At 35.5% G+C, this 63,962-nt stretch overlaps 5 protein-coding genes across 5 annotated transcripts; 2 read left to right on the forward strand and 3 right to left on the reverse strand.

The window, feature by feature from the left end:
- Positions 1-16,294: 16,294 nt before the first annotated feature.
- On the reverse strand, positions 16,295-26,577 carry LOC133316233 (uncharacterized). Its single transcript, XM_061517959.1, has 11 exons — positions 25,817-26,577; positions 25,347-25,611; positions 24,396-24,555; positions 23,559-24,261; positions 23,015-23,444; positions 22,717-22,898; positions 20,686-20,845; positions 20,176-20,403; positions 19,743-20,093; positions 16,988-17,089; positions 16,295-16,856 (listed from the first exon to the last, which is right to left on the reverse strand). Exons 1-11 carry the CDS (start codon positions 26,320-26,322, stop codon positions 16,608-16,610), a joined length of 3,336 nt encoding a protein of 1,111 aa, XP_061373943.1. The 5' UTR covers positions 26,323-26,577; the 3' UTR covers positions 16,295-16,607.
- Positions 26,578-38,783: 12,206 nt separating this feature from the next.
- LOC133316251 (AUGMIN subunit 2) lies at positions 38,784-47,451 on the forward strand. The gene is made up of 6 exons (XM_061517978.1): positions 38,784-38,942; positions 39,014-39,130; positions 39,209-39,313; positions 39,638-39,706; positions 46,175-46,288; positions 46,825-47,451. The coding sequence occupies exons 1-6, from the start codon at positions 38,820-38,822 to the stop codon at positions 47,107-47,109; spliced, it is 813 nt and encodes a 270-aa protein (XP_061373962.1). The 5' UTR covers positions 38,784-38,819; the 3' UTR covers positions 47,110-47,451.
- A 764-nt stretch (positions 47,452-48,215) lies between these two features.
- Positions 48,216-51,426, forward strand: LOC133316254 (meiotic recombination protein DMC1 homolog). The gene is made up of 15 exons (XM_061517984.1): positions 48,216-48,261; positions 48,360-48,445; positions 48,840-48,931; positions 49,025-49,096; positions 49,196-49,234; positions 49,406-49,463; positions 49,587-49,632; positions 49,726-49,771; positions 50,035-50,096; positions 50,235-50,301; positions 50,394-50,486; positions 50,571-50,639; positions 50,724-50,802; positions 50,990-51,156; positions 51,382-51,426. The coding sequence occupies exons 1-15, from the start codon at positions 48,245-48,247 to the stop codon at positions 51,424-51,426; spliced, it is 1,038 nt and encodes a 345-aa protein (XP_061373968.1). The 5' UTR covers positions 48,216-48,244.
- Positions 51,427-51,725: 299 nt separating this feature from the next.
- On the reverse strand, positions 51,726-54,510 carry LOC133316236 (stem-specific protein TSJT1-like). The gene is made up of 4 exons (XM_061517962.1): positions 54,185-54,510; positions 52,781-53,021; positions 52,572-52,692; positions 51,726-52,200 (listed from the first exon to the last, which is right to left on the reverse strand). Exons 1-4 carry the CDS (start codon positions 54,382-54,384, stop codon positions 52,010-52,012), a joined length of 753 nt encoding a protein of 250 aa, XP_061373946.1. The 5' UTR covers positions 54,385-54,510; the 3' UTR covers positions 51,726-52,009.
- A 2,110-nt stretch (positions 54,511-56,620) lies between these two features.
- Positions 56,621-58,780, reverse strand: LOC133316264 (protein GFS12-like). The gene is made up of 5 exons (XM_061517994.1): positions 58,434-58,780; positions 58,091-58,334; positions 57,938-58,011; positions 57,262-57,400; positions 56,621-56,875 (listed from the first exon to the last, which is right to left on the reverse strand). Exons 1-5 carry the CDS (start codon positions 58,778-58,780, stop codon positions 56,726-56,728), a joined length of 954 nt encoding a protein of 317 aa, XP_061373978.1. The 3' UTR covers positions 56,621-56,725.
- Positions 58,781-63,962: the final 5,182 nt, after the last annotated feature.

Below are 63,962 nucleotides of genomic sequence, written 5' to 3' on the forward strand. Positions count from 1 at the left end.
ATGAACAACTAAAAACTACTAGAAGATAAAAGATGATGATTATATTGGTTATGCCAAAGGGCTACATGCACAAGATTAATTCGCAAACCATCACACAGCTCTTATTTTATTTTATTTTATTCATTTGTTTTATTTACTATCCCATTTGTTCAAATAATGTATTTGCATCTCAAATTTATATCAATTGTAATTAATTGCATTTCTTAGCCATACGTGCATAATCCATTAGTGTTATGCCAAGATAAAATTTGACATATTATATATGCAATGTCGGATCCAAAATTTATGAGTAATGAACTTGTGGGCACAAGTGTAAGGTCAAGATCTCATTCATCTATATGATGAAGGCAAAATTTAAAAGATCATCAAAATTGGAAATTGAAATGATAAATTCCTAACATGATAATAGAAAGTTTCAAAATTGAGGCATCTTTCCCCACGGTTTTATACGTTAACTTGTCGGGTGTAAATGGATCAGGCCAGCCTACATAGGCCTACGGCCTAGCCTATATTAGGCCAGACTTGGCCTATTATAATTAGTAAAATAGAACAGGTTTAGACTTTTAAAAAAACCTATTTAGAAAATAGGCCATAGGCTTTTTTGTACACGACAGACCTATAAGCCTACAGACCGGCCTATATCATATTATTTATTTAAAATATAATAAATAAAATTATTATTTTAATAATTTTGAATACTAAAATAATATTATTTTAGTTATTCTTTTAATTGTTGAATGTTTAATTGACTTAAACAGGCTAATAGGCCTAGGCCAAGACTTTTATTTTTTAAATATAGGTCAGTTCAAACTTGTAATTTAGAGCCTACACAGAGTAATAGGCCAAGCTATTTAAGCCGAAGCCTAACCCAGTTTAGCCCAACCCCATTTACAGTCCTACCTGTCACTAACGTTTCCGGGTTTGAATGAAACATAACATTTTCTTTCATAAAGCTTCAATGTGGGCGCTGATAAATATTGTGCCAGTAATTAAAATAAATTTTTCTAAAACAAATACATCATAGAATATGATAAATATAAGTATTTCTACCTAAACACAAGATCAAAATTAAGTTGATTTGTGTTTTAATGTAAATATAGATTATATAAGAATTAGTATTTAATATAAAATCAAAGCTTATATCACTAAGTGATTACGAAAGCAAATGTAAAATGCGTTATGCATGGCGATTCAATTCATGCTCACTTAGAAATTTTCTTTAACCGTAACTAAAATGAATACCTATCAATGGCGCTTTGTGTCAGGATGGGGATGGTGATATTGTAAAATCATTATGATCCAGTGGAAAATTTCTTCAGTAATAATGTTTTACTGAGTTCTCGCCTTCTCGGTGCTACTTTCACTCATAATTTTCAATATTATTTTCATTCACAATATAACATATTTTAATTCTATCAAATCATTAATAAATAATTTATTTTAATACCAAATAAAAGAGTGATTTGACAAAATTAAAACACGTCATATTATGAGTGAAAATAATAACAATGAAGACTCAATGCAACAGTAGCATCGAAGAAATTCTCGATCCAGTGGGGTCTTTCATTGCTGCTATGGGGTACGGGCTATAGTCTAAGCATTGGTGATGTAGCTGCAATGGAGGCCTAAGATTTTGTGGTTTAGGGCCAGATATTTTACTTCAGCATTTTATGTTAAAAACAGAACAGTTCTTTCTTTTCTTTTCTTTTCTTTTCTTGGGAAGTTTAGATGACTTGAGAGTAATTGCTTTCGACAACTCCATTCAATAAGGGATCAAGATGTTCAGTATCAAATGCTAATGCCTTTTTTTTTTGATAGTTAATGCTAATGCCTTTAAAATATTGAAACTGCATTTAAGACTTGCCATTGTCTTGTACTCCTGGTTCTTAATGGTTGGTATATAAGTAAAGAACGATAAACAAATTAAAGTTGGGTTCGTAATGGGAGTTTGATAAACAAAAGTTTCAAAAGTAGGGGACCTTTATATGAATTTTGCTTTCATATATTATTCCTCCAGGCCCAATAGGCTTATGCTTCATTTTATATAATAAGTTTTAATGGGCTAAGCCTCGTTATTTTATTAAAGAAATTACTTTAACTTTCCTATTTACATTATTATATCAAATCTAGTTTCTTTGTTAATTTCAATATTCTCATTATCCCTTGTATGCCATAAATGTGACATATTATCTAACAGTTTTCCATTTCAACATCATTACGCATTATTCCATTTCCATATTCTTTTGTGTGTTTTTTAATGACAACCTATAAAATTTAAATTTAGGGTGTCTTAGAAACTACGTAGTCTTTATAATTAACTAATATTTCGTATCCATAAAAATTTGTCTTTACATTAGTTTATGATCTTCTCATTAAGTAGGCCAAATTAAAACGGGTAAATATGTTTGGGTTGTGGATTAATGTCCCCCTCATACAAATGATCAGTGATACGATACTGATCTTGTAAAAAAAAAAAAAAGTAACAAACAGAATATCAATTACCAGCTAGCAAAGTTTTTATAAAAATTAAACGAGGATGCGATTTAAAACCACCTTAATTTTAATCTCTCTATTTTTCTTTGAACAATTCTAGGATATGTTTTAAACTTTTCAGCAGTTATTAACCTATAGGATTGAATAGGTTTCAGCTAATTCATGTGATTAATAAAACCTCAGGATATATAAGATTTCATTAACTGTTCGTTATGAAGAGAAGAGTTTAATGAAGAGAGAGAACTGCCCAGTTCAACATAGCCTCAGTGTTGAAGATAGAAATATTGAGTTAACTTTATATGGATATGAGTTCTTTTGAGGTGCCAAAAAAAGATAAAATTTTTAGCATCACGTGAACTTCTGCTTCTGCTATAAAAAAAATTCTATGAAGTCTGAAATGAATCAGTCCCTCATATATATATATGCACTCTGAGTATTAAGTAAAGGGGTACACACACAGAAGCTTTTGTTTGCGTGTTGAGGTTTCATAGCAGATTCCATATTTCATATTCGGCATATACATAACTAGTTTAATTTGAACCATAATCTACTTATTTTAAAACCAAATAAAATGAGACATCTACTATAGCACATTATTGCAACTGCGACATTCCAACAACAAAGGAACTCAGTTCTAATCAATGCGGTAAGTGATATTTCATTTCTTAAGGATATATATGATTGCCAATCAGATCTCTTTTTTGTTACCAAATAAAGTAAATGATCAAGCAAAAGTCTGTAGAGACCAGTATATATACAACATGATTGGAGTCTGTGACAAATAACCGAGCCTTTAGATAATTATACGTAACTGAGCCTTTAGATTATACTTACATACACAAATGTACGGGTTTTTTATTTATTTATAAATCACATGTATCTTACACGGGAGATAATCTTGTTCGAGCAGAGAATATCTATATCCTGTTGAGAATGCAAGCACAAACACACACATATATAACAATAATACTAAGAAAGGATAGTTCTTGTAAAAGACCTGTAAGTCACATCAAGCATTTAGAAATCACCAGCTGAAAATTAGTTTCAGGCTAAAATATATGGATGTTCAACGTTAGTATATGAACTTTATATTATGTTGAATCAGGAGGTTATGAATTTTACATTAATCCAGTCACCTTCAGTGTGTAGTAAATTGTGTGATATATAGTGCCTTCCCTCAAAACCAAAGTAGCGAGATAACTAATGCTTAAGTTCATTATAGATTTCATTGATTTCACAAAGAATATATTTTTCTAACGGTAATGCTTCATTCCAATACCTGTTAGATCGAGATTTATTATAACATATATATCTAGTAATATATATATCCAGGAATATATAATTGACATATAAATATACACGGAAAGAATTGGGAGAATCAAAGGACTGAACTATTATGTCTTTTAGGCACTCATAGCAGATTGAAAGCTATGAGGAATCTTACCGAAGAAAGAGAAAAGGAAAGAAAGAAAGAGGAGGCTTCAAGTCCAAAGAAAACCCCCTGAGAACCAAAATGGACAAAGAAGACAAGAGGAGGGAAAGAAACAGATATGAAAACATCTATAGCTATATATCAACCAGATTATATTATATTATGGAAACATGGTGGTTCATGTGCTAACATTTGTTGTCAGAAACCTGCAGATCATGATGATGATATATAACATCAATTAATTGATATATTATCCAAATGAGATTCTTCAATGGAAGATCAATTTTCAATGCAAAAGATTATAAACAGTAGAAGTACAATATTAAAATTTGTTATTAATGTTATTGCTTGTTTTCTTCTTGATCGCACTCACTTGGAGGAAATGTTTTATTTTTTTTGGGTTCAAAGACATGATTGTCTCATCATGTAGGACTAATCCAAATTCAAAAACCTAAGCCAAAAAGCTGTACTCAGATCCTAGCAAGATGAGGAATGTACATTTAGATATAGAGAATATCTACCATGACTTCAGCAATGGAATAGTTACTTTGTCCCATCTGAGCATCTTCCTCAGATCAATCAATGTTGGCTTAAGTAGATGTGACTCACCTGTACTGTGAGTCATATATTAATTATAAATTTTCAGTTCTGTCCCAATGTTTAATCAGCATCCACACACTAGTAAATTAAACAAGCCTACTAAGCTATGAACAAACACAGAGAAAGGTCATGTTAATCCCAAAATGTCATGGGGCAAAATCACACAAGTTTAAGGTATGACTTTGTTTTTTCTCTCTCTCTCTCTCTCTAGACATCTAACTGACCCTCTTCAGAAAAAAGAAGAAAACCTAGGTAGTGAATGCAGAGATGAAAGTCCATTTAGTAATAAATAGTTAAAAGAGTTCAGGGTATCTTAGAAAATCCGGAAAGGACAACCATCATCATGAACCCTAATACATAATTTTACATCCATCAACACCACCAACAAGAAAAGAAAAGGTTAATGGTAAAGAAGCCCCATTAGATAAAATATAACACAAGAGAATTGTATATGAGAATTCCAATGCTATGGAGGCTCAGTCACCAAAGCACGAAGAGGATCTTGAAATCATGAATGCATTGCTCCGAGCCGCGCAAAACAGTTCCTGTCTTTCAAAACCCTAACAATCATACAATTAAGATTTCGTGCCTAAAGCTTATTCAGTTTCACGCAACATATAGCAGAAGAAAAAATAATAAAAAATATCTCATATCCTTAATTGGTTTACCCAAGAAAAATAATGAGTTAGTACTTATGCAAGACACAGATGAGAGAAAAGAAGAAGATAAGAATAAAGAATCTATTATCTACTAGCTAAACCTTACTTCTGGTATTTTACAAAGAGGCAGAGAAAATCTAATTGGGCACATAATTAAACACAAGTATATATAGAGAAGCAGAACTAGGGTTCATGCGGCCAACAACTAGGTGAAACTGCCACATGATCTGATCTTTCCCCATCAAATGAGGGCAGTTAAGATCATGCTGGCAGCTTCAACTTGTAGTGGTGCATGATGAATTGCAAGAATAAGAACAAGTTCTGAAAGAAGGTGATGATGATGATAAGATTGGGAACTGAAGGGAGGTTTTAACTGCCATGAGTGCTGTTTTTTGTTAGGGTTTTGGGTGGAGAAGAGTGTTGGAAGAGCCACTATTATATATAGCAACGTTCAGGGCTAAGAACTCTGAAAATTGGAGGGTTTTTTTTTTTTTTTTTCCCTCTCCCTTTGTCCTTGTTTTTAATATTTGTTATCTATAAGTAATGGAATATTAGGGTTCTGTAAAGCCATAGGAGAAATAATTAAAATGAAAACAAGTTAAAAGAGGTAAAAAGTGGTCCCTAGTGATATTGCAAATTGAATATTGTCACGCCAACACTACCACCATGCAGTTTGCAGAGACAAGATAGCGAGTGTTTTCTATAATATTACAATAGCATTAATAACTTTTGTGCTGGGTACTAAGAAAGTGGGGAACCCTTTACATTCTCTCTCTCTCTCTCTCTGTGTGTGTGAGAAGGAAAGCAGTGAACATGAGCCAAAGGAAAAGGGTGCAGTTTATGTGAGGGGACCATTTGCATGGCTACATAGGCATTGCGTTACTTCACACATCATGCATCAGGAAGAAGCAAAAGCATCTTAACACAAGAAAAAAAAAAATATATCTCTTTTTTTCTATTTTGCAAAATTGCCATTTGTTGAATACCTGCTTCTGCTGTATCTATTTGGTGCCAGCTGCACATATACCACTTACTGGAAAGATTTGATACTTGGTGATTAGGAAAATGACTTATTAGTTAGAAAATTAATGCTATCTCGAACCCTTCTTACTTGTTATAGTTATAGCTAGTGACATGATAGATCTAAAGTATGTATGTCGTCATTATCTATTTTATTGCTTATGCGTTTTAAATGTAATATTATTTATATTATTTAGTGGGCAAGGGTTGGAGAAGGAAGAGCAAAGATTTTATTACACTCCATCTGTCATTTTCCTTTTGGTATGTATAGATCACATATCATAAATGATAAAACTTTAATACTCACTCTCTCTTTTTTCATGATCCTAATTATTCCTTTCAATGTTGTTAAAATCGAGATAAAGTAAAATTAGAAAGGAATTAAAAAATCGTAAAACGTAAAATCGTAATGTAAAAAAATCGTAAAAGCATTTAGAATATTAGTAAAATCGTTTTGATAAAAAAAAAATCGTAAAATTGTAGTAATAAATCGAGATTTTAACAACAATAATTCCTTTAGAACGAGTAACTCCTTGGTAACCCCAGGACTCGAGTGGCAAAGATCTCTTTCCATGATCCAGAACCACCTGGTCCTTGTGTTAAGGGGTGGGGGATAAAATGAGAATTTTGGTAAAAAAAAATGAATATAATGGTCATTTGATGTGAGAGGGACCATGGATCATTTAAAAAATTTCACAAGTGGCAAAAGAAGCCAACATAAGTATGGGACCAATCACGAGTTGAGCGGTCCAACTTTGGCCACAAAGATCTTTCTACGATTCGAACGCTTGCTAATCTGTCTTAGACTTCATATTGTCACTTGAACCAATCCTCTGAAGTTCATACTCACAAATTTTGGAAATAAATAGATTGGGCCATATATATTTATATATAACCACACATTTTTCTTCTTCACATTATTTTTTTTTTCAATTTAATTTTGATATCCTATTAATATGAATTTTCTCATACAATCATTAGGGCCGACAAAATAGGTTCGGCCCGACAGACCAAGTTTTACAACACGTCTAACCCATTTTTTGATTTTTCTTTTTAATGCAAAATGGGATCGCGTCGGGTCGCCAAATAAGATGAGACGGATTGACTTATTTTTTTGTAGGTTGATTACGAATAGGGCAAGTTGCCAACTTTACCAACTACGTCTATCATAAGTATTGTTGTCTGAATATCTTATTTAATGAATTTAATTAAGTTAATAGTTATATGAAGTATCAAACTCATTTAATAATATTAAGCAACGCATCTTGGATGAAAATGTAAAACTATTTTATATTAATAGTGAATGAAATTTTTTGCTTAATTGAATTTCTAATTTACTAGGTGCTAAAATTTTATTTATCACAAATTCAGGTATAATTTATGTGAATTTTTTTATATTTATTATATACATATATATATATATATATATATATATATATTTATTTATTTATTTATTTTTTGGATTAATTTTATATTTATTATGATATATCATATGAAGTATTTTAAATTGTATATATGCATATTATATGTCTAAAATTTCTAATATCTCATGGGTATGATTTGTTTTAATGTAATATAAATAAGTTTTTAAATGCTTAAATAACGGGTATAAACTTACCACATTCCTCTTAAAAAACTAATGTTGTATTGAATCTTTCTCAAGGACAAGGATTGCTTGATTAGTATTGGTGAATGAATAGAAAGCACGTGTAACTACGTGTGGCAAGAATATATAGTTTCGCAAGTTTTATAAAGACTCTTTGTTAGATACCGAATAAGCATTCTGTATTTTATTTGGACTAGGTATTTTATATGAGTACTTTAAAATGTGGGTGTGGCGGCTATAATTTTGTGAAAACAGTGTGGTGCAATGTGGACTAAAGTGAGAAGCCAAAGTGTTAACAAGAGAATATTTATGAAAAAGAGAATAGCATTTGCTCATGGTTTATTGATACTTATTACTTTTCGTAAATTTTTTAGTGCAAATTATTTCTTCATAATTTTAAAAAAATTAAAAGGAAGTAACTTTTCAAAAGAAATTCATGTGATTTTTATATGTCAAACTCCGTCCTTTTCATCTTTAATGATTGAAGTTAAATATACTATATCAATTGTTTGAATAACTGCGCAATGTAATTGGGGATCGACTTATGATTGTAAGAGAATAATTCTTTAAAACTCAAGAGCTGGAAATTTAAATAAATTTGAAAAAAAAAATGAAACACGTGGTTTTTCTTGTTGAGAATAATGTGTTGTGTTTAGGATACCAAAAAAAAATAACATGTGTTGTGTTTATTGTGAAATTATAGAACATTAATTGAAACGGATGGAATTTAAGTATAAAAAATATATATATATATGTTGCTTCAAGGTCTAATGAGATTCCACAAAACTATATGTAGGGTGTGTGATTGTAATTCTGCATTATGACAAGAAGAAAAAAATATAAATCATATGTATAATTATTTACTTCTTTTGAGAAAGGAGAATGAGTTAATTAGACGTTAGGGTTGTGAGAATTATTTTAAAACAAAAATTTTCGTATATATAGTTTAGTGACAAAGTCTTAATCATGTTGCTTGATTCAATTTTAAAATCATTAATTACTTAATGCGATTTTAGGGTTGTAGACTTAATTCTCCAGCTATTAAAAATGCTTGGATTTTATTCTGATTATTGTCGTTTCGATGTGCACCATCTATTGGACACCAAAGGCAATGTTAGTATCTTGCAAATAAAACACCCTCCTACTTGTCTATGTTCCAATGCACATTAACCAACCCCAACACAGGCCAGCATGATGCCTCCCATGAATTTACTAATAAACAATCAACGTGTTTATCCAAACACACTTGAGTTTGAAAGTCATTTTCGATCATTTAAAAAAATTGATTTCAACTGTTCATAGAACGGAATTGTATGCTTTAATAGTTGCATATAACAGTAGCATTATACTCGAATATATGCAGACAAAGCATTTGCTTAGATAAGATTAAGATTTTAAGTTTGATTTATCACTAACTTGAAAATTTTATATTATAAGTAAATAAAAGTATCACATTTAAATAACTAAGATCATTTACTTAAATTAAATTTCATGTCGGGTTAGTAAATCTAAATTTTAAACCCATCAGCTTGCTGGGTTTAGTGTATGTGCAGAGAAATGTTAAGTTGACATAAGAAAAGTTAATGTGATTTTATAAATTAAGATACAAAAGTTACAAATTAGCTACTTTATTAATAGGTGCAATTTATATAGAAAAATAAAGAGTTGTACTTTTTTTTTAAAAGTTAATAGTTAAAGATGCGATAAAATATGCATGCATTCAGGGGCGGAACCAGCGCCCATTCATTGAGTTAGGTTCAACAAAAATTTAGGTGGAGCTTAATATTAAATTTTATCTAAAAATATGACTAATTTTTGAATTTTAACCCGAGCAAAAGTCTCACATTGCCCCTGTGTGGCTCCGCCACTGCATGCATTATCATAAATTATGAAATTATCAAAATTTACTTTTTCTATATTTTTTTTATCAAGTCATAACTCTTCCAAAAAAAAATTATAAAAAAAAAAACGCATCCTTCACTAGTTAAATCTAATATTAAAGTGCATACCAAAAAAAAAAATCTAATATTAAAGTAACAGTGATGCTTTAAAGAGACATAGAGGGGAGTTTTCTTTAAAAATAAATGTTCATAACAAAAAGAGAAAGGATATGAAAATTCTTTGCACATGCAATATTTAGCTTTTATCTCTTGCTTTTATTAATTTAACAGTTATAAATTGTAAAATAGAAGAAAAATAACGTTACTACCATTTTAAAATGGGTTTCATTTTTTGTATAAAAGAATTATCTTCTACAAAATAAAATAAATATGTACTGCGGGTAATGTATAGTTATACTTACGAATTTTTTTCTCTCTGCTACCGACAACGTTTGAGGAGAAAAAAAAAATATCTTTAATGTAATTATGTATTACTCGTAATATTTTTTTATTTTTTATTTTTTTTCAGGAGAAATTTATTTTTCCAACAATGATTTCGTTTTAAAATTGTAACCATTGTTTGTTACTTGGCTTACTAGTGAAATATAGATGGAGATATTGGAAGTATTCAAGTATGAGTTGTAAAGAAGTACCACATTGGCTAGACCTAGACCAAGTGATGACCATATAAGTGCAAAAGACCCATAAACTTACAGCCTTAAGGTTTTGGGTTAAAATGTGGTGTCGACCCACTTATTGTAGTTTATCGCTTGGCCTATGGATGTATTCCTTGCAATGGGTTTTGGGCTCCCCCATACCATTCCCAACAGTGGTATCAGAGCCAAAGGTTTGGCTGGGCCGGGTATTTAGAGATGGTGATGTTTCAAGGCCTCCGCAGAAGGCTAGTGTGACTCCAATACTGAAAGAAAAAAGACTTCCGCAGAAGTTGCCCTTAAGGGGGAGCATGATGTTGGGTCTCATACTTGAGGGGAAGATGTTGGAAGTATTCAAGTATGAGTTGTAAAGAAGTACCACATTGGCTAGACCTAGACCAAGTGATGACCATTAAGTGCAAAAGACCCATAAACTTACAGCCTTAAGGTTTTGGGTTAAAATGTGGTGTCGGCCCACTTATTGTGGTTTATTGCTTGGCCTATGGATATATTCCTTGCAATGGGTTTTGGGCTCCCCCATACCATTCCCAACAGGATAGACATATTGAAGAATATAATAAAAGAGATATTTAAATGCCAATATTTAAGAATGCAAGCTTCTCTATAATTTATACCAATATTGGTATAAATTAAAAATGTATGATGATAATTTTTTAATCTCATACTAATAAATATTTTTGGGTCAGGTTATATTACCTACCATTGGATGATAACTAAATTAATAGTTTTTAAATATACTAAATGTCATCGTTCCAATGGCATAAAAGTAGCGATATAAATATCATTACTTTTTTTCTTTTCTCTTTCTTCTCCCTCAAATAATAATGAAATCCAATGTGTTTAGAAGTTATTGATTTAAGTTAAGGGAAAAACAAGTGTTATGTAACAAGATATTGAAAATTCTTCCTACTACCCCTTCGTAATCTGTGTTTTTTTGTCTATTTTTTATGGGTTATACATGTGTAATGTTGGCAAAAAAAAATTATTTATTGCACTCTTCACACCTCTTCTCTCACTAGTCTTCGTATCTCTTCTCTTTAATTTAGTATTTGAATTTTATTTCTTATTCTATTTTAAAATGTGTTCACGTCCTGATTCTGTTCGTTTTGTGTTATATTACAATGGTAGGAAGGTAGAAGGTCGATGAGGTGTCATGTTCGAAGGTGAAAAAATGCCGACACGCATCCAACGCAATGCAACCAATATGAGCACATAGGTGCCCCCCGATGGCTTCCCACGCTTGGTCTTTATTTTCCTGACATGCTCCGTATTCCACACTCGCTGTGAAATATGAGCACGCTGCGTCCTCTTACGAAGGACGTCACATCTGTACGGCCCAGGTATGATGTACATGCTGGGATCGGTAGGCTCTACATCCGATACAGAACCCGATGAAGATGATGAATCAGTCATTACCCTCAACTATATCATATAAAACAACATTGAAATTAATCACATGTAATGCCCCATTTTATTTACAAATTAATTAAGCAATGCCATAATTTATTATCACAAAAATTAAGCATACAGTCATTTATTTTACTGGAATCAAAATTAATGAAATAATGTTAATACGTAGTACAGTCATTTATTTGTAATTAAATAATAATAAAGCATCGGACAAAAATAATACCATACTTACATAATACTTAACCCTAGGTCACTAATAACTTCATAAATATGTACTAATCAGCACACCTAACTGACTACAAAATTATGAATACACTCCCGCATTAATAACATCATACATACAAAATTTACGAAGTCGCTATCACTATCTTCTAAATCACTAATTAATACGCTAAACCCTAATGCATAATTAAATATTAATAATAATAACTACGTAACAAAAAAAGGAAAGTATCATTACAACATTCATAGCATGGCACAAAATTTCTAAGTGACTATCCTAATGTTCTAAGTCTCTAATATACGAACAATCCTAACATGTATTACTAACTAGCACTGTAATTTAAACGTATACATAGGAGATATTACGAACTTACCTAAGTTGGCAGAGCTTTGCTACGAACCGTAGTTAGAGAGAGGTGAATGAGTGAGGAGTGAAATGGTGAAATGGGGGAATATATAGATGCACCATGAGACGCCCCTTTTGGGCGTCGCATGTGACGCCTCCTTGGGGCGTCTTCCCTTCATGAGAGATGCCTCACTGGGGCGTCACAGTGTGCAATATATCTGTAATTATTCCCCAAACAGCAATAAATGCATAATAATTTAATTAAAATACAATAATTAAATTTTGTTGCCGTGTAATGTTACATGAAAAATACTATTTGGTCCTACACAAACATAAAAGGAGAGAAAATATTTGAAGAAAGAGAAAATAAAAATTTGTGGATCTCATTTCTCTTTGTTTGTGTAAAAAAACAAGTTTTCATCACGTTAGATAATAGATACATTTCTCACTTTTTTTTTTTGGAGGTTACAAGAAATTGAACACAACACCCTACACTACACTCACTCCTAACACACACACCTCACACCACTAAGCTAACCCTAGTGGTGCATACATTTCTCACTTTTTATACCACTTGTCTCTGTCGCATGATGGGAAATTGCTCCTGTAACAGGACCTTTGACAAACCTTTGATTTAAATACTATCCAACTGTTCAAAAATAACAATCTAAGTAAAATGATTAAACTGGTTGGCAATGTAACCTGCCTCAATATTTTTATAAGATGGAGTAGTTCACGAAATCACTTATTGAAATTTTATATTATGCACGTAATGCACCTAAAATTTTACATAGTTGGAGATCATTTTGTACATTTTAAAATGGGGAATATGTTTTTCATGTTGTTATAAATAACAAATAAAAAAGTGTATTTCATGCGACATGAGAAATATATTTTTCTATTAAAATATCATAAAATCAACAAATAATATCGTAGAATAAAAGTAATTAAGAATGTATCAACTTCACTAAATAAATTTGTTAGAGAATTAAGTATCATGCATATTTTAATTATAAAATCTCAAATTTAAAAAGTTTAAATAAAAATCTTAAAATTAACATGAAAAAAGTGTATATCCTTTAAAGGAACAAACTTAGATCTTTTTAAGATAAAGGTAAATAGATACAAAGAGGTGATGATTTTAAATAGGACTCACACCTCTTTGTATCTATTTTTCTCTTAAAATAACCTAAGTTTATATTTCTTAAAAGGACATGTTACACACTTTCCCAATTAACATATATGTATACATATATTTTAAGAGAAAAGATATGTTTACAATTTTTTTTATAAATTACACTAAATATGACCGGTCATACACTCTTGATTGAAGTATGACCGGTCATACTTAGTGTAATTTGTAAGGATTTGTAAACAAAAAATTTGTAAACATAATTTTTTCCATATTTTAAACATAAATTAACACATTTAAAAAAATTGACGTTTGTATTAAATTTAAATCCCATATATAAGTAAGTACTTTTCTTTCTGAAACGGGGAAATATATCTGCAAATATTTATGTCACTTTTGGTGTCATCTCCCAAAGTCTCGTACATGAGTGAAGCTTCACCTGCACATGTCCCAAGCTAAACTATAGGATGCATGATTGCATGGCGATGCTTTTTTTTTTTTTTTTTTTTTAGGAAAACGTCTGATCTATGTTTTTCTAACCAGAGTTATACAAATTACCATTATTAAAATTTGGTTAGTTATTTAACTAAGTCGGCAGGTTGATTATTTCTCTTGTTATATACAAACCACATAATCAACTTCTTTTACACACAAATGAGAGACATAAGAATATAAATGAGAGAAAATGAGAAATTAAAAAACTGAATTTTACTTAATATTATCACTTGATGATCGCAAAACTATTATCAAATTAATCCAAGGGTAAAAAACCATAGCTTGTTTCATGAAAAATAATACTTGAGCACAATGCCAGAATGTGAGAAATGTATGCACAACTTAGAAGTGCTTAGGGGAAAAAAAAAGTTTTAGCTGACTCAATTTTTTATCATGTGATTTATACAAAAAGTATTTTTTTAATTTTATTTGAAAAAAAAAAAAGGCTTAGCATAGGAGAAAATTTTCAATTCCTTTTTACCTATGTTTTTTTTATATTTCTCCTTAAGTCCTAAAAAAAATTTTTTTTTTAATAAAAGAAAGTTCGAATATATTGAAGTTTTTCTCTTACAATATATGACAGCATCTATTTCTCCCAGTAAATTATTGGGCTATGGAAGTTAGAATTTTGCGCCAAAATTGTAATTGTTGCCTGTAATGGAAAAATTACAGTTAAGAGTGAGGATGATGAGGGTCCACCATGTATAAATATGCCCCACGCTTGTAACAAAACAGGCTGGCTCAAACCCAGAGGCCAGAGGTGGTCCGGTTTTGAAGAAAGCATGCCCGGTTTGGTTATTTGGGGGGTCTCAATCTCTCAAGTTATACCAATGTAGCAAAAACTGCTAACCAAGTCAGGAGGTAGAAAAAAAAAATAGAGACAAGAAAAGGAAAAGGAATAGGCACCACCATCACCACCCCATGTAAAGCAACCACTGCATCATCTAAAGCTAAAAAGATATATTTCCATTCTTTTGTTTTTCATTGGATTTTCTGTCCCATGTGCAGTCTACTAAAGTCTACTGATTTCCAAAAATTGCCACAGGTCATTTTTCATTGGTAGTTGTGACATGAAAACACCAGTGCTTGTTGCTTCAAGTTCAATATATATATATGTATATATATGTGCATGTAAAACTAGTATCACAGGCAAGTTTCAAAATGGGGCTGGATGTTTCAGTACTCTCACTGTTTGCTTGCGCTTGTGTAGTGTCCAGAGTGTGTTAAGGAAAAAAGTGTTTTGGGATTGCGTTCCCTCCTACATGCTACGTGATTTTTTTAATGGGGAGGAGTGATTCTGGTCCTTATTAAGGATACGGGAGATATAGGAGAGGGATAGATAAGTAAGAGTTTCTTGTGAGTAGAGTGGTCCAAAGTTGCAGCTAATGCCCCACTGCATGCACTCCTGTATAAGTATGCAAAAACCACTCACTCAATTTCTCCCTCAGGCTCTCAGCTTTAGGTGCTCACATAAAAGGGAACATAAAGAGTAGCTGGTCGATGAAGCATCTGCAACCTCATTAAACAATCTTAACTAATTTGAGTACAAGCTGTCCAAAGGTGGGTCTCAGTCTGCTATGGTGTCCTGCATCAGTGTCCAATGCACCTCTCTCTCTCTACTTAATTGTTAATAGTTAGATGAAAAGGACGCCGACTTTTTCTTTTGGTAAAGGATAAAGAAGAGTTATTATGACCCCAAATGCTGCATGTGAAACCAGGTCAAAAACAAAGCAGGTATAAATATAGAGCTATAGGCAATTATTCATTGCCGTGACTTCCTAACGACCACTTAGACTGTTCAGAAAGAATATCAAATGCAAGCCCGTGTCGCTTTTAATTGATGTTATTTCTACTTCCTGCTAAGACTCTGGAACCAAGGTACCAGCTTAATAGGAAGACTTGTCAAATTCGTTTCAAATATTCTCATCATTTTTTAATCAATAAAATGAACAGGCAGTACTACCTTCTTTTCCGGCATGCATCCTATCAAGATTACCTCAGATAAAATGGTTTGCCAACTTTTTCTCTATTTATATGGTATTACCCTGCAATTTTACAGTCATACAGATCTTTGTCCCTGAAAAATACGATCCACAGCTAATACTTTGAAGAAAGCCAAATCCATGAGAAAGTAATCATGCATCTATCAAGATTATCTCAGATAAAATGGTTAGTCATCCGGTTCTTGGTTCATGAAAAATATGATTCGCAGCTGATTCTTTAAAAACTTCCAACATATATTGAGAAAGCAATCATACATCTCTCCTATTCATTTAAATTATTTCAAGAAAAAAAAGATCCCACATCTTGCTTGGCAGTACCGAAATTGAGCAAAAAGATTGTTCTATACTATAAAGTATAAACCAGCATACAATTCGACGGCATCAATAAATTAATCAGATCCACCTGCAAGTCTCAACATTTACCATCCCTAAAGAGACCTCAATCAGATTACATTAGAGCCGCATGGATCTAATCCCTTGAAAATGTACAGAAGATATAACTCACTGAAGACACTAAATCTAGTAAGAAAAATTATTCTTAGATAAGCCTTTAACACTGAAGAAAAAGAATGAATGTATTTTATTCTGATAACACATTTCGCCAGGACAGGGCCACCCCAATAACAATAACCAACCTAAATCTTCCTAACATCTTGAACTTGTAGGCGGCCTGTGTGTGCAAGCAGCATTTCATGGATTTCTTCAGCTGAAGGACGTTCGTTTGGATTTTCTTCCACACACCTATGAAACAAATCAACAAGGAATTTCAACATGTCTACCTCAGCATCTGATTTTCCCAGCTCTTCACCAGATTGAATCATTGTGGGTTCATTCATTGAACTCAATACTTCCAGTTCATCAGTTAATTGTGGTCGTTTACTCATCTGTATAAATCATAGTAGAAAAATTTATTAAAACATGAAGATTGGTGTTGTACATGAACCAAATAGTTCAAGCACTGCCTGTGGAGTTCGAAAAGTGCAGTCTATTTGTAAGAACAAAAAGACGTCCATACCTGAAGACTATCATGGACGTGTGAATCAGGTACTCCAAAATATGGAATTTGCAGAGTCAACATCTCCAGAAGCAAGCACCCAAACGACCAAATATCAGCTTCCTGTCACAAGATAAAGAAAGATAAATCACAACCCAAGACAACAATACTTGGTCACAGAGCAAAATGAATTATTTTCCCTATATACCTATTCTTAATTATAGTCATGAAGGAATGAACCTAATTACTCATTGTGTAGATATGACCTCATAAATTCAATGCATTGACAACATATGCACTTGCGTCTCTAACCAAAACAAAAAGGGAAAAAGAAATGGAACCTAAAAAAAAGATCATACGGTTTCAGGAAATAAACTGAACATTGTCCTAAGCAGCAGGACAACAAAATTATTGTATTACTATTGATGCTTCTCTTTATCCAAATGCAATTCGTGATCTCTTCCATATTATAGATAAGATGATATGTCCATCGAAATTAGTGTCCTATGATACACATTCTAAATGATGCAAACGGAACACAAGAACAAAATGGAAATCAAATTTAAAAAATACAAAATAAGAATTGGAACATGCATATTATCCAAAGTTATCAAATGCGGATTGCGGCATGTCGCGGCCAACCCCGAAAAACACTATAGCGGGTTGCAGATTCGGAAATAGCGGAATAGATATATGACAAAAAGAAATATTTTTTAAAGGCAAAGATAACATATTTTATAGAGAAACACAGATAGACTAAAAAACACTTAAAATTTTGAGTAAATACTCTTTTTGGTCCCTAACAAAAAACATGATCACCACTTTAGTCCCTTACCAAAAAAAATTAGTCTCGAAGTCCTTAAGAAATTCAAAGTGGACCCATTTAGTTGAAATCGTGGTCCCTCACAAATTCAAAAAAGACTCGTATTAGTCCCTCAAAAGAACTAAAATGGGTCTACTTTGAATTTTACAGGGACCAACCGACTAATTTTTTTTTGTAAAGGACTAAAGTGAAGACCGTGTTTTGTGTTTTTTGTTAGGGACCAAAAATAATATTTACTCTAAAAATTTTCTGTTACACATTTAAATTTAAGATAAAATTGACATTTTGCCGTATGATAGCAATATGACCGCGATTTGGCCGCAAATGCGATCTCAATGGCCGCTATTGCGTTCCAGTGCGGCGTGGTGCGGTTTCTTGCGACGAGGCACTGCAACGCCCGTTCGGCGCGGCTCGCGGCGTTATTGCGACGCAATTAACTACTATGATATTATCTATAAACTCTAAATGAGAAGCAAACATGGCCGCATGCAAGGTCGTTTAGGCAAACATATTCATCATAGTATACAATGATAAAATCCTTTTAACACAATTCTCTTAATTTCCCAGCATAATAAGCTAGAACAAACAGCACACAAATTTTCACATTATATAATATGGGATAAGATATTATGCCAATATTTTTTATGCCTATTTCACCTACTTCTCTCCACACCGTTACATTACAATCTCAAGCAACGATGGAGATTTACATGGTCAAACAAACCCTTACCCTTTTGCCTCTTTCTCTCTCCCATCACCTTCACAATTGGTTGAGATTGTAATCTAACGATGTGAAGAGAAGTAGGTAAAGAAGGCATAAAAAGTAGGCATAATATCTTATCCCATATAATATTAATATAAGATAATGCTTTCCTTGCCATATACGCCAGAATTTCTGTTAGAAATATGAAAAAAATCATTTTAACCCAAAAGCTTAAGTTGTTAAGTAAATGTCAAATTATTGGTTTTATATTATATTTCTCTAACAAACCCCTCACACTAGAGCCCATTGAGCCTGAAGGATGGTGGACGAACAATGCACAAGCCCCACCTACCTGTGCTAAAAAACTTCACAATTTTTAATTATTTATTAATAAAATGGGGACGGTAAGGATCGACCTCATAACCACTTAGCCACGAAGGCTTTGATAACATGTAAAGAACCATGTCAACCCAAAAGCATAAACTCTTAGGTGAAAAGCACATTAATGGTTTTATAATATTTTCTCTAACAAAGTGCATGACTTTTTTTCAGGAGGTATCTTTGAATTGCCGGATTGCAAGACTGTACAGCTGGCATATATTTATAGAACAAGTGATCTATTCTCTCATGAATAATTTCTTTTCTATTCTGACAAGTCAAAATATATTAAAAGAGTAACCACAATAATCAGACTTAAGCCATATACAGTATAATGAATTACATAAATCTTGTTAACAGCCAAGGCCAGCCAAAACAAACTAGTCAAACTTGAAATTCTCAAGGGAATCTAAGACCTGAACTCTAATTCCATTCTTTTTAGGTTTATCAAAGTTTAGATCACTCCCTATTATCATAGGTAATAACTAGAAAAATGGGCACACAGCTGCGCACATAAATGGGTGGAGGTAAATGGAGAAGTGCAATAATTGGGACAGTAAAAAAGAAAAACGTGTTGGAAAAAAGTCTGGAAATTGCAGAAAGAAAGTTAAGAACCATTAATCTAAAATATATTTTACTTTAACATCACAGAGAACTACTTCCCATTACTTATATTAATAGTAAATTTATACGAACACAATGTCCTTTTCCAACATCACAGAGATATCAAAGGACCCAGAAACTAGCATTAAGCTTTTGAAAATAAAAAGCCAACTCCTGATATAATTCATAATCATATATTTCAAACCCAAAATAACACTGGATATCATCTAAGATGATCAAAGATATCACTAATCGGATAAGGATCTTACCACTCCATATGCGGTTTTTTCATACATAGTCTGCATAACCTCTGGAGCCATCCACCGAGGTGTTCCAACACATACACAAGGAGGAGGTGTTCCCACATGAGCAATACAGCATGCATGTAAAGGTGATCTAAGTGGTACTGCACTATCAAAATCACAGAGCTTCACAGTGGGAGTTCCATCGTCTCTCTTCCTATCCAAATCAAACAGAATGTTTTCACTCTTTATGTCACGATGAATTATGTGCTTCGAGTGCAGCTCCGACAAAGCACACGAGACATCTCTGGCAATACACAAAGCCAACTCAACAGGAACATGCTTTTCACCAGCTTCTGACAGATTCTCTAGATATTTCTGTGAGAAAAAGAAGTGGGTGTTTAATAAAACAACCAAAAATATTTTAGCAATAACAAAGAAATGATATATTAAATCTTACTTTTAAGGAGCCTCCTTCCACATACTCCATTAAAATTGCAGATCTTAACACATGATGCTCAGATTTACCATCAGCTGAGAGAGTCCATTCGCTAGATATTTGGTGTCCATACATTTCCACTATGCAGGGGTGTTTAAAAGCACCAAGAATTCTAACTTCTCCCAAACAATTATATTCAAAAAATTTAACTTCGTCTGCTGAACTCCCCAGCACTTTCAAAGTACGCACCTACAACATCACTCAAGATACATACGAAGGTATCATTATATTATATCCAAATAATCAGAACAACAATTTAAGAAATGTGGACTAATCATGAAGACATCAAGATCAAATCAAATCCTACATCAGAATTTAGTCAATGCCATCAATGCAAGGGAGGATGAGTGGAATTATTAGCATCAAAGCAATAAAAGCTTAGTGGAGTTGATATTATCAATGTAATAATAATTTAGTGGGTTTATTTTGTCTTTTCCCCAATGTGATGACCATTGATGGATAATTAAATACCTTTGCTGCAGCCTCAACTGATCCAAATTTGCACCGAACTAAAGTAGTCGAAGCTTTTTTCACAAGTTCCTCACAAGCAGAGAGAGATGGAAAGGAATAATCAGGACCAAGACTTCCTCTAGATGAAAGATGGGATTTGGTTCGAGTAAGAGGTATGTACCTGGAGTACCAAGAAAGTCATCAGATTCTAAATAAAGCCCATATAATTTCACAAAAGTTACAGAACATATACAAGTTTTCAGGCAGTGGAAAAATTCTTAGTGTTAACAAAGAAATTTCACTTAACGCTAAGAATTCTGCCACTGATTGCCAAACAAGTGCCATTTTGGGTCTAAATTTTATTCATCAGTGCAAATGTGATGCTGACCTTCATAATTATGCTTGAACACTTTATCCAAACATGGATTAAGTGTTAGGGGAAAATAATATGATATTCAAAGTACAAATACTTGTTTAATTTTATACCAGGTTAGTTACCATATTACACAGATATTTGGATTAAAATTGGGGCCATGTTTACTGGTTTTGGATTAGAAATTTAAAACCATAAGCAATATTCTTTAAATTGTATAATATAATATGAGATCCAACATTCAGAAAAGAATCCAAGTTCTAGAATGCCAAATGATTGACGATTATTTAAAATGTACTAAAATTATAATAGGAATAGGACTAATACCAAAAGCTACATTTCAACAAGAAATCAAGAATAACTAAACTCCATCAACATATAAAATTGATCTTAAATATGACCAATTCAAGTGAAAGCAATGTAAATATTAAAGACTAAATTGATCTTAAATATAACCAATTCAAGTGAAAGCAATGTAAATAAGAAAGACTATACGATAATACCAAGCCACACTGCCTTTTTGCAAGAAGAAAAGGAGTTGCACATCCATTTATGACTTAGGGTGTGTTTGGTACAAGCGTATCAAAAAGATTACTGATAAACTTTCTTTGGTAAACGTCAATTACCATGTTTAGTAGAGAAGTAACAAAAACCAATTCCCGGATATCCAAGGTTTATCGATAATTTGATTTACAAAGAAAAGTCACTATTCAGATTACCAGAAATAATATGGTAATTCAGAATTCCAAGGAAAGGGAAAGCACAACAACAATTTTTGAGACAAAAATACCCCAACACACATCAAAACCTAGACCCAATCTATCAATTACAAAAGTAAAAATAGTTTGGGGTTATTTTTGTAAAATAACCTCATATTCCAAGTCATAATTCGTTCTAAACCAAACATGGAATCAGTAATCTTTATCCAATATTTCCGGTAATATTTTGACGAACCAAACACTTTTTTCCTAATATTTCGAGTAAACTCAATTTCTAGTGTATTCCCAATAATCGTGATTCCTAGACCCAATCTATCAATTACAAAAGTAAAAATAGTTTGAGGTTATTTTTGTAAAATAACCTCATATTCCAAGTGATAATTCGTTCTAAACCAAACATGGAATCAGTAATCTTTATCCAATATTCCCGGTAATATTTTGACGAACCAAACACTTTTTTCCTAATATTTCGAGTAAACTCAATTTCTAGTGTATTCCCAATAATCGTGATTCCTGGATACCAAAAAATTTCTCTTGTACCAAACACACTCTTAAGTGCCTGTTTAAGAGGTCTTATTCTTAGCTTCTCTTCTCCTTAAAAGCAGCTTAGCCAAACATTATTTTATAAAAGCTCTTGTCATAAAAAGAGCTTTTTTTATAAAGAGGAAAAAAGCTAAAAGCTCCTAGGAGGAGCTCTTTTTAAGATGAATGACAGCTTTTTGGAGTTCTCATTTATTTTTCAACTATACCCTTATTCTAAACTTTTATTTATAAATTTTATTGTTTACCCTAATAAAAAATCATTTCATCTCTCTCCTTTCAAAACCCTAAAAACAACTTCATACAATTATCAAACAACTTTTAGCTTTATTTTTTAAGATCTTATTTTTTACTATAGCTTAAAAGTAGCTTTTAGCTTAAAAATGATGTGCCAAATAGACTCTTATAGGAGGTACATACCTGCAAAAGTATTCAAGATCTTTCTCCTCTCTTATATCGTGAGGTCGGCAAGCATCAACCAGCATTCGAACCCATGTAGCACCCTTTTTAATCAGATTGACATTCCAGGCATGTGGTGAAAAATCCAGGTAGCCCCTGACAAGCTCACAAGGTACTGGCGGTTCCATGTGATCACATAAATACTGTAAAACAGAATAACATTCAATAATCATAACAATAAGGGGCAAAAACTGAAAAGTTACAGCACAAAACACACACACACACACAATTATAGTATGAATATAGCAACAATGATCACCTTAAAAAGCAGAGCTCTATGTCTACATACACCATATTGCACAGAGCCAATAGGAACAATAATTGAACTTCTCCTTTTCTTTATAGAACCAAGAGATTTTTCAGAGATCTTAGGAAGAGTGATATCTTCTATGGTGTTTACAACTGGTTCAGTGGAAGCACTTATACTGGTGCTGTTTCCAGCTGAGCATGTACAGACAAAAGGCTTATTATAGTTCGAACCAGATACAAATTTCCGTGTCCTTTCTACAATAGCACCTCTATCACTGCCACCAAAATGATCCGATACAAAGAGTGCAAGCAGTGATGCTATCTGCAAGTTATCAACTGCAGCCTGGTTTCCCCGTCTGTTTAAACCATTTAACTGCTTCAAATTATAAACCAATGCCTGAGCAGAGAGCGTAACAGCATCCAACTCTTCATCGCTTTTTCTGAAAAAGAACAAAGGGAATCCAATCACATTTTTAAAATAATGAACCACAAAAAAAAACCACTAACATATACCACCATTACTGATAATAATAATAATAATAATAACAATAAACCTGTCTAACAGGATGACTTCACGAGAAGCGAGACACTGATTTCGCTCATAACTCTCAAGAGGCATAAATGGCCGATCACGTCCTGCATCATAAAAGCCATCTGATAGATGGTCCTCAATGCCACAAAATGAGATCTTACTGTACTTGCAAGACAATAATGAGTTATCACCAATTGGTTTTCTAGACTTGCATGGTTTGGGATTATCAAGAACCCGATTTGAATGCCTCTTTGGTTTAGAAATACACTTCAAATTTTCCGAACAAGACCCTTCATCTTGTTCACTTTGCCCATTCTGTAAGGAGCATAAGGATGCATCTTTTTCATCTTTACTTTCAGCAGTGCAGCAATCATTTTGAAGAAACTGTTTTTCCATAATTACTTCATCATCGTTGACATTATCAATCAAATTGTCGTTTACTGCTTCTTTGGAGAATATTCTTTTATTATTTTCTGATACAGATTCTGTGCAACCTTTAGAAGCAAGGCTACCCAATTTTCCTGGTTCAGGAATTCTGGGAATCTTCTTGCTCAACTGGTCATGATCTACACCTTTCCACTTCCTGCTGTTGTTCAAGCGTTCTTGGCGAGCTTTCTGCTGTAAATAATGCCGTCGCTTCCACCGTTTACCTGACTTCCAGGCTGAAAAACATCTACTGCTAGATGAGGAGCTCGTCAATATGCCTGATGAGGTGCATTGAGGACCTGCAAAAGAATTCATCAAAGACTGTAGGTTCAGCTCCGAACACATGAACTTAATCATTCATAATGCAAAAGGGAAGAGCATACACAAATTGAGGGGGAACAAACCAAAGATGGAAAGGCATTACAGGCCTCACCATGAGAAAGGATTTCATCATTTTCCTGTAAACTGCTTTCATAGACATCCATTTCAACAGAAGAACTGCTACAATCATCTTGGCATCTACCTCCATCATTTCCTTCCATATTACAGCATATCCATGCAGGAATTTGAAAAAAGCCGAGCAGCTTATTGTACTTGAACAATAAATATACAAACAAATATGTTAAAAGCTATTTAATCATATGAAAATCATAAGAATTTTTTTTCAAAAATCCAAATCATTAAATTATACAGATAGAACTTAATAAAGAAGTAGTGTAAAATATAGATAAATGTTCACTCCCACATGCACCCAGAATCATTATAGTTTGTTTTACAGGCAACCTACAGCTACTAAATAAATACCTTGGATGCACAGAGGCACCTTCAAAGCAGTCCCTCCATGTCAAAAACTGTCAGATGCCACCAAATTAAATGTTGCATATCAGACACTAGCACACACAATCAATCATGTTGGGAATGTACTCTTGATAAAAAATTTCAGACAGACTAATATTTTAGACCATAAAGCTGATTTAACAAATCAAAATTTTAAACTTACGGACTTATAAGATGTAATTTAAAACAACTAGCATAGACATGGAAAAATTTCATGCAAAGCATCGAGAGAGTAAGAATATATGACTCGCATTATAAGGTGTTGAATAAATAACCAACATAAAATGATATCGAGTCATATATTGTGTGTGTGTGTGTGTGTGTGTGTGTGTGTGTGTGTGTGTGTGTGTGTGTGTGTGTGTGTGTGTGTGTGTGTGTATAGGGGTGTGTGTGTGTGTGTGTATAAAGGTAAACAAAATAAATTCAGTATATAAACATACTAAGCAAGGTCAGAAACAGCAAAAGCACCATTTGAGAAGAACATAGATATCGAAAAGAACAGCATTATTGGTGAATTACCCTGATTTAACAAATCATAGATAAGTACCTGAAGATTTAAGCTCTGAAGTCTATGCATCGACCCAAGTTTAAGGGATCCTAATGAAGTCAACCTATTATTTGACAGGTCCAAACTCTCCAACCTTGACAGAGAGGTCATAGCTGACGGTAGTTCCACCAACTTATTATTTGCAACTTTCATGGATATTAAGCCATTCAAACAACTAATCTCTGAGGGCAATGTCTTTATTTTATTGAATGAAAGATCAAGATACTCCAGATTCTTTAAGCATCCAATTTCCGGAGGAAGGTATCTAGAGTTTAAACACACACAAAAATGCAAAAATGAAGTGAGTAGAACTAAATAAACCCTGAAGACAAGGTAAAGCACTGTGCAACCTAATGCTCTACCAAAACATATTCTTTGTAACAAAGTCAACAGCATCAATAACCAAAGTAAACTTGTAAACTAAAAACACAACATAGTGAAAGAAAGCACAAAGAGTTCAGAACGCTAACGTTAAAGAGAAGTGACAAATAGAAAGCTTGGTCAAACGCCTGAGAGCAGCAATCTCAGTCAAAATAGGAAAAGCAGAAGGTCTGGGAGGAACTTTGGAAAGCTCAAGCTCCTTCAAACCCTCCAGCTCGTGCAAGTTCAACCCACCAATCCCGGGCGAAGATATCTTCATCTGCAAGCACTCCAACTCCGTCAAGTTCCCAAACTCTGGGGAAAACAAGTTTATCTCGTTTCCGAAGAACTTCAATGTTTTCAACCGCGCAAGGATACCCATCGACTTGGGAATCAAACTGTAAACATTCTTGTATAGATACAAACTCTCCACGGAGGCTTCTGCATCCTCCGGCGCCGGAAACTCCAAGCTCTTTCCCGACACGTCCAGAGCCACGCCTTCATCGATTTTATCGATTTCAGGGTTCAAAGATTCGCTCGGGGTCTTCTTTTCTTCGGATTTCTCGGGAAAGTCTCGAATTTCCGACGCGGTTTCCTCGGAGCGAAGAAGCTGCATTGGCTCCGATGGTTGAACTCGGCCAAGTTTGCAAATTGTTGGGAGTTGCTAAAGAAAAGGTGGGGGTTTTTTGGGAGAAGGGGGACGGGGGAAATCGGATAGTGAAGAATAAAACGGTGTTTGGGGAGCAAGAAAATTTCGGAAGAATGAGGGAAAATTGGTGAGATTTGAGGGGAAAGAGAAACCCTAAAATCTAGATGCAGCAGTTGCAGTGAAATTGAAATTTTGGATACCTCGGCGAGTGATTTGGGGCAGTCGCGAATCGAAACGTTGATTCCAAGCGCTGCCCGAAAAGACGATAATAGCCCCCTCTTTGCCGTTAATTAATAGGTTTGGCAGTCACAGTCAAAAGGGGCTGCGGGACTGAACCAGAAAGGGGAATTCGGTGTTCAATGGCTTGAATAATATATTATTCTTCCCGTTAAACTAAAACTTAAAATTGTGCGTCCACAAAATCCAATGTCCTGACCACTAGAGCATGAGACTTTATTAAAGAGGGTGATAATATCTGTTTGATTTTCATAATATTATTTTTGAAAAAGATTTAAAATTTTAATATATCAAACAAAATTTACCTTTGATGAAGGACAATATGTGTTCTGTCCTTGAGACAGAGAATGTATCTACGAGGGAAATACCCTTAAGTCAAGCAGATCATTGTGCACAAAATACTATAACGGCGTTAGCCAATGGGGTGTGTGCACAGTGACAACATAACAATAAGAGAGAGAATGTGTGTACCTGTAGGTAATGTGGATGGGCCTTTGGTTTCTACAACGAGGGTCCAGCCCTTATAGCTATGCTGTTACATTAAGATTAGTATGATTGATTAACATCAATCCATATCTTAGATTGCCCCTTGTTGGACTTGCTACTTAATAAGCCATTATACGAGTCCGTAACAATATGATTTATAAAAAATATGTGTACACATGCTTTATTTGTGAAAGATAGGTAGGTCATTTATCTTTTATTAAATTCCTATATCCTGAAATCCATAAGTTAGTATATAATTTGGATATGGAATAAAAATGAAGGGAATAACATCTGTCATTTTAAATGATATAAGCTTATATCATTTTATATCCTAATCGTTGATTTTCGCCCATCAACAGTTATAATTTATTGGATCAAAATTATTAATTAATTAATAATAAATTTGGCCCATTAAGATTGACCCAATAAATTATAACCGTTGATAGACGAAAATCAACGGTTAGTATCTAAAATGATATAAACTTATATCCTTTAAAAGGATAGATGTTTTTTCCAAAAAGGGAATAACATCTGTCATTTTAAATGATATAAGCTTATATCATTTTAGATCCTAACCGTTGATTTTCGCCCATCAACAGTTATAATTTATTGGATCAAAATTAATAACTAATTAATAATAAATTTGGCCCATTAAATTTGACCCAATAAATTGTAACAGTTGATGGACGGAAATCAACGGTTAAGATATAAAATAATATAAACTTATGGAAAAAAACATCTATCCTTTTAAAGAATATAAGTTTATATCATTTTAGATCCTAACCGTTGATTTCCGTCCATCAACGGTTATAATTTATTGGGTCAGACTGAATGGGCCAAATTTATTATTAATTAATTAATAACTTTGATCCAATAAATTATAATTGTTGATGGACGAAAATCAACGGTAAGGATCTAAAATGATATAAGCTTATATATCATTTAAAATGACAGATGTTATTTCCTTTTTGGAAAAAACATCTATCCTTTTAAAGGATATAAGTTTATATCGTTTTAGATACTAACCGTTGATTTCCGTCCATCAACGGTTATAATTTATTGGGTCAAACTTAATGGGCCGAATTTATTATTAATTATTTAATATTTTTTATCTAATAAATTATAACCGTTGATGGGCGAAAATCAACGGTTAGGATCTAAAATGATATAAGCTTATATCATTTAAAATGACAGATGTTATTCCCTTTTTGAAAAAAAACATCTATCCTTTTAAAGGATATAAGTTTATATCATTTTAGATCCTAACCGTTGATTTTCGTCCATAAACGGTTATAATTTATTGGGTCAAACATAATGGGCCAAATTTATTATTAATTAATTAATAATTTTGATCTAATAAATTATAAATGTTGATGGGAGAAAATCAACGGTTAGGATCTAAAATGATATAAACTTATATCCTTTAAAATGATAGATTTTTTTCCAATTGATCCAATAAATTATAACCGTTGATGGACAGAAATCAACGGTTAGGATCTAAAATGATATAAGCTTATATCACTTAAAATGACAGATGTTATTCCCTTAGTTTTTATTTAAAATTATTTAAAAATTTGAAAATCACAACTTAAAAACATATTAAAATACATAAAAAATTAAAAAAAAAGTATATCTTCACTAAATACAAATTTTAAAATTTTGTTTCAAAATATTGGTAGTTGTTGCTAGTGATAGTGATTCATGATGGTGGTGGCTGATTGAAATGGCGATGACAAGTTGTGATGGCATCCATGATTATCAATTATAATTGTGGTGGTTAACTGAGGATGAAGGTGGTGGTGGCAGTGAAGGTTTGTGGCGATGGCCTAAGGAGGTGATTGGTTGGTTGGTGGTGGCAAAGACCAATTGTGACAACGATGATAGTGGTCGTTGGCTGGGGCCGAGACAGTACCAATGATGATTGGTGGCAATTGTAGGGGCAGCGGTGGTGGTGGTGGTGGTTGGTGTTTGGTGATAGCTGATGACGATGGTGCTAGCTGATAGCACATGGTGATGGCCAATGGCCCGCAGTGGCTAGCTAATGGCTGATGGTAGTGTTAATGGATGGTAGAGGTGGTCAATGGCCCATGGTGGCAATAATTGACCCTTGTATACTTGACGGTGATTGTTTATTTTTGTTTAATTTAGAATGTTTAAAGCCATTAATTTGAATCAATTTTAACGATGGGAAAAATGTAATAAGGGTAAGAATATTAAAGTGATACGCAATATAATAAACCTAAACTTCAATTTTAACGATTGTTAAGTAAAGATATGAAAACTAACAAAGGTATTTTTGCACATAGAGACTGGAGATAAAGGAGAGTACTAGAAAAAAACAAATTAACAATATATATACCTCGATAATTATACTTTGCCTCTCTTGAGATGATATTAAAGGTTTTATTACAATGTGTGGTAGAGTACAAGCTCTCATTGATCAAGATTGGACAGTGACCCTAAAGCATATTCCTAGAGTTGCTAATGGGTGTGCTGATTGGCTTGCTAAGTCTTTGTAGGAAATCTTAGATTTATGCGGAAGCGGTTTAGGACCTAGTACATTGGTATGCTTACCGAATCATCCTTGTTTCACAATTACCTCTCGGTGCGCAGGTCTCGTGTAGAATCTTCCCTCGTAGGATTCCTCTTCACGAACAACTCACCTTAGCGCCGCAACACGAACAACCTCCTTGAAGCTGGACTGTGGCAGATCTTTCAAACTATCTCTCGAGGAGGAAGGGGAAGTGTGTGGGCACTAATTAGATTCTGAGCTTGCCTCTTTCTCACAAAAAGACCTAGGAGGCTGATAACTTAAGAGGTACTATTTATATGGGTTCCAAGAAACTCTAGCTCATTGGGCTCTAGGTTCCTTGGGCTCTTCTCATACTAATAACCCATTTGGGCTTTAATAAAAGAGCAAACCCAACATTCTCCCACTTGCTCTTTTGGATACAAACTTGAGTCGTAAAACCCAAGATCATGTAACCCATAAGTCATCATCTATCCGAAAAATAACCCATCCCTCGTCTCAAGCTAGCTTGGGGATCTACCATCTGTTATTAATCAAGGCTCCTGATAATCAACGAATGATTATCTAATTCGGTGCTACTTCACTAAAAGCCCGAAATTGAACTCCAAGATTAACAACACTTATAACATGAATATGCATCGCCCCTTTGTAAAATGTCTATAATTGATTGACAAGTTTTCTGTAACTCAATCAATTATTTATTCCCTTGTCTATAATTGATTAACAACACTTATAACATGATAGTTTCTCTGATGGATTACATGCACTGGCCAGTGTCTTTAATATCCAAGTACCGAAACATATCAAGGGGACATATCCTACAAATTCCACGTTGTTTATCTTATAAATACCGATAATCAAATAATCTCACTCCCAAGTTATGTTACACCCATGTGACACCCAGTCAATCTCACCGTTAGATCGCTTATGTTGATCCAACGGTTATATTTATTTTCATCTTTGTATGGTCATGATTTCCCAAATTTAATATTTTATATTTATTTCTACCTTTATATTCATGTTATACCTTACTAATTATATAAGGTTTTGTCTCTCTTTGGCAATAAATTATTATATTACTTGATTCTAATCATGTTGATGATTATCGATTAAGTTAGGAAAAATATTGAGTCTCATGTGTTGGGTTGGCATGAGCTAATGCACATTCCGATTTAGGAAAAACTTATTTATTATTTTTCGTGCAAGTATCTTGTTGGGCTTCAATCAAAATTAGACTCTCAACCAAAAACTACAAAAAAATTAAAACTCTCAATCTTATGAATTAAGAATAATAAAGTTTTAAATTTTTTTTATAGTTATTAGTTTCATGTTTAGCATTTAGATTGACTTGTATTTGATGAATTAAATATATAAAATATCAATTTTTTATGTGGATCAAAGCTTGCCAGACTTTAATGATTTAATCTATCATAGTTGATTAGGATAAGATGGTTACACACGAGATCGATCAATCACAACTGTAAGTGAGTAATCAAGGGAGTAATCAAGGAAATAATCAAGGGAGTAATCAAGGGAGTAATCAACCGCAATCAAATCAGCCGGTTATGATTGATAATCAATCAAATTCCCGTTACGCTGCTTTAATGGGCTCTAATGAAGATGATATTACTCATGATATCCCAGCGACTAATCCGGATGCTGTTATAAATGACGTCAATATGGTGGGCCCTCCTGTTAATATTGATATTAGTACATCTCAAGGGTCCAAACACAGAAACCCTAGAAGCCGTCCTAATGTTGAATTACAGGAACACCCCAACCGATTTACGTTAAGTGGGATTACGACATGTCATGAAAAAAAGAATCAAATACATGGGAAGATAGTTGACAGAGGTACCTCAAACAATAATACAACGAACTCGAGGAGGCAAGTTGCGATTCATAATAGTAAGGACATTGGAGGTAAAAGCGGTGGAGATTCCATGGTGGCTAGGAGTACTGTTGCTGATTATAACAAAGATTGTTATCAAATGGAGGTGGATAAGGATGGTCAAAATATCAACGACTTAGATCATGACTTGTCCCAACCAAAAGCGCCTGATCCAAGTAGAGATAAAGGAAAGCATATCCCAATAAACCATAAGCTCAATATTGAGGTGGAGATGATTTCAGAATCTGAAACTCAGTGCAATGACAATGGGATGGCAGTGGACCCACAATCCTGCCAAATTACCATTGGTTAATGTCTTCCGTTACATGGAATTGCCGCGGGGCGGCTAAAAAGTGCTTCAAATCAACGTTTCAAATGATGGTTCGAAGGCATAAGATAAGATTGAGGTGGCAGCTATTCTTGAACCTCGAGTAAGTGGTTCAAAAGCAAAACAGATAATAAAAAAGCTGGGTTTTAATAATTCAATAGTGGAGGATGCTCATGGATTTACGGGAGGTCTTTGGTTACTATGGAATAATGATAGGTGTCAGGTTCAAGCATTAAAACAGACCCATCAATTTATTCATGTTCGTGTTACATTGGCAGATCATCAAGCTTTTCTTTATACTGTTATCTTTGCAAGTCCTAGAGAAGAAATTCGGAAGAGACTTTGGGATGATTTACTTCAGTTATCAGAAGATATCTCGGTTCCTTGGTTAATTGCAGGTGATTTTAATGAAATTGCCTTTCCAAGTGAGAAACGTGGTGGTGCTCCAGTTGATACTAGCAGATGTAATAAATTTGCTTCTCTTCTAACTGATATAAAGATGATTGATCTTGAAGGAATAGGTTCTAAATTTACATGGCGAGGACCAAGATTTCTTCATTTAGATAGAGTCTTTAAACGTTTAGATCGAGCTTGTAGCAATGCTGAATGGAGGTTGATGTTTCATGAAGGCCAGGTTCGAGTGCTTCCTCGTATTAACAGTGACCATAATCCTATCCTTATTACCTTAGAGCCAAGCAAAGTTGATGGGGTGGAACGCCCTTTCCGTTTTCATTCTTTTTGGTTGGATCATCAATTTTTTAACAATTTCATCAAGGAAAACTGGCGTCAGGATCAAAGAACATTTGATAGTCTTCGTGATTTCACTCATCTTATTAAGCAGTGGAATAAAGATGTGTTTGGTAATATCCATCATAAGAAGAACAGGTTGATTGGTAGGCTTGAAGGTATCCAGAGGGCAATTTCTGAGCAGAATAAAAGCCATTTGGAAAAGATTGAAGGCAAGATAAGGGGTGAACTTGAACAAGTTTTAGAACAGGAGGAACTTTTGTGGTTTGAAAAGTCTCGTGCTACTTGGATAGCTCAAGGAGATAGGAATACAAAGTATTATCATACGAAAACAATTGTTAGACGTAGAAGGAGCAAGATCTTGGAGTTGAAAGATGATGCTGGAAACTTGATTAGAGAAGATCACAACATTGCACGGGTAATAAATGCTTACTTCTCTAAACTATTTTCTGAAGAAAACCATGATCGTCCTTGGGTCCAGACTCTTTGGCCAAAGGTGGACGATGAGACTGCTGTTAACTTAGGTGCTCCAATTTCAAAAGATGAAGTCAGACGAGCTTTCTTTTCTATGAAAGATTCGAAAGCTCCAGGGGAGGATGGCTATACCGCGACATTCTACAAAAAGAACTGGGAATTTATTGGTGAACAGATTTGGAGAGATATCAAGTATTATGCAGAAAACCCTTCCAGCATTGAGGAAGTCAACGGTACTCCGATCACTTTGATCCCCAAAGTTCTTAAGCCAATGTATGTTTCTCAATTCAGGCCTATTTCTTTGTGTAATGTCATTTATAAGGGTATGAGAAAGATCATTGTGGATAGACTTAAGCTTACAATGGAGAATTTAGTTTCTCCTTACCAAGCTAGCTTCGTGCCAAATCGTCAGCTTCAGGATAATATTATAGTAGCAAAGGAGTTGGTTCATTCTATGGGAAGAGTAAAAGGAAAGAAAGGTACAATGGCAATCAAACTGGACCTTGGAAAAGCTTATGATAAACTCAGTTGGAGTTTTATCTATAAAGTGCTTATTGAAGTTCAGTTTCCTGATTGGATGATTGGTGTTATAATGGCTTCTATAACTTCTAATCGTTCGAGGGTCTTGATAAATGGTGTGGCTTCGGATTGCATAGTTCCTCGGAGAGGAATTCGTTAAGGGGATCCAATCTCTCCTTATATTTTTGTGTTGTGTGTTGAGAAGCTTTCCCACTTGATCGCTGAAAAAGTGACTATGGGTTCGTGGAAGCCTACTAGAGTCTGCAGAAGAGGGCCGAGTGTATCCCACCTTTTATTTGCAGATGATATCATTCTCTTTGCGGAAGCAGATATGGAGCAAGCTAAGGTGATTATGGATTGTGTTAATCTCTTTTGTGAGATGTCGGGGAAAAGTGTTAGTGCAAATAAATCTTTGATTTATTTTTCCCCGAATACTGATACTCAAGTTGCTGCAAGGATTGTCAACAGAATGGGCTTTAAGCGCACTTCTAGTATTGGCAGATATTTAGGCTCTCTTGTTAAACAAAGGAGATATATTAAAACGGACTATGGAGCTATCAAGGATAGGATACGTTCAAAACTGGATGGTTGGAAAAGCCATTGCCTTTCTTTTGCTTGTCGAGTTACTTTGGTGAAATCGGTCATTGCTGCAATCCCTTCTTTCCATATGCAGAATGGTCTTTTACCAGTAACGTTTTGTGATGAAATTGAGCAGATACAAAGGGCTTTCATTTGGGGAGATCAGGATAGCAGAAGGAGGACTCATTTAGTAGCTTGGGATCAAATGTATAAACCCAAAGATAGAGGTGGTTTGGGAATAATTAACCTTCGACTACAAAATGAAGCTTATATTCATAAACTGGCGTGGAAGGTGTTAACTAAGAAAGATGATTTATGGGTTAAGATTTTAGTAGCCAAGTATGGTAGAGGTCAAGACTTAAGGAGAGGTATAAAGGCAAAATCATATGACTCTAAACTTTGGCGTGATCTTACTAAATGTTGGAGTAATTTCCTTGCTGGTCTTAGATGGGGAATAGCAGATGGTTCTGAAGTAAAGCTTTGGACTGATAACTGGTTGGGATGGGAGGAAAATTTGCAGCAGTTGTCGAGCAATCAGGTGCCATGGGAGAAGAGTCAGAAATCAATTGCAGATTACATGGTGGATGATGGTTTCCGTCTTGAAGTTGTTCATCAATTTCTGGAGTCAGATTTTGCTGATGCAGTAACAAATCATCTCAGGCTTATTCCAAGGAATGGGGAGGATAGATTAGTTTGGATCAATAATCATCACTCAACTTCTTTGGTTAAGGTCGCTTACTGTAATCTTATGAACTTCTCAGCAGATGTTCACATTAGCTTATGGAAAAAAGTTTGGTCGTGGAATGGACCAAAACGAGTGAAAGTGTTTATGTGGATGACTTTGCTTGCTAAACTTTCAGTGCGCAGCAGAACCAGTAAGTGGAGCGGAGGTTCAAATGTCTGTCCCAGTTGTCCAAATCATGAGGAAACTATTATTCATGTTCTTCGTGATTGTAGACATGCTAGGAAAATTTGGCAATCTTGGTTTACAGGTTTGATACCCAATTCCTTTATGAATTCGAATTTGCAGGATTGGTTGACTTTAAATATCAATAACATGTGGTCCTCCAATAAAGTGAAGGACTGGAGGGATATTTTCTTTACTACTTGTTGGTTTTTGTGGAAGTGGAGAAATTTGGAGATCCATGAAGATCATTTCTGTCATGATGAGCAATCACAGGCTTCAATTTGGATGTTTGTCCAACAGATTCTGCAAGCCCGAATTTATCAGCGCCGTGGTGATTCCAACGATAGCGTGTGGACAGCCCCCAAGCAAGGGTGGGTTAAGTTGAATTGTGATGGAGCTTCTTCTAGTGGCATGAAAAAAGCTAGTTGTGATGGTATATTAAGAGATCACAATGGATCCTTTTTGGGAAGCTTCTATTGTAATTTGGGTTCATGCAATCCTCTTAATGCAGAATTATGGGGATTACTGAAAGGTCTGGAACTGCTTTGAGGAACAGGATTAAAAAGAATAGAGCTAGAATGTGATTCTAGCCAAGCCATCCAAATGTTAAAGGAGCAGCATGAAGATCCTAGGGACTCTCAAGTCACTAGCAGATTGAGATTATGGTTAAAAGCAGATTGGACTATTCATCTTGTTCATACCAAGAGAGAAAACAACAAATGTGCTTATTGGTTAGCTAAAGCTGGGCAGACTAATAATCTCCATTTCAAGATTTTTAAAGATCCTCCTCCTCAGTTGATGGAACTTATAGTTGCTGATGCTAGAAATATGTCTAGCTTGTTAGTTTATGATTTGTAATTTCTTTCTGTTTCTGGGGCTTAGCCCCTCTTTATTTACAAAAAAAAAAAAAAAAAAAGTCCTTCAATATGTAGGGAAATTCCTTTAATATCGGGAGATCTATATCTCTTGTTGGTACCTAATTGTTATGCCACCAACAAGTTTATTATCAAAGGTCGTGGATGGTTTTTTTCTTTGTCTCATGTGAGAGAAAATAAAATTCTAGATAATTGACTCGGGAACAACAAATAATATGATGTTTGCTTGATCTTATTACTTATACCACCCTATGATATGATTAACCTGTGAATGCGAATGGACATAATTCACAAGTGTTGTAGCTGGCATCACATGTTTCTCCCACGTATTATTTCTTTCAAATAATTAACTTAGTGTCATATTTTATATAAAATATCTAACCAATCTCCCACAATGTTCATGAGGTAAGTTTCTCTATTATTCTATATTTTTGTTGTGAAACTAATGTGTACATAAATATAAACTTCCTGATAGGCATGATAAGGGAAATAAAAATCAAAATATCTTATTGCCAATTGTGTTTCCATAAGAATGAAGGTCAATATATATGAAAAGAACAAAAAATTGATAACTCTTAATTCAACTAAGCCATTTCAAAAATTTATCCAAATATTATTTTTCCACTTGTTTTGGGTTGTAAATTAGTAACTTGAATTACGATAGCATAATGATGGAGAGACGATAAGTTTACGAAAGAATAAATAGATAAATGGGGATAGATGTTTTGATCGAATTTGACTTGTCATAAATTTTGTCTAATATTTTTTTGAAGAAGATTATATTTACAATCGATTTTTTTTACAACCACTTTTTTTATTGTTATATCAAAATCAAATTAATGGCTCTCACTTTATATTATTTATAATCGTTGATTTGATTTTTATCTAACGATAAATAAAGTAATTGTAAGAAGTTGTAAAAGAAATTATGATATAAGTATAACCTCTCTTTATTTTTAGCTAATTTTTTGAACATGAAACCAATTCGGGTATGTGCTAATTAATAATTAGATTGATATGTTATTTAGATATAATATATGAATTTAAATATATTGTGTATAACTAAGTAAAAAAACTTAAAAAAACAAGATTAAATCCGAGGAGTGCTTTGAAATATGTGCTTTAAAAAATTATATTAATATCACAAAACACGCTGATAAATTGATAATGAGTTGTTATTGTTTAATTAGTGATTTCGAATTAGAATTGTGCTAAAATTTGATAGGAACTTTTTTATTCTGATGTAGTTTTAGTGGACTCAAATCGGACTAATCGAGTAATTCATAAATTAATGAATAATATCCATAAAAACTATATTAATAAAAGTTATTATATTATACAAAGCATTACAATTTACATAATTTTTTTTACAATTTATCATAAATTAAAAAAATACAATACTATGTGAATCAGATCACATTAAAGTTAAACCAGAACTGCTTACCCCAAAAAAAAAAAAAGTTAAATCAGAACTTGATACAAATCTAACTTGAAAAAAACAATAGATATAATTTTTGAGATTTCAAACTTTACCCGATTTACTTGGGACTGAATTAAATTTTCGAGTCTTTCCGAATCCTGAATATCTCTAAATTAGATGGTTACTAATCAGTGTTGTTAAACCCGACCCAGGCATCGACCTGGTCGAGATACTGCGTCACTGGTCGGATCGGTGGATCACTGATCAGATCGGTTGACCCGTATATATATAGATATGTAAAAATATATATAAATATGAACATATAAATGCAATTATATAATTATATTCTCCACATTTAAAATGAATTAAACAAAGTTCATTAAATAAGCTCAAAAACATGAAACATAAATAAATAAAAATATACGCGATTACTATGTCAATTTAAATTGCAACTCAGAATCCCCATAAATATACCTCTCGATGATATTGAATTCATATTTTTCAAATTCAACTATATTAAAATGACATATGTCACATTTTCTAATTTTAGTATTGGAAATTAAAATTTGAGGTCATTGTAGAAGAGTATACTAGCAAATAAAATTAATTTTTTTTTTTAAATGAGTTTTACATTTTTTTTTGATAAGATGAAATAATTTTAGTTTTTTGATTTTTTTTAAATGCATGACCCGACCAGGTCACGGGTCGCTGGGTCCCCGGATTTGGCCGATTTTTTTTTCGAATTTTGACCGGATCGATGGATGACCAGTTCAATACTTAATCCAAACCAATCTAATAACTCATTCACCGAATTCCGGATCGACCCGGCCGGATCCGGCCGGGTTTTACAACAATGTTAGTAATACTTACTTGGGCCTAGACTGGTTGTTATCACATAACTAAACAGGACTGATGATCGACCAATGGACATTGGCAATAATTTCCTCAAGTTTGAGTTGGGTTTAGCCGTTCAGGTATCACAGTACCTAACATGTCCATACCTACCACATCGTATATATATTTATATTTATTTTTTGAAATTCCTTTGCAGTTTCTTACATAATCGCTCACAAAATAATTTTCAATGCATGCTTTGTTTTATTTATTTATAAGAGTCATTTAAAAAAAAAATATAATTACAAATCATTTTAAACATAAAGTAAGTTTATATTTACATATATTTAAAAAAATATTTGTGTTGATTTTAAAATGGAGAATATTATTCTTACGTGACATGAGAGAATTCTTCTCTCATGCACTCACAACTTAGAGGAGAGAGGAGAGAGAATAGAGGAGTGAGAAAAAATAAAAAATGGACCACACTTTTAATTTGTGAGTACATGAGAGAAGAATTCTCTTATATTACTTAACTCTTATATTACTTAAGAGTAATATTTCTCTTTTAAAATACCAAAGTCGGATTTCAAAACTGAAAACACTGTCTGTCTTTGTGTTAGAATTGGGAATATTCATGTCGATGGCAAGCGAGTCGAGTTGGGTTGGGAGGAAACCTGTGAAACGCATTGGGGGAATGTCCGATGCTCTCTCTATTGCCGCCGATCTTGGTTTCTCCGTCTCTCCTCTCCCATCTCAGGTACCATTCCCTCTTATATTCGCATCAATTATTTTGCAAATTGTGGTTTTTCATAACGTCTCTCTTTCTAGGAAGGACTTTCCTCTTCAACTGGGGAAAAGGGTGAAGACTTGATCAGGGTTTTGAGAGAACTAACTACCGTCCAGAGAAAAATAGCAGATTTGCAAGTCGAACTTCAAGGTCGAAAGGTTAGCCTTCCCCATTCCGCTTCTATATGGATCTGTTAGTTAATAATTAATATGTTAGGTTTACTTTATCATTTTTAGGATGATAAAAATGTTGCACATCTGACTCATGTGACTGAAATGGAAAAGAAGATTGAGACCTTGGCAAGGATTACTACTATACTCAAAGATGTTATTCAGAATAAGGTAACGTAATTTTTCCCAGCTTTAGTTCATTATTTTTCTCATTTATCAATTGTTGTTAATTAAATTCATCGGGTTAATTTAATTATTCTTTTGTCCTTTCATTAGACGAAAACAGTGCTTCAGGAGAGTTATAGTTAGTGAATATTTAGACAGTAATAATAAGAGAATTTCTTCCATTAGTCCCATTTTACGTTTTCGTATCCTCTTTGTTTGCTTTTCCTAATTTAACAGTTCCTATCTTGGTGTTAGGGCTCAAGTGATTCAGATATAACATGAAAATTTATTATATAATATCTAACATTATTTTTTGCTAAAATTGGGCAGGATCGCATTATAGCTCGCCTGCAGCAGCCATATTCCCTTGATTGCATTCCTGTTGAAGCAGAATATCAGGTTGGTGAACATAAATTGTTATTGAGTTAAGCTACTTACAGTGGAAAATCCATACAATTTTGTTGATTTGATAAACAGTTGGCCATGCACATGCAGTTGTGTGTGTGTGTGCATGTGTGCATATATGTGTGTTTGTATGGTTTTTTGTTAGTGGCTTTACTCATTGGTATACATTTTGCTATATTGTGTTTAGTTCCTCATTTTGTTAGATGTAGTCTGTCTGTTGTGTGATAAGTTTATTACTTTGCTTGAATAAAGCATGTTAACTACAAAAAATACTTGATACCGTGACTTCAAGTGAAGCAGTTTGAACTAAGACCAAAGGTACTGGTATAGTGGTATGCATTAGAAATTACACATTGAGGGGCTTCATCTATTTGCTTCACCAATCGCCATCCATTATGCATTGGGAATTAGGAATATAGTTAATCCTCTTACTAGATCAACCAAATGCTATTTACCATCTGTAATACTATACTACCTAATACCTATGTAGTCTGGACACCATCTGTAATACTATACTACCTATTTACCATCTATTTGCTTCATCTATTTTTATGCACTGTGCTGTTTCAGCTGCTGAGCTACACGAGTTCATTCAATTATTCTCAGCGCTTCAGCTGCTGAACTGAAGTTTTCTTGTGCAAAATATTTCATATAATTAAAATATAAGGATTATATTTAAATTTATATCAGAACTCTGATCATTTGGAACCCTTACAAGCCTATCGGTTAACCATGAAACTTAATAGCTATAATTAATCTTTTTGTCCCTATTCTTTGTTGGTACCAGAATCTGTTCTTGGAACAGCAAGAAAAGATTATCAAGATAAATATGAATAACAACAATTTTATTATAAGCAAACAGAGTCATACACCATCGTGATTACAACTCCGATAGATAACAGTAAAATAACCAAGTCAGGACTCTATTCCCTTCAATGGACTGGCCGATTGAAGAGATTACAACTCACACCTTACAATACCACTACTCAGATATTCCCTCACAGACCTCGACCCCACCTTTTCACCCTCTAAAAACTCCACCCCTAATTCTCTCTCCATAACTAACTTATATTTTTCCCTTCCTCTTCCCTTTTTCCTCCAATATCCTCCTCTCCATTCATAGCTTGCCATGTGTCCCCTTCAGCAACTGATTGTGGTTTGTCCTTACCCTTACTTTTATGGGCCTTCCGAGTGTATACTTGGGCATAAGGCTTAAGAGGCCCATCAATACCCCCTTCTTCAAAATTCACCTTGTCCTCAAGGTGAAAGGAAGGAAATTCAGTCATAAATTCCTCTAACTTCTCCCATGTCGAATCACAAGAAGACAGCTCTTCCCATTAAACTAGTATCTCCACCTGCCCATCCAATAATCTACGGGTTTTCAAAATGGCAGCAGGCTGCACTTGCAGCTCTGATTCTGCTGACAGGCAGCGAGGTAAGGGCAGCACCAAGGTAGAAGGATGAACAACTCTCTTTAATTGAGAGACATGAAAAACAGTGTGAATCTTTGAATATGAAGGGAGTTCTAACCTGTAAGCCACCGAACCAATCTTTTCAGTAATTGCAAAGGGCCCATAAAACCTTGGGCTCAACTTCTGATTAATTCTACCAGCTAAAGACTTTAATTTATAAGGTTGGATCTTCAAAAAAACCTGGTCCCCAACCGAATAATCTGCTTCCCTTTGACCCTTATCTGCCTGTAGTTTCATCCGATGTTGGGCTTGACACAAATTGGTCTTTAATTCCACGAGAATGGCATCTCTAGCCAGCATCCATGTATCTACAGCTGCCACTGATGTGCTGCCAGGAGCAAATGAAATAATTGTGGGTGGGTCCCTTCCATAGACAGCCCTAAATGGGGTCATTTGAATGGACCGGTTATAAGTGGTGTTGAACCAAAATTTAGCCCAGGACAACCATTTAACCCATCCTTTTGGATGACCACTAACAAAGCAACGCAGATACGTCTCCAAGGTACGGTTGACCACTTCGGTTTGGCCATCTGTTTGGGGGTGATAAGCGGAACTAAATTTTAATTTAGTGCCTGTTAATTTAAAGAGCTCACCCCAAAACTTACTAATGAAGACCCTGTCACAATCAGAAACAATAGACTTTGGAATGCCATGAAGCCGAATCACTTCTCTCATGAAGACAGCAGCTACGGTGTGCACATCAAAAGGACGTTTAAGTGTCATAAAGCGGGCATATTTTGTAAGTCGATCCACAACCACCAATATGGTATCAGCCCCCTTGGAGACGGGTAAACCTCCAATAAAATCGAGCGACACATCCTCCCACACTTGGTGAGGAATGGGTAAAGGTTGCAATAACCCCGCAGGCTTCAAGTGATCATACTTCTGTTGTTGGCAAATACCACAAGCTCGCACGAAATCTGCCACGTCCTTGCGCATGCCTTTCCAGTAAAAAACTCCAGCCACCCTTTTCAGTGTTCTCAATTCCCCAGAATGACCACCCCAAGGAGAAGAATGAAATTCGGTGAGGATGGCAGTAATTCGTGGAGAATGGCGAGGAAGGACTAACCTCTTTTTATACCACAAACTGCCCTTGAGCACCTGATAGCCTGGATGAGAGTTAGCATCTTGTAATACATCAGTAAAAACACCTTTAGTAACTGGATCCTGAAGAATCTCTTCGGACAACCCTTGTAAGTCCGGGCTTGTAACCATGGTGAGTTCCTTGCAGTCCATGACATGAGACAGAGCATCAGCTGCTGTATTCTCCCTTCCCGGTTTATAACGTATCTCAAAATCAAATCCCATCAACTTTGCCACCCATTTTTGTTGACCCTCGACCATGAAACGTTGCTCCGTTAAGTACTTGAGACTCCTATGATCAGTGGTAATCACAAAATGGCGTCCTAACAAATAATGACGCCATTTGTAAACAGCAAATACAATGGCCTTCAACTCCCGTTCATAAACTGATAACAACTTGTCCTTATCTGAAAAAGCCTTACTTAGGAAGGCAATTGGTCGGCCCTCTTGCATTAACACAGCCCCCATACCAGCTCCTGAAGCATCTGTCTCCACAAAGAATGTCTCATCAAATTTCGGCAGTGCTAGTGTTGGCAGCATCAACATCTCCGATTTTAGAGCTTCAAAGGACAGTTGGGTCTCATAATTCCATAGGAAACTATCCTTTTTGAGTAACTGAGTCAATGGTTTCGCAATTTGACCATACTGCTTCACAAACCTCCTGTAATACCCTGTTAGTCCTAAGAATCCCCGAAGGCCCTTCACAGTCATTGGGGTAGGCCACTGTTGCACAGCTTCTATTTTATGCTGGTCGGCCTTGACACCCTCCTTTGAGATAATGTGACCCAAGTACTCCAGTTCTCTTTCTACAAAGGTGCATTTTTTTTTATTTGCAGAAAAATGGTTCTGTCTCAAGATATCTAACACCAATTGCAAGTGTTCACAGTGCTGGTCCAAACTGGTGCTATAGACCAGGATGTCATCAAAGAACACCAAGACAAATTTTCTCAGATATGGTTTGAAGACCGTGTTCATCAGGGATTGGAACGTAGATGGAGCATTCCTCAAGCCAAAGGGCATGACGAGGTACTCATAGTGTCCCTCATGCGTACGAAACGCGGTCTTCTCGATGTCTTCCACCCTCATTCTAATTTCATTATAGCCAGATTTTAAATCTAACTTTGAGAATATTTCTGCACCATTCAGCTCATCAAGCAATTCATCAATAACAGGTAAAGGAAATTTATCAGGGATCGTTACCTTGTTTAAGGCCCTATAATCAACACAAAATCGCCAACTTCCATCTTTTTTCCTCACCAAGATCAATGGGCTTGAGTAAGGACTGCAACTGGGTCTGATCATACCCACCACTGACATCTCTCTGACAAACTTCTCAATTTCTTCCTTTTGGTAATATGGGTAACGATAAGGTCTGATGTTAGGGATGTCTGCCCCTAGTTTCAGTAGGATTTTTTGGTCACACTTGCTAGAAGGTGGCAACTCTGAGGGAACCTGGAACACATCTTCGTATCTCATAAGTAACTCTGCAACCCGAGGATTCCCTTCTGGTGTAGCTGTGAGTTCCATTGCTGAGTAGCCCAACTCAATATAATACCCTTCAGTCCCTTTTCTCCATGAGCGATTCAGGCTTCGGTAAGAGACCTGAGTATATGAAAGCTCAGGATCTCCTTGCAAGGTGACCGTACTACATTGCCATGGAATCCGTAGCGACAATTTCCGAAAATTCGCTTGAATATCTCCCAACCCTTCGAGCCAAGAAAATCCCAGCACAATATCGACCCCTTTAAGTCCGAAGATGTAGAAGTCCTGAATGATGGACATATTAGGCAAGACCAGGGTAACACCCTGACAAATACCCATACCTTGGACTCGGTGGCCGTCTCCTATTTCAACCCTGAATGACTTGGATTGGGTCGATGGTATTCCTACTGCCTCCACCACATGTTCTCCAATAAAGTTGTGAGAAGCCCCAGTATCCACAAGCACTATCACCCGATGACCAAGGATCGTCCCCCATAGTTTCAGGGAGCGATTGGAAGTTATCCCCACCACGCTCTGAATGCTGAGTTGAAGGATTTCAGGCGGTTCGTCACCTCCATCTACCGGATTCCCATCCTCTTCTCCTTCGCCCTCTCCATCATTGTACACCAGCATCACCCTCATCTGTGGGCTAGGGCACACATGCCCAGGACCGAAAGGTTCTCCACAACGAAAGCATAAATTGCGTCTCTGGTGGTCAGCTTCCTCCTCAGGTGATAACCGTCGGAAATTGTTCCTCCGACGACCGTCCGTCGCGCTGGCCGTCACTCCCGCAGGTGGGTTGGTTCCCCCATTTTCCATCGTCATTCCTCCCACACAATTAGGACTCACGTTCGTGTTGCTGGCCGCTGACGAGTTGGATGGGTTTGGAGTATTAGTTAGTGGGGCCTGTTGGGCCGAAGCCGCAAGCCCATTATACCCCCATCTACTCCCTCCACCTTTGTTGCCCAAAGCGGGCCTACCATTGCTGGTGTGGCCAGTGTGAAGCCCATTTCCCATTCGGCCCACACTCCCTTCACCCCTCTTCAGCACCGTCTCGCGTTCTTCAACGTGTTGAGCGAGGATCATCATCTCCCCAATATCTCCAGGAGAGTGAAGACAGATTTCGGCTCGAATCTCAGGTTTTAACCCCGTCAGAAAAGCCGCTTGCATTAGTTCCTCATCAGCCTGCCCCAACGGAGCTGATAACACTTCGAATTGCTTTCGAAATTCCGCCACCGTTCCCATTTGCTTCAACTCCATTAGCGCTTCATACGGGTTGCCGGAAGGAGACGCGTGAAAGCGTTGCAGGACTGCCGTCCTAAATATCATCCATTCCGCTAACGGGTTCCTTGGTTCCCACCATTGGAACCAACTTAAGGCCTCTCCTTCAAGACAAATTGACGCTGTCTCCAACTGTTCCTCCGGCGGAATTCTGTTGACCCGGAAATATCTTTCCGCCCTAAAGATCCATCCATAGGGGTCCTCGCCTGAGAAATATGGGACCTCAACTCTCTTCATCCCTTCCTCACTTCTCACCGTTCGAGGACTGGTCTCCTGATTTCCTCCTTGACTCCCAGTTCCCTCACTATTTGTTCCTCCATTCCTCCCAGCTCGCGCTAACTCCTGAAGAGTTCGCATTACTTCCGCCAGGTTCGTCTCAATCCGACGAATTCCCTCTTCCGTTCCTCCCACCCTAACCTCCAAAGCTTCCATTCGGTGATCCATGTTTCTCGTTACCACCATTCACGAATAGATTTCCCAGAAAAGTGCTTTGATACCAATTGTTGGTACCAGAATCTGTTCTTGGAACAGCAAGAAAAGATTATCAAGATAAAGATGAATAACAACAATTTTATTATAAGCAAACAGAGTCATACACCATCGTGATTACAACTCCGATAGATAACAGTAAAATAACCAAGTCAGGACTCTATTCCCTTCAATGGACTGGCCGATCGAAGAGATTACAACTCACACCTTACAATACCACTACTCAGATATTCCCTCACAGACCTCGACCCCACCTTTCCACCCTCTAAAAACTCCACCCCTAGTTCTCTCTCCATAACTAACTTATATTTTTCCCTTCCTCTTCCCTTTTTCCTCCAATATCTTCCTCTCCATTCATAGCTTGCCATGTGTCCCCTTCAGCAACTGATTGTGGTTTGTCCTTACCCTTACTTTTATGGGCCTTCCGAGTGTATACTTGGGCATAAGGCTTAAGAGGCCCATCATACTTTAACCTAGTTACCCGATTGAAAACAATTTTTATCTTGAGGGTAAGAAGAAATTGGTTAAAACATTACCCTATATTCTCACACCTAACTGTATTTCAAAATTTATGTATACTATTGAGTGTAAATTTTAAAAAAATGTAAGACAGGCATTGTAATGCTTGTGTCATATATTTCTTTAATTCGTGCAGAAACAATTCTCCGAATTACTAATGAAGGCAGCTAGTGATTATGGTGCCTTGACAGCATCAGTGGCAGATTTTCAGTGGAGTCAGAATTTCAAGGAACCTCCTTCAGTTTGGGGGGTATACTTCTAAATTCATTTTATTCTTTTATGATAGTCTTGATATATATTTTATTGTTTTATGATAGTTTTGATATATGTGTGTGTGTACAGTTACTTGGAAGTATCAAGAATATGGCTTGGGGATAATGGATTTAGTTTGTATTCTTTGTGATTTATCTTTTCACTTTGGAAAATTAAGAATAATGGCAAGTGTATTTAAGACCATTCTACACTTTAAAATTGCTCGAAGTCTGATCTGTTCATCTGCAAATACTATAAATGGAGTTTTTAAGTAGTTACAATGAAAGTTTTGACATCGGAAAGATAATCATGTAAGTTATTTAATTCTTAATTTGAGCACAAGAAGCTAAACTTCGTGTTTGTTACACATTCTGAAGGTTATGCATTTTATCCCATTTCAGTAAGTGTTTTCAAAGGTAACAAAACTGTATACACAGGCACTACTTTGAGACCATCTCTGTGTAGAATAATGGCCATACCCTTTTGTGTTTGCCACTTGCATTTCAAACGCAGTTACTTTTGTTTTTTCTCCAGGAAATGCTTCGACCCATTCCTGTAGCTTTGGCATCTTGTACTCGGTTCTTTGAAGCCATGTCTGCCACAAGAGAGTCATTTGCAGCACTTCAGAAACTGAGAGTGGGCCAGTTTGATTCCGCTGTGCCTAGAACACCAGCCAGAGACCCTTCCGAAAGACTATCAGGAGTTTCTGATTATCTAACTCCACCTCCGTGGAAAACTGAAGCAAACTTTGATGACTTGGGTATCAGAAACCAAAGGAGGCAAGAATTAGATCAGCAAGTAGAGGATGCAGACACCTAGCTAAGGGAGATTTGCCCTCCCTCAGTTAAAAGAAGAGTGTTACATGGTCATCCAACATACCCGGTGTATCTTTTGTGTGATATATCATACTTCAATCGTTTGTGCAGATCAATTATTCATCATTGTTGCTTCAGAATTATATATTTCTGAATCACAAGAACATACTCGACAACTTATGCGTGAAATACTCTAATAGTTTGCCAAGGCTGAAACTGATGGTGAATGCCTCCCAAACACACTCATGTAAATCAACCACCACGTTGTATTGTAAAATTAAAACCTAATATTAACATTAGTAGTTTCATATATTGACTCATAATTATCCCACTGATATATCAGAGCTTACTACGCATTTTAGATTCTGTTGTGGTGAAATTAGTTTACACCTTAACTGTAGAAAATAGAAACTTGAAGGTGCGATTATTTGTTTTTTGTTTGGTTAATATATTTTAATTAATAATTACAAAAATACTACTTTATTTTAACTTTTTAAAAATTTATAGGGAAAAATATTTATCCTTTTAAAGAATATAAACTTATATCATTTTAGATCTTAACCGTTGATTTCCGTTCATCAACGGTTATAATTTATTGGATCAAACTTAACGGGTCAAATTTATTATTAATTAATTAATTAATAATTTTGATCCAATAAATATAATCGTTGATGGATGAAAATCAACAGTGAGGATCTAAAATGATACAAGCTTATATAAAAAATGATGTCGACACAACACGTGTTCTGGATGTTTACATGAAAAATAATTTATTGTAACTTTTAATTAAAAAATTAACCCGACGTTATCCTAAACTTTTATCTCGTACCAAGCATTCAGCACTCTGAATTATGAAAAATGGGGAAGAAGGCCCAACCCATTGTCACACTCACACCAAACGTATTGTAACAGAAAATTGAACAGAATATTAAAATAAATGAAAGGAATGAAAAAGGAGGGAACGCGAACCGTTTGATATAATTCTTCTCACTTCTCAGCTTTAACGAACTTCTCCCTCTCCCATTTCCCGCCCTATATATATTGATTCCTTCACTTCTTCAATCCTCATTCAGAATTCAAATCTTTCTCTTTCCCTCTCTGTTCTTCAGTCGCATTCAAAATTTCCCTCCACAGCCACGATGCTTGCCACGCTCAAGTAAGTCACAAAATCTAGTTCCATTTCTTCATCTCAGTTTCAATTCTACCTCATAATTTAATCGCAAGTGACTTTTCCGTTACTGTACTCGTTTTTAGATCCGAAGAGTCGAGCGGCCAGTTGCAGCTCGTCGAACGAGAAGACATCGACGAGGAAGATGACCTCTTCGAAGCTATCGACAAACGTATTTTCTCTCAACTCTTTTTTCCCGTTCATTTTCGTCGTTTTTCTTATTTATAGATCGACGCTGAAAAAACCGATCTCTGTATTTGATTTGCCTCTGTATCATCACCTCGTATCTGATCATGAAATCTTCATTCTGAGTACTTTCTCGTTTTCATTTTCTCTGCTCTTCACTGAGAAGTTTCGTTAGATTCACTTTTTCACTCAACAAATATTTGCAATTGTAAAATCTTCATCCTCAGTGGTACACGTTTTCCTTCTCTCCGGTTTTCTGAAAATTTTGGCTAGATAAACTGTTTCCGAACAACGATCTAGTTTGAAAAGCACAATTTGTCCTCGTTTGATTATTAGAAAAGCGTTTTGTCTTCGGTTCACAAGAGTATGTATCTACACAGTGATTTCCCAAGGCATCAATGCCGGAGATGTGAAGAAGCTTCAGGATGCAGGGATATATACCTGCAATGGCTTGATGATGCACACGAAGAAGGTTAAACTTTAAACAGATCTTTGATTCGAATATCTAAGGATGTGGAATTACTTTACATACAAACCTTAACATAATTTTGTTATATTTTCACAGAACTTAACTGGAATCAAAGGTTTATCCGAGGCCAAGGTCGATAAGATCTGTGAAGCTGCTGAGAAGCTTGTGGTCAGGGATCGTAATATATGAAATCTAATTTACTTCAGAATACTATTTTAACTCCTTATAATTCGATCTTCCTATTTTATTTTCCCCTCTCCGGTGCAGAATTTTGGTTATATTACCGGAAGTGATGCGCTCCTCAAAGTATGTCGTTTATTTTGTGTGGATTTTTAATTTGAATTATGGATTCGAATTAGATCTGCATGTCTTTTAACACTTGAGAAATTTCGGGGGCTTTCGTTAAGCTTAAGTACATATTAATTGGTTGTACTTGACTACTTGGATTAAGTATGTATTTGTACTCTGTTACTGTAGAGGAAGTCTGTGATCCGAATTACAACTGGAAGCCAAGCGCTAGATGAACTGCTAGGAGGTAACTTTAGACTGAATTTTTTAATTCAGTCTTGTATTTACTGCTTGTATGAATCGTAAGTTTTGACTCTGTTACGCTCGTAACTATTTTCTATCTAAAATTTTCTTTTCAACTTTTGAAAAGGTGGAATCGAGACCCTGGCAATTACAGAAGCGTTTGGAGAATTTCGGTGAGAAGACATCACATATCTGGTTTTGGATAGATTCGATTCATATTCAGTTTCAGGAGGAGTTCATTCTAATGATAGGATTTTATGTTTCAGATCTGGGAAAACGCAGCTTGCTCATACTCTCTGTGTTTCCACTCAGGTTTACTTCTATGATCTTTCCTTGGTCATGCCATGTTAGGTGTTTAATTGCTATTATCGAGTATTTGTAATTGAACCTGTCCTCTTAAGTTGCATTCTGTCCTCTTAAGTTGAAATTCGAGTATTTTTCTAAAGCATGTTTGTATCCCTTGTCGTAAGCATAGCTTCTCAAACACGGATTTATATATGCGTACGGTACTATCCTTATTTTCACAAACATTGAAATATTTGGAATATACTAATGACCCTTCCTGACCCCTCCAGCTGCCAACTAATATGCGGGGAGGCAATGGAAAAGTTGCTTACATTGACACAGAAGGAACTTTGTATGATTTTCTCTTTTCACATAATAACTTCTAAGAACTTTAGCCCCCTCCCTCTGCATCGATAACTTGTGATTGTGTTTTCAACTGATATCCGCCCAATTTTTCCTATGTTTTCTGTTCAATCGCAAATAACTGTAGCCGACCTGACCGAATTGTTCCAATAGCAGAGAGGTTTGGCATGGATCCTGGGGCTGTACTCGACAATGTAATTTTCCTGTTTCATTTCTCATAATCGGGTTCTGAAGGGAAATATTTTGGTGCTGACACCTAATCATATTCTGTTTGTGACTGCGCAAGATTATCTATGCTCGTGCCTACACTTATGAGCATCAGTACAACCTTCTCCTTGGTTTGGCTGCAAAAATGTCCGAAGAACCATTCAGACTTCTGGTGAGATCTTACCAGCCGAATAACACAGTTATCTTCCGTTGCAATATCATGGGATGTGAAGAGTTCGGAATTTATTTTTGGCAGATAGTGGATTCGGTGATTGCTCTGTTTCGGGTGGATTTTTCAGGAAGAGGAGAGCTTGCAGAGCGCCAGGTCTGTCATTTACATGCACTTAAAATAACTCAATTCGCTCCCCCTATCTCGTCAACTTTTGCTGACATGAACACCCATTTGCAGCAAAGACTGGCACAGATGCTTTCTCGATTAATCAAGATAGCTGAGGAATTTAATGTTGCAGTTTATATGACAAATCAAGGTAAATTATGCACTTGTGGGTGGATTTTTTTTTTCCTCCTGTTAATTTTTCACTCGGAAGTCCCAATTGATTGTTTTAAAGCTTTTGTTTATAACATAAGTATTAGCATTCGATTTTTGGTTGTATCTTTTATGAGAAGACCGGAAGCGTATTGCTCATCTATACAATATTGTGAGTGTGGCTGCAGTCATAGCTGATCCAGGAGGTGGGATGTTCGTAACTGATCCAAAGAAACCAGCAGGAGGGCATGTGCTAGCCCATGCAGCCACAATAAGGCTAATGTTCAGGAAAGGTAAAGGTGAACAGCGCGTTTGCAAAGTGTTTGACGCCCCAAATCTGCCAGAGGCTGAAGCAATATCCTTTACCTGACTTTACCCCTTTAATATCATCTATTAGTTGAACAAAAAAGACTGCAGTAACAACTTAAAATTAGCTTTTACATAATTCTAAATATTCAGCCAAATAAGTGGATTTTAGATGGTCAAAATATCATCATGGGCATTTAAGCTAATTACAGTGCATCCGGGAATGAGGAAAAAGTTACGTCTACTGTTCGCATGTTTTTCTTGACCGTGTTACGTGTTCCAGATAACAACAGGCGGCATTGCAGACGCGAAGGACTGAAAGGTCGCGTTCCAGACAACAGTGACTGAATATTTTTAGTAATCTTAATCTTCCTGATATTTGCTTATAGCTTGTATAAGTGCTGTTGCTTGAGCGGTGTTAGTATATTCCAGAGATATCAAGCGAGTTTCCTATAGTTTATATACATTTCCTATATTGTAAGAAGCAGATATTTTGCTATTTCAACGTTACTCAAAACATTCAAAAACCTTGCTGTCAATGGAGAGCCAATTTTTTGACATAATATCCGTCACAATTAGTAGCTGTAGGAGGGAAAAAATAAACCAAAATATTACGAGATCAAACAAAAGCAGTAATTAATCTTCATTTTTAGGATGAACCTGTGCGCAAGTTGATATTATTACATGATATGTGCCAAGAGAGTATGAGCTCAATATTTGCTCGGAAGCAATTTGGATAGCTTCATGAAATCATATTTCTGTTCCGCAATAACTAATATGATAAGCTAAGCCTCACTAGAGCCTCGGAGTTATCATATGGTAGGAACAGATGACCAGAACTTGAAAATTCAACCAAGTCAAGCAATAATAAAAGCCTCGGTACAAATAAAACAGGGTTGAAATCAGATATTATTAGACCAGTTAGCAGCACTCCCAACCCTTGGCATACCAGTTGTTTCCTTCTTAGCCTCGGCATCCACCTGGAAAGTGGCACCACACACCTGACCAGAACTGTCAACCCTTGGTACAGGCTTCAGCTCATTAAGTGGATGCTCAAAACTGCTCAAACCTCCAGATGTTGTAAAGAAACATCCTGAACATATGATAAGATATGTCACTTTTTGCATGAAACCATCGTATGTAAGATATGGAAGATACATAGACAGTGGACAGTCAATTGCAGAGCACGAAGATCTTGAAAAGGATAATTGCAAAGTAAACAATAACATAAAAGGAGGTTCAGAAACAAAAGAAAATATCATTTGTTACCCATCTTAAACAAAAATAAAGTCAATGTATATTTCCCATTTCCAAGTCATTGAACTCATCATCCCTTTCTTCCTCTTAATTCATTTTTAATATACTCATGCTCATATAATTTTTTAAAGTGAGGTTTCACAGGAAATGTTCAACACATGGGACTTATATAGTCAACTATCTTTTCACAACAAATTATATTATTACCTATAGGGAATGGTGCAGAAGATTTCCCACAGCTCTTAGTTACAATCTCTGTCTCATCAGAAAGAACAAGATTTCCATCAGCATCAGTTCCCCAAAAGAAGGGAACACTCCCATCAGCATCCTGCGAAAGACCAGGATATCTATACCAGGTTAGAGAAGCAAACGATTGGATAATATGACAGCAAAAAGATGGACCAAGGATAACTCACCGCAGCAACAAATGTGGTTTTAGAACCACTGTCAAACAGAATAAATGCAAATCTGCCTTGGAAATCTCTCACAACCTGAGCAGCAGGATAGGGACCACGATCTCTTAGAGTCCTGTATGCCTCGATGATAATGATCACCTCATTTGCTGCTTTATTCAATCCATATTGTTGCTTAAGATTAGCAACATTCTCAATGTGGCCTTGAAACAAGCAGAAGATGTCATCCACGACCGCAAACAGCCTGGCAAAAAATAAAAAAAAATAAAAAATAAACATATATAATAGATTTTCCAGAAATGAGAATTGTTTTTAACTACTTTATAGCATCAATTGTTTTTCATAAAATCAGTTTTTAAGGATTTCACTCAATTTGGGATTTTCAGAAGTTGTGATTTTGGTACTAATGTATTTTATCAAAACAGATCAAAGAGAAAGAGGAGGAGAAATCAGCTAAACATTAGAGAGGAAACATTAGGCAAGTATTGCTCTAAGGCCTAAGCAGAAAAGTAACCTCGTGATATGAACTTTTTTTTTTAATCTAAATAGAATTAGTAAAATTACAATAATAAGAAGCAACAGAAAAAGGTTTAAGGCCATGGTAGAAAGATTACAAATGACACTGCAAAACTATCTTAGTATATCTTCTTTTTGTTTTTTATCTTAGTATATCTTCTACTGGTGGGAAGGGAGGACAAGGAGGGGAGAGAGCACAAATTTAATATACTAACAAAAAAGTTATATATATTTTAAGATCTTTGAAATTTGAAAGAACAATTAAAGAAAAGTATTATTTTATAACACACCCAAACAACCTTCTAGGAGAATCTAAAGGATTTTATAAATGCTATCATCATAAAATCGAACCATCTCTGATTTTGGCCAAATTAAGTTCCTAATAAGATAAAGAATGACAGTGAAGTTTAAAAAAAGAAAACAAGAATAACTTTAAAATTTGCTAAAAGCCCACAAGATCTTCCATTCACCAAGAATCGAAATCAACAATAAGATGCCAAGCAATATAAAAGAATCAACTACACACCCTTATCCTAATAAGTGAGAGGTTTAAACACATAATCATAAACTAACATACAGGTTAAACTTATCAGCGTAGTACTAAAAAAGTGTTTTGATCATCAACAAAACCCACAAGGATATCAAAGGGGTTTATCGAAAAAAGGTTTCAACTTTAATCACTCCTCAACTCAAATGTCTAAAAAAATCATCCAATAAGGGAAAAAAAAAGGAAACCAGATCAAGAAGAATTTTTTTTGAACAAAACAAAATTTAACATAAAAGACATAGAGAAATGGGTTTTCTTTTTTCATTTTCATTTAATCCAAGATCATGGGAAAATAAATAAAAAGGGGGCGGGGTAGTAATATATATATATATATATATATATACCTTGGAAGGAGGGGGTTCTGTTTGTCAAGAGAATATGCCAAGAGACCCGAAGAGCCAAGGTTGACGGTGACGGAACCAGGATGAACAGATGAGAAGTGTTGTGCCAGAAACCCATCTTTCAGGGCTGAAACACAGTTTGACTGAGGACTCTGCAGAGCCTCAGGGCTCTTTGCCACAGATTTGTCGAAAACCGCTAGCATTTTTCTTGGATCGTTGAATGGAACCTAAAACAAAGCGAAGAACGAAATGAAAGCGCTAGTTCACAGTGGAAGATGCTAAAGATTATGCTGTGTATAGAGAGAAAGAGAGAGAGAGGTAGGGAGGTTGTTCAATTGAGGTGGTTAATATAATATAAGCTTCTAACGATGGAACCTCAATTACCCATTATGTCCCTACCTTGTTTTCTTCTTTTTTTATATCCACTATTCTCTCCCTAGTTCCAACAGCCAATCTTTGCTGTCGTTTGCTTGTTTCCTTGTTTTTTTTCTTTATGGTAAAAAAGTTTGTTCTATTGAAATATAACTTTGTCTTTTTTATATCTTAGTCGTTAATTTTTATCAATCAATGATTAAGATTTATTGGGACAAATTTATTAATTAATTAGTAATTCACAATAAAATTTCACAAATCCTAACTATTGATTGAACAAAATCAAAGATTAGGATATAAAATAACACAAAATTAGATCCTTTAAAAGAATAAATATTTTTTTTTCTTAAATATTTCATTATTTTGAAAAGAAAGTGATATCAGAAGTTATTTAAAATTTAGACAAATAACCAATTACAATGAGATAAATTGTAGTTTAGTTTATTTTATTTATTTACAATGTGGTTTAGTTTATTAAAAAAATTGTTTTGTACTATTTATTCCATAATTTAAAAGATAAACCAAAGGGTATTCTTAAAAATAAGGTAATTTTTTTTAAAGAATGTGATTCATATATAAAAAATGTACATTATAAACCCTTCTGTTATTTTTTTCGCATCCGATTTAAAGTGATATGAAATTGACTCTACAAATCAAAAGGTACCATATGTATAACTCGACAAAAAATTAAGACAAATGGTAACTTCTGTGTCAAGCTGATTAAATTTTACATTTTATTTACATATATTGTTTACTCTCAACTGTTTATAGCCCAATAGTAAAATTGAATAAATGGCGAGAAACTTGATTAATTTGCATAAGATTGAAATTTACATTTTGCCATTGTTTTAAAAAACTCTAAACTCGGTGGCATTTTTTGAATTTTTTTTTTGGTGACAATAAAAATATTTGATTTTTTTTCTTACGTTTCTCATAGATTTTTATATGTGGTATTGATTTTTATTTAAATATTTAAAAGCATAATATATTTTGATTTCTCCAACAATTAACGGATTAGTTTACTTAACATTACAAAAAAAATTAGCATTATTTTTTATAAATTACCCATGTATGATGTTAAATGATTTTTTTATTAGAGTTCCATCTTAAAAAATAAATTTTAAATTTGTAAACGGTGGATATTTATTTTATTTTTTCCTATTCAAATATTCTAGTACATTAAATGCAAGTGTACGAAAAATTAATGTTTAATAGGAAATGGATTCTCTGGTGTTAAAAAAATATGACATGATAATGGGAACAATTATAAATATACAAAAATAAATATTAATGATGATAAAAAAAGAGAAAAAAAAATATTAAAATAAATAATTACTAAATCATAACTATTGATTCATTTTTATGAAATTATAATTGTCCCATACGAGGATATCATGTTTTTTTTTTTTTTCAACACGAGAGAATCACCCCCTGTTCAATGATATAATTAGCGTGCTAATACAAATGCAGTACAGACGCAGAGTAAACCGACACAGTGCTGGTTGTGCTCTGCCGTATTGAATATGGATGGATCAAAATCGAAGTCATTATCCAAATGCAACTCATCTTTGACTAAAATTATGGATTAATATTTAATAAAGAGATTCGGGCATTCGTTAAGTTCACAATTTGGTTTATAAAATATTTTCTACGCAAGTGACGGTTCCCACATCCCAAGATTAAATGTTTAAATTATATCAAACGATCAATCTCCCAAAAAAAATTAATGGGTTTTAATTAGAACTAACCGACCAGCAATCAATTTTCTAGACCCCTCAATATCTTCAAAGTTCATATCTTTTCATAAATGAAATAAATTATCTTCTAGAACCCTATAATTAGACTCGATTTATTGGGAATGACTATTTGCAGTAATTAAATTTATTATTTTTATTATGAAAATTTGGAATGGTCCTCCTTTTTTACAATTAGTAGTACGTAGTTTAAATGAATTACTTCCAAATTCTTAAACACTACCAATGATATTTTCTTGATATTTTAATTATTAACTTTTTAAAAAAAATAATAAAAAAGGAACATAAAGGGTTGTACTTGGCAAAAAGATTGATTACTTGATTAATTTACAAGGACATATTGGCTGAAACAAATAATTAACGATGTACAAATGAATTCACTGCTGCCGAAGCAAAGACAAGCAATAACGAAGCATTTTTAACAACAGATTCTCAGATAACCATCTTCTGTTCCAATGAGAAACAATCGAGAGAATGGAAGTATACTAATACTTGATAATGCCGACAAGCTTCTCATTCCATTATCAGAAACGTAGAGTTTCTGGGGGTTAATGTGATGCTGCCCATCCTGTTTCATGTAACCAAATATTCATCATAAAAAAAGTAAAAATAATTTAGCACAAATCGATATTATTAAACAATGACATCAAGCTTTTCATTTCTGCTCGTTATTAAACAATCACAAATATTAAACAATGATTGGGAGGAAGGGTAGGTTTTAAATAAATGTTGTTTGCAGCATATTCATATTCTACTGGAGAGCAGAATCTATATTAAGCGAGGAAAAAAAAAATTCACATCGAGCAACAACGATATAACTAAAGCAAGAATGAACAGAGTTATTTTGACATCTAAATTAGGTGCTAGAGCCAAGACATGCAAAATCAACAGATCCTTCCTAATTCCTATCCTCATCATGCAAGTGTGAACCTCAAAAAAAAAAGAAAAGCATACTGTTTCATTGGCAGATTTAGACAAGGAGAGAAGCCCAATCCTATTCCTGGAAATTGAAATAACATCTTGGCCCCAAATGGAGAAACTGGATATGGCATCTGAATGACCTCTGAAAATAATGGGCTGCGATGGCAAATTCCTGCAAGGATAATAAAGAGATGAGCTACAGAATATATCTTTCAAGGAATGTGGAAGAAAGCTTATCATTTTCATTTAGGTTATTCTTTTAGGAATATATCTTCAAATAAACACATGCAATATATCAGGCACAGACTCAAATGTATGAAACGTGAAACAACAGAAACATGGAGGTAAGGAAGTCCAAGACTGACATGACAACGAAGAAAGAAACAAAAAATGGTGCAGGTTAAATGGGTCTTTTTGCTCATGATGATTGTTAGTAAATTCTTTAATTTCCTAGACTGGCATTATATGCACCTACATCTTGTAGAAACAATCTTACTATGGAGTTTGTAAACTACCACCAGGTGTATATGCCACAAGGGGTGATCATTCTTCAAACCTCAATTGAACATTTGCCTTACCTTCAAACAATTTTCACGTGTCAAAAGACACAAGATTTTGATCTATTAATAGAAGAAGCTTAAGAGAGACAGCTCTAAATGGTCCTAAACTCCTAATAAATTGAATATTCATTAAGGGTGATAGCTCTTACATTCTTAAATCCCAGACTCGTAAAGTTCTGTCCAGAGAGCTGGAAACGAGCATATGCTCCTCAGGTGCTGCTAACTGTAAACAAGGAAATTGATGAAGCAGTGTGTAAAATCAAATTGGGTAGTCCCTAATATTTTAAACATAACCAACTTACCTTTGTCACATACCCATCATGAGCCCGCCAAGAGGCAATGACACTTCCACTCCTTGCATCAAATAATTTACAGTGACCAGAACTTAATCCAGTTGCAATCAAAGATGAAAAAGTGGAAATTCCACCTGCTTGCATCTTGTCAGAACCAGAGGAACAGATGGCAGAAATAAGTGAAGGAAAACTAGATTCATTCGATTCCCCTCTCCAGATATGAAGCTTTTGACCTCGAGCAACATCAATGAACCTATGCAGTACAACAATAATTCAAAGTTGGAGGGCATCAAATATATTTTCTAATGTAAATCTGATTGAAAGGGCATTTGAAACAGAGAATTAATGTCACCTGAGAGAACCATTTCCAGTGCCAACTACAAGAGTTTCAGCAGAGTCTACTAGATGCATACAAGTATAAAGGCTCGAATCAAAAGCACTAGACAATATTCCATTTGATAATGTATTCAAATTAAGCACATTTGCCTGGTCACTGTTAATTTTTGATGCAGACGATGGATGACTTGTAGGATTGCCAGAATCTGTTTGGGACTCAGCAAATACTGATATTTGCTCCCCTGTTTGACTATTCCAAATATGAATTGTTCCATCACAAGATGCAACTCTTCCACTAGATGACAAGATACAAATATCGTTCACAACCTGAAATTTGAGATAAGTAATAAGTGACAAATTCATAGCAACGGTCGTTAAATACACAAAATTTAAATGTCATTTAAAGCTAACAAAATTTATAAGCACAGCTCAACTCACGAGTAATTGTTATGATTGGCTACACTAATTAATTAATTAATAAATCGTGTTTTGGTGAAACAATTCCTAATTCACAGCCCTTATTTTTTAAATCATAATCCATCTTGCTTCACTTTGTAGTTAGCAATACTTAAATGTAAAAGAATACGTTCTATATTGATCTGTGTCAGGGAGTTACAATATATAGAGACCCTAATGGGCTTAAGTGTAAGGCCCAAACCTAATCCAAACCTAATCCTAATACAGTCAGAATACAGTCAGACTATTTACGGATAAGACAGAATCCAATCATATCTAATCAAATCTAATCATATCATATCTAATATTCTAACACTCCCCCTCAAGCTGGTGCGTATATATTATGAGCACCAAGCTTGTTACAAATGTATTCAACCCGAGGACCTCTAATAGCTTTAGTGAAAACATCTGCTAGTTGATTAGACGAGTTGACAAAAGCTGTCTTGATTTCTCCTGACTGAATCTTTTCCCGAATGAAGTGACAATCAATCTCTATATGTTTGGTCCTCTCATGAAAAACAGGATTAGAGGATATATGTAGCGCAACTTGATTATCACAGATGAGTGTCATGGGTTGTTTCTGTTCACAAAGATGAAGCTCCTGAATCAACTGCTTTAACCAGATCAACTCACAGGTAGTATTTGCCATTGCACGATACTCAGCTTCTGCACTAGATCGGGAAACAACAGGTTGTTTCTTGCTTTTCCATGAGATTAAGTTTCCTCCGAAGAAGACACAATAACCAGAAGTAGAGCGTCTGTCCGAGGGTGATCCTGCCCAATCGGCATCTGAGTAACCACAAATTTATGTATTTCCCTGATCCGAATACAACAAACCTTTTCCTGGTGCTCCTTTGATGTATCGGAGGATCCTCACAGCAGCATCCCAATGTGAATCACAAGGGGAATCAAGGAACTGACTGGCCGTACTGACAACGAAAGAAATATCTGGCCTAGTCACAGTAAGATAATTGAGCTTCCCAATCAGCCTTCGATAACGTCCAGGATCAGATAACGGCTCCCCCTGTCTGGGCAATAACTTAACATTAGGATCCATGGGTGTATCAACTGGTTTACACCCCAACATACCAGTCTCCTCTAGGATATCCAAGGCATACTTCCTTTGACAGATAGAAATGCCCTGTCTAGATTGCGCCACCTCAATTCCCAAGAAGTAACGCAGCTTCCCAAGGTCCTTTGTTTGAAATGCACTGAATAAATGTTGTTTTAACTGATGGATTCCGTCTTGATCACTTCCGGTGAGGATGATGTCATCAACATAGACTAACAAATAGATGCACTTGTTAGGAGATGTAATCCTATAGAATACAGAATGGTCAACTTTACTGCGAATTAGGCCAAACGCCTGTACAGCAGAACTGAAGCGACTGAACCATGCTCGAGGAGACTACTTGAGACCATATAAGGATTTTCGAAGACGACATACCTTCCCAGACTCCCCCTGAGCAACAAAACCAGGTGGTTGCTCCATGTAAACTTCTTCTTGTAAATCACCATGAAGAAAGGCATTTTTGATGTCAAGTTGAAGGAGTGGCCAGTGACGAACAGCAGCAAGGGCAAGAAATAGGCGGACGGACGCCATCTTAGCGACTGGAGAGAATGTATCGCTATAATCAAGGCCAAAGATTTGAGTAAAACCCTTGGCAACTAGGCGTGCCTTGAGACGATCAACATGGCCATCAGGTCCAACTTTCACAGTAAACACCCAGCGACAACCAACTATAGACTTCTCTGGAGGAGCAGAAACAAGGTCCCAAGTGCCATTGGTATGAAGTGCGGTCATCTCATCAAGCATCGCTTGGCGCCATCATGGATGGGAAAGTGCTTCACCTGTGGTCTTGGGAATAGAAACAGAAGAAAGACTAGAAACAAAGGTGAAATGAGGAGGAGAAAGGCGATCATAGCTCAAGAAGGTATAAAGAGGATAAGGGTTACGAGTAGTACGTGTACCTTTTCTTTGAGCAATGGGAAGAGCCTCTGGTGAAGGATCCGGAGGGGAAGAATCAACTGCAGAGGGCAATGAGTCAGCAGGGGTCGAGTCGACTGGAGGTATTGTCTTACGACACTGATAAGTGAGAAGTGGACGGTCCTCAGGTACTGGAGCAATAGGTGATTGCTTATCTGGAGTAGAAGCACCTGCATCTGGCAAAGACAAGTCAAGAAAAGGAACAGGAAGAACATGATCAACCTGTGACAATGGAGATGGGATAGAATTAAAGGGTTGTTGATCAAAAAAGGTGACATCCGCGGAAACTAAGTAACACTTGAGGTCAGGAGAGTAACAACGATAACCCTTTTGAAGACGAGAATAACCAAGAAAAATGCATTTAAAGGCTTTGGATGTTAACTTATCCTTACCAGGAGTGAGATCATGAACAAAACAGGTACAACCAAAAACATGTGGGGATAGAGGAAAGAGAGGAACATCTGGAAACAATAAGTTATGAGGAATATCATTATTAAGCACAGATGAAGGCATGCGGTTGATGAGAAAGCAAGAAGCAAGGACTGCATCAGCCCAAAAGTGAAGAGGAACATGCATGTGAATAAGAAGAGTCCTGGCAATCTCAATGAGATGTCTATTCTTACGTTCAGCTACTCCATTTTGTTGTGGAGTGTGAGGACAAGTGGTTTGGTGTAAAGTACCCTGTGTGGCTAAGAAATGAGAAAAGTCAACAGAAACATACTCTTAGCATTATCACTACGTAAAATACGAATAGAAGCACCAAATTGAGTATGAATTTCAGCAGAAAACTTTTGATAAATAGAAAACAACTCAGAACGGTTTTTCATTAAATAAATCCAAGTACAACGGGAGAAATCATCAATAAAGGTGACAAAATACCGAAAACCTAAAATAGACACACTACGACTAGGACCCCAAACATCTGAATGAATAATTGAAAAAGGAGCATCAGCTCGTTTATTGACTCGATTAGCAAAGGAGGAGCGTATGTGCTTTCCTTGCTGACATGACTGACAATCTAAAGTTTGAAGACCGGATAAAAGAGGAACCATCTTCTGCAATTTCGCAAGACTAGGATGCCCGAGACGACTGTGGATGAGCTGAGGAGATTCTGTGAGAGAACAAGCAACTGAAGGACTCGGCACATCAAGGTAGAACAGACCCCGTGACTCACGGCCCACTCCAATCATCTTCCCCGTACCCGGGTCCTGCACAGAAATAGAATGGTTTGAGAATGTGACAATACAATTAAGAGAATTGATCAATTTACTAACCGATATTAAATTATAAGGGATGTGAGGAATGTAATAGACAGATGTCAAGGTCAATGAGGAGGTTGGACAGATTTGTCCAATCTCATGAACGGGCCTTAGTTCCATCAGCAAGAGTAAAAGAGGGTAAATTATTAGAATATGTAAGGGAAGAAAAGAGTTCCTTATTACCACAGAGGTGATCAGTAGCACCTGAGTCAAATATCCAAGGACCAAGTGATGCAGAATGAGAAACACAAGCAACAGGATTACCAGTTTCTGAAGCAGAGGCCTGAGATTGAGGAGAGGACTTCCTGAGAAGGGCCTGGAATGCTGCATATTCTTCAGAGGAGAGAGAGACTGAACCATTTGAAGCAGTATCCGATTGAGCTACATTAGCAGCAAAAGAAGGTCGCATGTGAGGATACTTTGTGTAGCAGCATTCCTCATAATGACCAAGTTGCTGACAGTAATGACAACGAGGTCGCTGACCACGTCCGACTGGACCTCCTGGGCCACGACCTCCTGGGCTACGTCCTCCTGGGCCCCGGCCTCCTGGGCCTCTACCACGACCACGTCCACCTCCAATATGCCCGCGAAAATCAGTACGGGAAACTAGAGCAGTAGAATCAACAGCAGAAGACGATGCAGGAGCAGATTTCTTATTCAAATTCAGAAGACGCTGATACGTCATGGATAGATCAGGCTCCCCACTAGTCAAGATAGTATCACGAACATTATCATATTCTTCGGGAAGGCCAGAAAGTGTGGCAACCATAAAGAGACGTTCCACCTGTTTCCGATATGCAGTAGCATCAGTAGGGTAAGGCAGCATATCCAAATATGCCTGCATCAAAGAGCGACTCTTGCCAATATATGTCTCCATCTGAATGTCGGATAATTTGCTCAATTCCATAAACTGAGAGATGATGAAATCGAGCTGCTGAACATCATTAGTGTAGAGGTTTTTTGCTTCCTCCCACACTTCAGTGCAAGTTTGAAATGAATAAAAGATATCCAAGACAATCAGATCAATGGATTGCCAGAGGATACTCAGAAGCTGGTTGTCAATCTTTTCCCAATCAGACTTGTCCTCCTTAGGGACATCAGTAGACTTAGTTGTGAGATGGTTCCCATATCCTTGTCCAAAGAACCAAACTCGAACAGAGGTGGCCCAGTTCTTGTAATTAACAGATCCCTTCAATTTTGAAGAGGTAATGGACCCAATATTGGTAGAGATGATATTGGAGAATTTTTCACAGGAGGAGATGGAGACTTGACCTCCGAATGAATTGGAGGGTTTGCTGCCATAGTATCAAATCACAAAGATACAAACCGAATAAAGAGAAACGAACCGGATCACCAATCAAGAAGAGGTGCGCACAAAAAGTCAGACCCACAAAGAACCAACCACAGATCCAGAAAGAGGAGGAGAAGACGAGCTTCTCTGTCCAAGACCGGCCGGAAAAAGCCGCCGGAATAGTGCTCACGCGCCGGCAGAAGGTGGCGCGTGAAGCCCACGCGCAGAGAAGACTGGAGGCGCGTGAGAGCGCGTGACAACTCCGATGGTGGCCGGACTTCCACAGAGCAGGTCGCCGGGAGGAGAGGGTTCTGTTCGCGTTCGTTCCAGACTGAAAACTCGCCGAAAAGTACTCCGGCAGCCTGAACAGTGGCTGACGGTGGCTGATGGTGCTCCGGTGACTGTTTGGGGATGTGGACACGTGCAGAAGATGCCTGGAGAGGACTTACAGCCCTTGATGTCTTACCGGAAGGACGCACGACAAAGAAAAGATGACTCCTAAGCAGTGGGCTTAGGTTTTAAAGCGAAGAACAAGATTTCTAAGCGGAAGCG

This window comes from Gastrolobium bilobum, unplaced genomic scaffold (genome assembly GCF_033153095.1).
Source record: "Gastrolobium bilobum isolate Gb01-03AN ecotype WA unplaced genomic scaffold, APGP_CSIRO_Gbil_v1 utg7242, whole genome shotgun sequence".
In the NCBI taxonomy this organism is placed as follows: domain Eukaryota; kingdom Viridiplantae; phylum Streptophyta; class Magnoliopsida; order Fabales; family Fabaceae; genus Gastrolobium; species Gastrolobium bilobum.

What these genes read in the sequence shown, in the direction of transcription:
- LOC133316233 (XM_061517959.1), bottom strand. Translation starts at nt 26,322, where the DNA reads ATGCAGCTTCTTCGCTCCGAGGAAACCGCGTCGGAAATTCGAGACTTT. An exon ending in TTCAGAGCTTAAATCTTCAG is followed by an intron (nt 24,556 to 25,346) that starts GTACTTATCTAT and finishes TTATTGTTCAAG; the next exon opens with TACAATAAGCTGCTCGGCTT. An exon ending in GATCTTGAATACTTTTGCAG is followed by an intron (nt 20,846 to 22,716) that starts GTATGTACCTCC and finishes TTGGTACTCCAG; the next exon opens with GTACATACCTCTTACTCGAA.
- LOC133316251 (XM_061517978.1), top strand. Translation starts at nt 38,820, where the DNA reads ATGTCGATGGCAAGCGAGTCGAGTTGGGTTGGGAGGAAACCTGTGAAA. An exon ending in TCGAACTTCAAGGTCGAAAG is followed by an intron (nt 39,131 to 39,208) that starts GTTAGCCTTCCC and finishes TATCATTTTTAG; the next exon opens with GATGATAAAAATGTTGCACA. An exon ending in AACCTCCTTCAGTTTGGGGG is followed by an intron (nt 46,289 to 46,824) that starts GTATACTTCTAA and finishes TTTTTTCTCCAG; the next exon opens with GAAATGCTTCGACCCATTCC.
- LOC133316254 (XM_061517984.1), top strand. An exon ending in GAAGTGATGCGCTCCTCAAA is followed by an intron (nt 49,235 to 49,405) that starts GTATGTCGTTTA and finishes CTGTTACTGTAG; the next exon opens with AGGAAGTCTGTGATCCGAAT. An exon ending in AGTTTATATGACAAATCAAG is followed by an intron (nt 50,803 to 50,989) that starts GTAAATTATGCA and finishes GTGTGGCTGCAG; the next exon opens with TCATAGCTGATCCAGGAGGT.
- LOC133316236 (XM_061517962.1), bottom strand. Translation starts at nt 54,384, where the DNA reads ATGCTAGCGGTTTTCGACAAATCTGTGGCAAAGAGCCCTGAGGCTCTG. An exon ending in CAGAACCCCCTCCTTCCAAG is followed by an intron (nt 53,022 to 54,184) that starts GTATATATATAT and finishes ATTTTTTGCCAG; the next exon opens with GCTGTTTGCGGTCGTGGATG. An exon ending in TTCTGCACCATTCCCTATAG is followed by an intron (nt 52,201 to 52,571) that starts GTAATAATATAA and finishes TCATATGTTCAG; the next exon opens with GATGTTTCTTTACAACATCT.
- LOC133316264 (XM_061517994.1), bottom strand. Translation starts at nt 58,780, where the DNA reads ATGAATTTGTCACTTATTACTTATCTCAAATTTCAGGTTGTGAACGAT. An exon ending in ACTGGAAATGGTTCTCTCAG is followed by an intron (nt 58,335 to 58,433) that starts GTGACATTAATT and finishes TGTACTGCATAG; the next exon opens with GTTCATTGATGTTGCTCGAG. An exon ending in CGAGTCTGGGATTTAAGAAT is followed by an intron (nt 57,401 to 57,937) that starts GTAAGAGCTATC and finishes TTATCCTTGCAG; the next exon opens with GAATTTGCCATCGCAGCCCA.